Source organism: Manduca sexta, chromosome 25 (genome assembly GCF_014839805.1).
Source record: "Manduca sexta isolate Smith_Timp_Sample1 chromosome 25, JHU_Msex_v1.0, whole genome shotgun sequence".
Taxonomy (NCBI): domain Eukaryota; kingdom Metazoa; phylum Arthropoda; class Insecta; order Lepidoptera; family Sphingidae; genus Manduca; species Manduca sexta.
The window spans coordinates 16,614,332-16,676,049 of NC_051139.1; the positions used below are offsets into that span (position 1 = coordinate 16,614,332).

Genomic DNA, 61,718 nt, shown 5'->3' on the forward strand with positions numbered 1-61,718 from the left:
CCTGATGACACATGAAATCGCCGCCTCGCCTATGATATTACATTTCTTCAGTAAGGATATTTTATCGTGAAAGTATTTCGTCATAGTTTCACTGTCGGATTTCTTTCTTGCAAGCATAACTTCTAAAAGATCTACATAGTCCGTAGAACGCGGAAATGCAGTTTCTAAAGCATTTTTCCACTCACTCCATGTAAGATTATAATCCTCCAAGTCGTCGTACCATTCCCTTGCGGAACCCCGAAGGCGTATCTGCATAATAAACTGACGATCCGTATTGTCCCAGTTATACACATCCCCCAACTGGTCGATTTTATGCAACCACCCTTTCACGTTACTAGTTTTTTCATCCGGTCGGAAGTCGGGATAACTTCAGCGTCTATTTGAGTCACCCGTCGCCTTTTCCGTTTGTATTGTTTGCGAGCAGAATCTTCGTCATCAGATGAAGAAAAAAAATCTTGGTTTTCGTTATCGTTAGAAGACAAAGATTCAACATACCTCCTTTTCTTTACGCCGATGCCATCAATAAATGGGCCGGACATAATCCCACTTCTGATATGTTGATGTGGTATAGTCAGGGTGGATGCCGGCAGCAAAACGACACTTTTATATTAGGCACACTATATTTCTAAGTTCCGCTTTACTTATGTTCAGACCAGAGGTTACAAATCAACTGCCCTGCATACGTGCTACAACGATCTTTTATACGTTCGGATGAATTCACAAAGTAACCGACAATAAAATCAAGACACTCTAAATATTACAATTATGTATCAAATTATATAATATTAATTCATATGGCATTTAACTTGTATTTTAACAAGTAATCACTAAGAATAAGTAATTGTTTAAAAGGTAATTTATAATTAAGTCCGCCGGAAGGTAACAACCGGACGGCGTTAGTTATTATTTAGATTTTACTCTATGTTCATAATACAATTATTATAATAATCAGCTAAATAGGAAAAATTATTAATCTATTAAATATTATGTTATGTACTGCTGAAGCTAGGACCGGAAGTCGATAACAAGAAATAAAATGGATTTTATATTAGGGCTACCATTTTTTTATTCCAACATATCCGCACACAAAACTCTAATATAGCAAAAATCTTATATAGCAAAAAAAAATCTAAAATGTTTTGAAGCCCTGATTTACATATATATGGCGCACTTACCCCGAATTTCATTTGACAGCCATAGTTTGTTATAATATTGAGTGATTAAAAATTATCCAAGAGCATTGCGAGTAAAACTTATTTCTCTATGGACTAAAATGAGTGTTTTCTTTATAATGTTTCATATTGGCGTTTTTTTACACAGGCGCACTTACCCCATTTCCGGAGGCAAGTGCGCCTACTACCATTTTTTACTTTGAGCAAAATATTATTAATTTATGGTCCAATTTCCTTGAATGGCTATAGGTTGTTATCACAAAATACCAAATATTCTTAAATTAATAAAATTATATTCTTAAGTCAGCACAAAAAGAAATTATTTTGCATTGAATCCAGCTATGAAAATTTTATGGCGCACTTCCCCCGACTCACCTTATAGAATTAAAAAAAAATATTAATAAGAAGGTATTTAGCTCGAAGTTCTTTCTACCGAAATAAGGAGTAAAAAATAAAAACATTTCCAGTTCCCTTCAAAACTTTGTTTCGACACTTGAAAATTCGTAGTGGCCATTCATATTCATAGCAATTGATTCTACACTATGAATAAATTATATTCTTGTTTTTAACATTAAGATTAATTAATTACAAGCGTTGATTGAAAGTCAAATCCGTTCCCTTTTTACTTTTTACGCGACACGTCACACGCCGTGTCGCCCTTTTCGCGCCATCGCCGCTTGCGCGGAAATTCGCGCGTGACACTGATTCGTATTTCGTTCCGCTGCCATTGCAATAACATTGTTAAACTACGTAAAATCCGTGCCATCGTATGTGATAATGTTTATATTGTGTATTAATTAACGAGAATAACGTTTAAGTTGGTGTTTGTGATGTGATTGTGTAAAATCGTGAAGAAAGGCTGTTGCTTGCGCGCCGCGTCTATGTTCGCAGCGACGCGCGCCGTCATGACGCGAAGATTTCGTGCACGTTAGCCTCGGATGCAGAAGTTAACAAGATAAGTGAATTTCTTCTTGCCTTATATACGCATGTCATTTTGATTACTTATCTCGCGAATCCACCCCTAAAGAGGATATTGCATACAACTTTCGTCGATTACGTAATTATTTAATCTATCACTGCGTCTTGTATGAATTAATCAATAAGTACACCTTCGCAATTTTCTGTAACCCAAGAGGTCTTTTTAGGGTGCTTCCATGGAAGTTGCATTCAGCCTTATCCTACATACAATATTTTAGAATTATTAAATTGTACAATGGGTAGTTTTACAATATACTTTTATACTTACCTCTAAATCATAATTATTATAACTAAGCTCTTCGTGAACCGCCATTGACCATTATAGTTTCAAAGCTGCAATTAGCATGCAGGCATCAGCTTTAGGGGTTATGCAAAACTGTAACTATTGGACTTGCATATCAGGTGAAAACGCAATATTGAACACAAATTTGAAAGCAGGGTAGTAAGTTGTTAGTTTTTCTAAATTAAATCAAAAATACATCTCGTCCATAGCGTCATAGTTCTTTGTAAACAATATCGCGTGGCCACGCTACATTCCCGGTTTGCCGTACACTACACTGCAGTGACTTCTGTATAATAGAGGTACTGAGGGACTAACCACATCGCGAACTTCGCTCTGTTCGAATTAATAGTTACGAAGATTCAAGTCGTCATTTGGATTGCAGGATATGTACATTCGTGATAGGATTGTGGAACAGCGAGATTGGTAGACTTAAGTCATTTTTAATGAAATATTTATGAAAATGTTATTCAGTCTTAACATGATTTGAAATTGTCTTTTGTGATACAAAAAGTATTGTAGAATAAGAGGAAATGTTCTAATCGATAAACTCCGTAGCAAAATATCAAGTCATGTAGGGCCGCCATTACTTGTGTTTTTTTTGGATTTGTACTACGAAAGGCGTCCAAGGACATTTCAAAACTTTTTTATAGAGCATAGGTACTAGGATCGTGGTGCCAAATAACGATGTGATCTTTAAAAACATGCTGTTGCTTTATAAATGAATAATATACTTACATGATTCATTGATTCGTAAAAATCACATTACATCAATGACAGAATATTGCATTACCTATATTATTATTAGGATTTGAAGATATTACTAGCCTTAATACATAGTACATACATACATATGTACATACCCACCTAGCAAGTACGTAATGTCGTTCCTGGGCTTATTTGCTTTGTAATATTAATAGTTATAACCTTTATAGTAATAATATTCTTTATTGAATTCACAATATACATGACATGGGTACGACAGATAGTAGTTAACTGCAGTGGTTAGTTAATCTAACTGTGTCGTAGTTAACAACGCCCACCTCCGGATAGGTTTAGGTATTCGTGTAGGTGTTGAATTAAAAGGTAATAAATAGTAATCTGTCTATCTAAACTAAGAGAAGAAATAATTACCGTAATATCCATGTTGTGACAATGTCCGTCGTAATCAGAAGCGATGGGCTCCCCTCCGGGTCACCATTATCCATCATTTCTCGCAAACATAGCTATATCGTCGATCACTCAATTTTTCATTACACAATTTTATTATCTTCTCACAAGGCAAAGATCACGTAATATTGTATACCATGTTTTAATCTATAAATTCATAATGAATTATCGAATATTTTTTTGCTTCATAAAACAAAAATATTGGAGGTTTTTCGTAACAAAAGGCAGAGGAAGCGTATAATTTGATTACTTTGCTTATACATCGATCATTAGAGCTCGTAGCTAGATGGAGAGGAATTCGGATAGAACTAGTTACATGTTTAGTGACTAATGCGTTTGTTTGTATATTGCTTTATACAAGATCACGATTGCACATAAACAGTGACATTACCTCTAAGAACTCCACTTCATAAAACATCACTGCACTCGCCCTCGCACATTAAATGGTAAGTGACTGCCCAAAAATTACTAATATTGGCTAAACGATTTTTAGATCGGAATAAAATACACGGTGTTGCTAGGCAGAAAAAGACATTACGGTTGCAGGTACTTAGACGGGACCTCTCGTACAAAAACCTGTTAGGTAAAATTAAGCATACACCACTGTGCACTTAAAGTGTTTCTCCAGACTAGTTCATCATAAATCCAGGACCAGGCTATCAAAAGGACTGCAGAAGTTTAGACTATTGTATCAAAGATATATCTTGAGTAATGTGAGGTATTTATTTATTAGGTTTTCCAGCAGACTTAATACTACGATTACAATAATTAAAATATTATAACTTATAGCTGTAATGTAATCCCAAGTTATCGCACCAAGGTAACGTAGACTAGTTACTCTAGACTAGCATATGAAGTATCGCGAATCACGCTCGGCATTCCATTGTGAGGTAGGAACTCTGTAGGTATTTATCAGGCATTAATTCACGACGAGTCGTCGGCAGCGCTTCTAAACTTTTTCAATAACAGTCCCTAGAGAACTTGAGGCCCGGGCACAACGGACCTCGGGATTTGTGCGGGGTCACACTGGTAGCGATTTGATTGGAGATTTTGTTTATAGTATTGGTAAACTGAGACTCAATTATGTCTCTCATATTCCTTTCCGCCAGAGCCGGGATTGCGTGCAGATCTGGAGGGATAGCTTGATATTAAGTGGTGTACTTGCTTACCTACCGCCTATTCCATATAGAAAACATCAAATATAATATTATTGTGAAGTGCTTCCAATTATGATCCTAGATCATATTTTGGGAACGGTTGGAACAGTGGAACATCCTCGGGCGACATTTTTCACTTACCAGGTAACTCCCTTGTTCCTTAGTCTACTATAAAAAAACGATGCCTCAAATCAGCGACTATGCCATTCCTTAAAGAAACGTTATGAAAATTTTCCGCTTTCACTAGCACTCCATCCACGCAAAGCCTAATAAATAGGGCTCGTTACGCCGCTCCCACCCAACCTACAAGGATGTAAAAACTTACTAATGCTCAGATTTTCTTTAACAATTGTATGATTTTCGAGTTTTTCGCCTTTCAATACGCGTTGGGTTATCGACGCTAAGTTAGTGAATGTGATTCAACTTAGAACATTTTAAATTGTTGTATGAATTTGTTTTTTAACGTACTTAAGATTATTTTTGTGAGGTAGAAGTGTAGGTTGTTGAGTTTATTTCCGTTTGTTGATGTTTACGGTTATCCAAAGAATCAAATGTGTACAGGGGGGACGGTTGGAGATATTTTGGGTGTGACATTTTATAATTTATTATTATTCAATAGTCTTTGAAGCCGAGCGATCGGAGACAACTCGAAATCAAAGGGCGCCAGTTTCGACCGCACTGAATAATTTGTTCGAACTATTTCAAACTTTTAGGCACAGCGTGGACGCTGTCAACTTTTTCACCTAGACACATGACACAAAAATACATCTGTGAGCTGATAATAATTAACATTTAAACATGTACTATAAAACGTAACAATTACTTCAATTAAATTAAATTTAATCAATCTAGTTTGAGCAATTATGAACCAATCAAATGTTAATCAGCAAATGTCATATTGAGTTGCATAAGTTCATATAGTATCTATGTGGCGCCTTATAGCTAAACTACGTATCAATGCATTTAAATATATAATATTCAGGCAAACGACCCAAAGATTAAATGCGCGATATAAAACCCGCCGACGCTAGGTGTCAAATAAGCCGAGGCATCCACGAAATGTTTGGTAAGCAGAAACAATATTAACCGGTGCCGAGGCCGGCTTAATTTCCATAAGAAAATAAAAATGGCCTCTATTTGTCTACGGGAGAAGAACGCGGCGATCCGGGAGGATCTTTGAGACGCGACTACTATTTGCTTAAGTGGCTAGTTTAAATACTCTTGTGTGGTGAGTTTGTTATGAATATATATATATATATATATATAAATGAATCCCTATTTCCCTTGGTCACGCTATCACGCGTGAACGGCTGCAACAATTTCACTATTTCTTTTTTGTTGTGGTTGTTATTGTCAGGAGAAGGTTCTTATGAAAGAAAAAAATCAAAAAATTGCGCAGAAAATTATAAAATTTAAGAAAACTTAACAAAATTTTAATTTTATATAACTGTCAATTGTTTGAAATAACTGTCAGCGATTGACAGAATCCGCACTGCAAATACATAGTTAAGACGGGACAACGTCTGTCGGGTGAGCTAGTATTATATACATACTACCTGTGCCCGCGGCTTTGCACGCGTGGAAGTCAGCGTGTCACAATTTTTTTCCCGCTTAAATCCCGACTTACGAGATTTTTATAACTACGCGACCTCCTCAACAGTAATCCTTATATTTCAGTCAATTTACATAAAACCGTTAATGTACTATTTACCTAAACATTCATCAAGAATTGTACTATCTTTACTAAAAACCGTACAAAATTCTGTTAGTAGATTTTGAGCAAATGGTTCACATACAGACAGATTTTGGGGACTTTGTTTTATAATATGATGTATATACTTACAAAAATTGTAAGCATTCATACTAAGGTGATAGCGGCTGGGTAGAGCGTTAGATGATGAGAATTATTAACTTGATCGACTCTCGCCTCTATTTATTTGGTCGGTGCAAAGTCTGTTTCTGTGGAGAAGCAGCAATATAAATGCTTTGCTGTGTTCCGACTTACGAAGGGACATTGAAACCACTATAATTACTGGGTATCATGACGCGTAGCAACACGATTAGCGTAGTGCCATTTACCACGCAGTGTTATGTAATGATAAATTCATCATTGTGTATTGTCATTGGCATTCATTAACATAAGGCAAGCAGTTTGCTCGTGACATAAAATTTTATAAAAGCAAAGCGAATTCGATGTCAATTCATAATACAAATGGTAGGGAAAGTAAAGTCCATAATCTCAAACTGAGTCAAACTTGTTATTTCTCATTTGCATTTGTCGGGAGCGTGATCTCAGCAAGATTTAGACGGGAGCGGTGTGACCTCTCTGAGACCGGTTTACTTATTATTTTTTTCGTGAAATTGTGTTAATAAGCAACTAATAAATTAAAAGCAGCAACATATTTGTATTTGTAGATTTATATGTAAATAATATACATTTTTAAATTCTGCCAATATAATTTTTTGATATTGCTCGCGGTTCCACTCGCATTGATTTATTCCGATTAAATGTTCTGCTGTGTACTTCCCGGGATAAAAAGTAGCCTAGATAACCCTCAACATGTCACCCTCATCTTGACATGGGGGCCAGATTTAATTCAAAGCTTATCAGCGTTTTCTGAGTTTAGCTCTAACAAATATCCAAACAACTTCCCAAATTCACATTTATAATATTAGTATGAAGTGAGATATATTAGTATTATTCTGATAAATTGTTATTATATTATGGACTAGCTTCCGCCCGCAGCTTCGCCCGCGTGGATTTCGGACTTCAAAAATTGAGGAGGTGCTCAATTTGTCGGGATGTTTTTTTAATTTATGGTGGTATGCAGGTGGTTCGATTGTCCGGTCAAGGTCTGATGATGGGATCCTGGTGAAATCGAAGGAACTTTTAACCATTAAGGTTGCACACGCGACGGAAGCTTAAAAATGGAGTAACTTCTCCTGTTTTCACAACATTTCCCTTCACTGCTCTGCTCCTATTAATTGTAGCGTGATGAAAAGTATACTATAACCAGTTCAGGAGTATGAAAAATATTTGTATCAAGTTTCGTTAAAATCCGTCGAGTAGTTTTTGTTTCTATAACGGTTATACAGACAGACAGACAGACAGACAGACAGACAAAAATTTTACTAATTGAATTTTTGCCATCAGTTTCGATCCCTAATCACCCCCTGAGAATTGACCTTTCTACAGATTTATTATAAGTATGGATAGATAGATATAGATTTTTAGAAGTTGGCAGTTGGCACATACCAAATCTTACCTACCTAGAAGCTTCTTATAATTCCTAGAAGTGGATACAGTAAGCAGTATTTTTTCCCCACAAAACTTCCAATGAACGCTATTTCTTTAAACAACAAAATTGTCCTCAAAATTCCACGATATTCAAATAAGTGGAATCATTTTAATCCCGCTTCCACGAAATCTAGCTCGTCAGCACTAAAATTTGTTTAGGTCTCTAACAGAGCTTTAATGCCTAGATCACGGGCCGCCTGGGGCCAGCTGTTATTGATTTTTCCTCCACCGTTAAGTAATATTGCACTGTGGTCTCTCTTATAGTGTTAGTCCAATTGAAAACTCAATTTTGTGTAATAATAAACTATCAACCCTTTATTATATACTGTCCTATTGCTAGGCTCGGGCCTCCTCTAGTACCGAAAGGCATTAGGCATTAGTCCACCGCTGGCCTAGTGCGGATTGGCAGACTTTATATACTCTCAAAATTTCCATAGAAAATTTATCTGGTATGCATGTTTCTTCACAATGTTTTCCTTCGCCGTTAAAGCAGATTTTTTTAATTCTTTGTTAAATAAGAGGGTTTTATCACGAAGTGATTGTCACCCTCATTGTTTATATAAAATTTACTTACATTCTATTAATAATAGCAGCAATAGCTATATCGTACAGGACACTCGCCTCTTTCGGATAAGGTAAAGCAAGCGTACTGTTACATATATATAATCTAACTTACTACAATATTATAATCTAACTTAAGAAATAATATATTTCTTTGGTCCTTGTTTCGGGCAAACTCGATTAGAAAGAGTACATGTTCCATTATATAAAACAAGTGTTAATTCACAAGGAATACACATTACACACGTTTCTTTACAAACTCTGTGTACCATTATTTTTTTTATCATTATATATATCAACACGCAGATGTTGACAATGATCTCCATTGATCAGTATTCAGCTAAACGGCCGCAAATAATTTTAGTAACAAGAATGAACGTAAAAACCTTTTCTCTGGACTAATAACATTTTAATAAGTGCCAAAAACAATTACACAAATTAAATTCGTAGTATCCCGGGGCACGGGTGTTTGACCCAATTAACCAGTTGAATGTTTAGAGTGTATTCTGTTAGGATGAGGATATCATTGTGTTAGAGTTGATAGGCCTTTCTACAGCATTGCTAGAAAGACTGAGATGGTTTCATATTGTAGTTTTATAGATTTTAGGCGTTTTGGATATATGTATTTTGTAAATATAGAATTATCACGGGCGAAATTCTTCCTTAACGAGGCTTGCTATCTGTAAATATAATAGCTGGCACAGATTGCTTGGTCTCGAAATTTTTTATTCGGCCTTAGTCGACCACGCTGACCTTCTGCGGATGGGTAGACTTCACACAACCTCAAATTCCTATAGAGAAATTCTCAGGTTGCAGATTTTCCCACGATGTTTTCCTTCTAATTCTAATAGATTTAGAATAGTCAGACGTGTGTACCCTTGGGTTTTGAAACTGCGGATATTCGTTTCGACAGTCCGTTCCACTACCAAGAAGGCTATCGCTGCTTTAAAATCATGTAATATATATGAATTATGCCCAATGCGTAAGGCAGGGGTGCATATACTGCAGCGTAAGGCGTTGTATCACGTTGATGTATGCAACAGACTTGGGTTATAAATTCTATGAACATTATGATTTTATATGGATTTAACAAAATATATATTGTCATTATATTGTATAATAAATTATATTTGAATATAAGATGTAATTAAGGGCCGATTTAAATAAACGATCCTAACAACTAACTTTCAATATCGAAGGGGTAGGCAGAGGCGCAACTAATGCACCCACATTTGTCAGGTGTATCTTCGTCCCATAATGTGATATAGGGCATAGATTTCAGATTCTAGCCTTATATTGAGAAGAAAAACCCAATACTATACAATACTATTTTGCCCGATACTGGATTCGTACCCAAGAGCTCACAGCGGAAGTCGTAGCGCGCGCAATACTACTACGCCACTGTGGTACGTACCTACTTATTATGACTTATTTTGATTTATAATATGTTTTATGGATCAATCTGAAGATAGTGATTGGAGTCGTTTATCGGTTTCGGCTCAAATTTCAAAATCATTTTTTATAATAATATCCGGCCCAATAGTCATCGTTTTTCGAAGTGTTGGGTTCCTCTTTGTGGACATCACTGTGGCAATGCGGATCTGCCCATTTGGTGAGGTCTATGCCCGGGATTGCCTCGCATGGGGTCAACTCGTTCCTGGAACATAATACAATTTATAATTCTGTTTTTAGTACTTAAGATGTTGAAGGTCACATTGCTTATCTTCATCAGAGAATCGTTGTTACATAATTTATTTACAATAAAAGAAAAGAAATATTACGACGAACTGAGAACACCTTTGCTCTTTTAATAATTCGAAAAACTTTAGCTTATAGATTCAGAGTATACTTTCTGCTTGTTGCTAGATTGCTTTATCATGAAGATCTATCTCCGATCCAAACTTTTCAACAATCTAATCGTACTTATTCTTCTTTTAACCTCTGAACAAATTTGGATTAGGCACATGGGTAGACCATGGTGTCATATAGACTCCATGTTTTTATCGGTAGATGACATTTAAATTGTATATACGGTGGTATAGGTCGCTAGAGTTATATAAAGATTATGTAGCGGGAAAGGCTTTTCAAGAGCATCTACGAGATGATCCCGCCCTCCAGTAGCGGGGGTCCATATAAATTCCTGCGGGATTCTTTCGTTATATGTAAAATCAAATTAATATTAGAACGATTTTCAGACTACATTCATGCCTATTATTATTATGGTATATGTTGCGTCGGGTTCCCTTTTGGAAAAATTTACTCTTCGCCACTGCTGGCCTCACCGTAACCCACCACTGCAGTTCCTCTAACCCAGGATCGGTAGTGTCACGTATTGTATGACACCGAAAGCCGAAGCTCGGCGCCTCTCGGGGAGCACTAATTAGTCTTAACCCACAACGAGACTAATTAAAGGATAAGGAGGCGCTGGATGGAATTGTTCGAGCAACACCTAGTCAGAAATAACAAATAACAGTAGTAAGTTCTCACCCTTTTCCTATATTGTAGAGCGCGTGCGGCTGAATCTTGTCCACACTGTCACCGTTGTTGCAGATGAGTTTTGCGGTACTTGTCACTCTTATTTCATTAAGCTGAGCTGTGGATGAAAAATAATTAAACCTTCGTCTTCGCGGGCTCTGTAGACCGTAATCCTCTATTTTTAGAAGTTGTTTTGAGATGAAATGCACCGCGGGGTCCGGGGACCCATGTTACATGTAGTATTTTGATATTAAAAGCTTAGCTTAAAATAAGGCTTTATACTCACGAATTGTGAACGCAGTGGGTGAATCTCCTTGCTCAAAAAAGAATCTGTCCGATTTTCTCCATTCCACTAGGTTCCTTGCCATGATGCAGAACAGCGTGGGTCCTACCCAGCCGCCTTTGATGAGCCTCTCGCTGTATAAGGCCACCATCAGCTCCACATCATCTATTTCACCATCGTATATTCGGCGCAATTGCTCTAATTTCTGGAATATCAGATTTCGGACTTCGTGTAGAATATCAAGCTAATTAACCAACATATTTTTTCCTGTTTTTTTATTAAATCCTACATCATTGAAACAGTCAAGTACGTGAAGTCCATCAAATTTGTCAAAGCACTTACGTCAGGGTATATGGTGTCCTCTAGGTCGGAGAACTTGTGCGCGTGCGGCAGACCGCAGAGTTTGCGGTACTCGTTGTACGGCGCCAGGCCCTCGTCGCGGCCCCTCATCATGTCGATAGCCAGCAGGTCCGAAGCCGTCTGCAACTCGCCTAAGACACGCTCTGCCAACTAAAAGATATTTTAAGAAGAGATTTTCGTAATTTTTTATAGGTTATAAATATGTCTACACAGTTTCATTCGTACGGTACCAAAAAATATTAACCAAACTTTCTCTCGTCACTTTTCAAATTAAAAAAAACAATTCTAAGTTTCTTTTACGCGTACCATCAAGTGTTCCGTTAGCTCGACTTTACTAAACCTAGGGCCTGAGGGGCCTTTGAAGGTGGCCTGACTTAAAAAAATCTATTTAAAATAAAAAACGCTTCCCTAAATAATACAATTATTAAATTGAATGTGAATATAATGTGAACTTATTAAAATAAATAAAACGTAAAATTTTAATTAATATGTTTTAAGACACTAAAGTTGGTAATTGTGGCCCGAACAAAAAAGTTTGAGTACGACTGCGTTAGCTTGTCTGCTTGGAAAGCAACAAACAAAAGAAAACACGAGAAAAGTGAGACAATATTTTTTTAAATCCTACCTATTTTAAAAATGCGCAATCATAAAAACTTCCTTCTTATAATATTAGTGCAATTCATACCTCCGAATAATAACTAAAGCTATTTAAATAAGCGTTATCAGGATGCACGTCCGGTAGAATCTTAGGGTTTATCGCTACGTAGTGTTCAGAGAAAAGACTCACATCTGGGTCCATATTGTAGTCTATTTTAGCGGCTCGTTGTCGGAACGCACCCTGTGTAAGATCTGCCTCAGTGTTATTCACTTCTAGGATACCGCTTCTAAATTCATCATCTACACCCGTCCGAGAGCCTAGGTATTTTCCGTCCCTACTGTACAAGCTGAAAACATAATACGAGTAGTTAAGAATAGTTTCTTAATTCTATACGTACCCCAAGCGTCTGCGGCTGTCCATTAATGGTAGCAACATTTCTCTAAAACGTGAATCGTAAATTTTGTTTTGTGTTATTGTTTGTTATTGTTTCACGGTATTTGGGTGCGCCAGTTGCGCTTCTACCTACCCTGTCAGGGATTAAAGGTGTGAGTGTTGATGTGTGTGAATTATACATTTTTTAGGCACTGGCAAATTAAAGAGGAACAGCTTCCCTTATACCCAATAATTATCGTGAGAAAATTGTATGTAACTGTGTCCTTATATTACGCTAGGCGTATCGCACAAATCGTCGCTCCGCCCCAATTACCATTCCATTCCAGATGTATTTTAGAAAGTATCCTTCGAGAAATTTAAAAATACAAACAACTTACTCAGACCGCTCGTCCTGCAGGTTATGGAACCATCTCAGTCCCACTATAAACTCGTGGTATGTGCCCGGTTTGTACCGCGGATCAAAGTCGTTCACGTATCCATCCGTGTCGTATACAATACCGGCTTCTAAAGCATTTTCTTTGCCTGAAGTGGAATATTTTGTGTCAATTATATCACCACGACCTTTTTAATGATATTATTTTTGATTATTATTCAATACAATAATAATAATAATAATATCAGCCCTGTATTATATACTTGCCCACTGCTGAGCACGGGCCTCCTCTACTACTGAGAGGGATTAGGCCTTAGTCCACCACGCTGGCCTAGTGCGGATTGGTAGACTTCACACACCTTCGAATTTCCTACAGAGAACTTCTCAGATGTGCAGGTTTCCTCACGATGTTTTCCTTCACCGTTAAAGCGAACGATAAATTCACAAAGAATACACACATGATTTTAGAAAAGTCAGAGGTGTGTGCCCTTGGGATTTGAACCTGCGGACATTCGTCTCGGCAGTCCGTTCCACACCCAACTAGGCTATCGTCGCTTACAATACAATAATTACTTATATTATTTCCTTCAATTACTGCGAAAATTATATGTCAAAATGCTGTGGTCAATGATGATGATAACTTAGTCGCACGATACATGATTAAAAGAGAAGAGTCTCTGTAAGTATAGAGACACGTACGATATTATAATTGTGATACCGATATCAATTTCCATAGTCACGAGGGCATCATGTTTGAAAAACGTGAGACACAACATAATAGGTTTGGAGAATTCTTCAAAAACATACCTAATATAGCAATCATAGTTTCGTAGTATAGTATGTTCTGCCACTGCGCTATGTTGATCTGCCGCGCTGTCTCGAACAGCTTCTCGTCGTCCCAGCACGGGTTGATCTCAGCCAGTCTGCGCGCCAGGCGGTTGTGCTCTCGGAAGAACCACATTGCAGTCATGTATATACCAGAAACTATGTTACCACCATAAGTATCACCTGCGGGATAGAGAGTGATGGGTGTTAACATCGCGATGGCGTAGTGGTAATGCGTACGCGGTATAGGTCCCACTACCGTGCAAAGGTCCTAGATTGGAAGCCCGGGTCGTGACAAAAATAATTGTGACTGGGTTTTTCTATCTTTAATATTACAGAGTTGCAGCTCGGAGTCAGGAAGTTGGAGGTGTGATACCCCCTTGCCTCGAAAAGCTCGCAAAGCCGCTGCATTGGTGCGGTCATGTCAGATTGCCGTCTCATCGGACTATGAACATGAACGGCTAGGAAGTGCACTATAATATCCTGCGTACCTAACTGAATTCCGTTGAGATTGTTCGTCGTGGCCGAAATTCAGCTAGGAGGGGTTGAATGGTGTAACATTGTGGTATTATCGTTAATTATTATAATTTAATGTCCACTTTTGACAGATATGTTTCAGCCTCCGGTTTATGGTATGTATACCATAAACCGGAGTTGCTAATTCTGTGTACAGAATTACCAACTCCAAAACAAATTATATAATTATTTGCCAGATTACATCTAACACTTACCAAACTCATAGCAAATATTTTCCAGAGGCCGTTGGTTTTTAATACAGGTGAGCGCCGCACCAGGCGGATATTCTAATCCGTTTCTCATTTCAGACTTTAGAAGTCCACCTTGATATGCTCTTATTTGACGCACCCTATCGTTCCTGGAGCTATATACTGTAGACATGTCTAATATCGGAGTACTGATAACGTCAATCTGAAAATAGTTGAGTTACGATTCTTTACCAAATTATATGTACATACTAATATCTATACAAAAGTTGAAAACTGTTTTTTTTTTCTTTAATCGTTGTTTGAACGCGCTGATAAGTGGAGTTGTATTGCTTAAAATTTTATTGGATTGCGAACATTGAAAAACTGGGGTTAACCGGTGTAGATACCAACATGTCTAGTTAGTTGACGTTATTTCAATTATTCAGTTCTTTTCATCAGGTAAATGTTAATTTTGATGCCATATTTACCCGCTCTGCAGGCAATGTGTTTGGTGCACATTGCAGTTCCTGGAATGTTGGAAACCTGGTGAGGTTCATACAGCGAATGCCGGTGCGGCGCAGGTACGGGTCGTCCTGCGGTACTGGGATGGAGATGCAATTCGGGTTCACGCGATTAGGTGTGTTTCCGAGGCAGCAGTCACTGACTAATGCGTATGTCACTGAAAGTAGATACCGTTGTGACATAGTTTAAGCATCTTTATATGGGATGCCCCCATACCTTCCGCTTTCTATTTGCCGTTAAGCCGGCTTAATTGTAATTGCAAATGCTGTGTAATTACAGGATTAAATTATGAGGGGCGCAGTTCTATGCCACGAACAGTTTTATCATGCAAACTTCCGATCGGGGGCTGCAGTGTAGGGCAGGCTAACCACCAAGCCCCCCAAGTAATTTATTGATTAGCCGAACTTGGAAGAGGAGAAATAGGGATTCAGAAGGGAACGAGGATCCTTGGATCTGAATGTACATCGATGTATATTAAAAGGGTTACTTACACAACACCAGCAAATCAGCAATGTCAGCAACAAGAAATAGTAGAATGGTTGGTGCTAAGAAGGAAAAGTTGTGGTCTTCCTGATAACCATCGGTCAGGATTTTAGTGCGAAGCAGACGAGTTGATGGCAGCATTGAACCATTTGTGGCGGACCGTATTGAATTGCCTAGAAATATTAATGGATAACATAGTCTTCTATCAAATCTCATTCCACTTTAATACGAAGTTTGCGTGATGGATTTTTTCAAGCATATCGCAGAAATGATTTGACTTATTTTTTATAGCCTTCCGCAGCTTGACTGATGAAATCGCACTCAAAGGTTCGCGTTTAAAGTAAATTTTATGTAATTTACTTATAGTGATGCATACAATAATATTGAAAAAGCGATGTATAACATTTTAATTAAAATCAATGTTAGGTAAATCCACATAAAATATTGCCTTGAATTGTCAGTCTTTGAATTTGATGTGGGTATTCGCGAGCATATAGTAGTAATTAATAAATCGTGTTTTTCTATAACTCCATTGATACGAAATATTTTCTAAATATACCATACCTACTCCAAACCTAGCGGGTCGCATCCTCATGTACCGTGCCGGTACCGCTCCCAGCGATGGGTACTTGGGGTTGGTGCATGTTCCATCCACTCGCCGCCCTTCGTGATGTCTGCATGGTGCTACGTTGATAGTGCACGGGCTAGGATAGTGGAATAGGTATGTTATTAGGAATGACTTTCAAAAGCAATATATATTAATAAATATATAATAATATCAATATTGACCCACTGCTGGGCGCGGGCCTTCTTTACTACTGAGGGATTAAGCTTTAGTCTACCACGCCAGCCTAGTGCGGATTGGCAGACTTCATATACCCTCAAAATTCCTATAGAGAATTTCTCAGGTATGCAGGTTTCCTAGCGATGTTTTTGGTCGCTTTAGAAAAGTCAGAGGTGCGTCCCCTTGGCTTTTGAACCTTTGGACGTTCGTCTTGGTAGTCGATTCTGCTTCCAACTAGGCTATCGCATATTTTTGAAAAGCAATAGTATGGAAGCATTGTGGTTTTCTGATTTCAAAGCGATGTAACTGGAGAGCTGTCTGGTATAATTGCGTACTTTGAAGGACACAATTATACGTCTGTTCGATATTACAATTTGGTATATTTCTGTACTTTCTTTTATTAGCATAAAAAAAAAAACAAAATAGCCAATTAGAAATCGTATATGCACACACATAAAATGAAATTTTGAAAAGTAAGTCAAACATACGTCATTTTTACTACCTCCCCCAATGCGTTGTAAAATTTATCTAGGAGTATTGTTTGGGTCAAAATAGCCTATTAATTTAATTAATTTATGCCTTGAAATGAAATGAAATGATTTATTTGAATCTGTAAAATGTTATACATTATTTAGACTCCGTCAATATTAACTCTAACACCAGTTCGGAAAGCAGTTTTCACCAGAGAAGAACGGGCAAGAAACTCTGGTGTTGCTCTTTTCAATCAGTTTAAGGTAAAGACTACAGTACATGATAAAGTGAGAAGAGAAAAAAAAAAGTTTAGAGCAGTTCATTTATAGCCTCGTGAAATAAAGAATAAGTTAATTAAATTTTTATATGACTGCACAACCCTCTCAGGAATCATGAAATTTCTCTATTATCCTTATAATTATTTCCTCCCAGCACCTCTAGCAATTAGAAATTAGAAATGTAAGCGAAATGGGCAGAACAGTCCACACAAGCAGCACCCGTTCACGAGTATGACGCATGCACCAGCCATCGGCCTCCTCAACCATATTGTAGGGAAGTGGCCGACCCGTCACACGACGCCGCCGCAGGTACAGACAGTGAGAGAGTATTTCATACCCAAGTCGCTTACAGTTATATTACAAATAAAGAGAAAGAAATAAAAATATATATATCTCGATCAAGTGACATGATTCCAAAGACAATCACACAAAATTTCCTAGTCCCAGGCATTTATATCCTCTAGGTATTCTGAGATCTTGTAATATGCTTTATTACACATCTTGCGCTTAATAGAGGCTTCGAATTTCGCAATATTTAAGGATTTGATCTCTGTGGGAACTTTGTTATAAATGTATACAGTAACCATTAAAAGACACCTTGACACCCTACTACCAGCTCGCTTGTAGTATTCATCTTACGTAGTTAAGTTGAGAGCGGCGAGCTCATTCCTTCGGTCTTCAGTGATGGGTTTCCCGGAGAACGCGTCGTACAGCTGCTGGCCGGAGACCAGGGGCAACAGCACCAGGAGACGCCACATCGCGCAGCCGTCCTCGCGTGACTTACCCCGCAGGTCGTTTTACCGTTTATATGCTCTGTACATTGTTAGGTAATTATGTGTGTTTATGTTTGTAACTGACGCATCCGCACGTTTGATTGATTGAAAATTAAAATAATTATCATCATAATTATAATGTTTATGGTTATAGATCTAGAGTTAATCTGCGAGACATTATACTAAGTTTTCCTGGCAATCGTCTATAAACTGCATGAATTGAGTTGAGCAGTAATATTGGTTTCTTTTGCTTAGTATTAGCCCGGGGTCTGGAATTTGCGACCGATATAGCGGTCGCCCTCTATAGCGTCATGGGACGAAATATACACTGCTTAGAAACATTACTTGTGCTTCTGCCTTTTGAAAATAACAAGCGTGGTTTGGCGAGTTTCTGTACGTTTTTCGCGATAGCAGCTACTGCAGACTGTTAAATCAATAAAGTTTAATAGTCGACAAAGAAATAAAATATTTTTTACTACACAGGTATTACAAAGGAGATATTTTTTCTAGCTCTTGATAAAATAACCGTTAATACATTTTACATCCCCCCGTGATCATGACGGCTGCAAAGTCTTCTAAACGTCAGAAGAAAATTATAATATAAAAAACCGCGATAAAAATATTTTTTTTAATATCTCACCTTCGCTTTTAAACAAAAGAAATTATTACTGATAGGTTAGTGTAGTTATTGAGTGTATGTGTTAATGTAACATGCGTCGAAAAAATTGTTTTAACGCAGTTTAATTGGGTTTAATAAGCACATAATTATTAATTAGTGGATACATAAAACACAAGTAATTGCTGAATAGCAAGTCATTTAATGCATGAATTTGTAAACGGTCTCATCCTGCATGCGTAACATGCACGTTAAATTATTCCTTTTATAGGTTATTATTGTAACCCACTCTTTGAGAGCGCGATGGACTAAGGTTCATGTTCTCAGTATAAGAGTTGCATACATATTAATGAGTCGGTACTTTCCGATTTATAAAACTAAATATACTATGTGTATATTTAGGTTCACGAATCGGAAGGTAGCGCATTCAAATCACGTCAGGATGACTAGTTTATTTTCTGCTGTGTAATAAATAAAATGCTAGCACGAATTGATACATTTATTGAGCAATTAATCAATTAAGCGGTTTGCGACCGATTGCCACTACTCGTCTTACACATTTATACTATATTTTTTAAATATATTTTGTAGTGAATTTATTTTGAATGTGAATATCCTCCACTCCATCAATTAAATGGGTTGGTACTTTACTGAAAAAAATTCACATTGTTTTCCTAAACGCCAAAATAAAGAGTTTAAAAATATATTTTATAGTAAATACATTTGCTTTACGATTTAAAAATTATCATGTCAATTGTGTCCTTGGTCTAGTGGCAGCATATAAGTGGAATATCCATATGTATGAAAATATAACAATAAAAAAGAGAAACAATAATTCAAACGAAATTCATAGAGACCGGAGCGGATGTTTGACCCAGTTGAACTCGTTAAATGCTTCGAGAACTTCCCGTTTGCGAGAATAATTTACTACATTGATGCTGTTTTTAACATTTGTAAACAAGAAGACATACAAAAGTTTTAGTCAGTTTATAGGATTAAACTAGTAGTACTGTTGTTTGATTTCATTAGGAATACCCTGGGGCCTTATACTCTATGACAGTGTAAACTCGTATACGTTATTTTCGTAAAATTTGCGTGTGGTGTTCTGTATACCAATTTCAATTGTCTTAAACGTGACGCGGCGCGTTACGTGCTTGTTACGCACTGTCACAATAACGTGTAGCATAGAAAATATGTAAGTATATCGCAGGATACACAGGATACCAAATAGTTTCAATAGGTGCGATATTGGTGGAGTTTGGACCACTGCTACACTACAATAAAGAATTCAGTCGTAAAACTTATAAATAAAATCCGAAAACTAGATTTATTGCGATCAAAAAATAAATCTGGCGTCTGTTTTGCGAAAGGGGTGTAAGCTGGGTGGTTTATAAGGCTGTGTAGGGACAAGTGACTATCGCGAACATTGTAATAACCACCCAAATGGCTTGTTTAAAAGACTCATTTTTATTTATTATCCTCACGTGGTCGACTTATTTGCATTGCTCATCACATTGAACAGTGTACTAATCACCAGGTGAAATCTTTTCGTCACAGGATTTAAATAAATCATTATTATACGAATACTTATGCACTCAACCATTAAACCATGATACAGGATATCCTTGTTCAGTGTTCTTTGCATAAACAAATATGGAATCCATATTTACTGCTTCATTACAAGAATTTTAAACGTACATGTGGTATATCTATTAAGATATATTTTGTAAAATTACAAAATTTTTACTTGGACATTTTGTTCAATGAAGAGTTCTTGATTGTATAATAGATGTCTAGGTATCATCACTATAAGAAAGTTGTTGCATAATTAAAAAAATAGTCATTAATATTTATATGATTTTAATTTTATTTATATAAGAAAGATGGTCGATTTTTAGACAAATGAAATAATTGTGTTTAATAAAATAATCTATGGATTTTTAGGGATGTCTTGCGATGTGATTTTGAATATTTCAGCTTGTTTCCCATAATCAATAAGTATTCCTGAAGTATCATTTCTTATAGTAATATTTTGCCCAATAGTCATCGTCTTTGAAAGTGTTGGGTTCCTCTTTGTGGGCATCGCCGTGGCAATGCGGATCTGCCCATTTCATGAGGTCGATGCCCGGGATTGTCTCGCATGGGGCCAGTTCGTTCCTGGAATTAAATTTAAATAGTCATATCATTTTTTTAACTTACATATTAACCATCAAGTGTTGCGGTATTTATCGCCAGGCTAGAGATTAGATCGTCATGTCGTTAAGTTGTAACTCTTATATTATTTCTAATTTTATAATAATAGAATTTTAGTTTGTGGATTTAATTCAATTCGAACTTTATACGATTATTAGGTCATAAGGTCTATAGGTCTGTTTGTAAACCATGCTGTTGTATTTGGTGACCAAAACCAAATACATTATTTAAAAACGATAATTGAAATGATAACTTTAATTTGGATTTTTTGCAAAAAAAAATTCCTTTTTATTCTAGACGTTTTAAAGACTGCAGCCTTTATGGTTACGGAGCGGCCGAAAAATGAAGGCTACAAAGCCTTCGAAACGTCGGGAGAAAAAATTAAATAAATTTATTGCCGATAGATTCGAATAATACTTTTAGCTCGATGTGAAACATTCGTCTAAACATTAAAAAATATTCAGTAAGTCCTCACCCCTTGCCTATATTGTACATCGCGTGCGGCTGTATCATGTGCACTCTGTCTCCATTGTCGCAGATGATTCTTGCCGTACTCGTCGACCTCACTTCACGTAGCTGAGCTGGGAAGGTAATACAACAATGTAACCTTTTTTTTTTTTTGTTTCGCGGAGAAAGTCCCTTATTACTACCGCCCAGCCTACGTGGGGGGCGACTGAGCGGTTATGCTGGGGTAACCGTGCCTTACGGCCCGACGTTGAGCCGCCCGGATTTGATGACGACCTTCGGGCGACCACCGGGCCGAGTCCCTAACCCTATATACAACTTAAACCTATGCACGGCCTACCAGCTAAAACTCCGCGGTGGCCCTCTTCGGCGCATTAGGGACGGCTGCGGGCTTCCTCTGACGTTAAAGTGTCTAGTCTGCGACCGCAGCCACCCCTGCGCGGTGCCGCCTTGCGGCCCGTCTCCTATGGGGGGGGCTCAGAAGCCCCCGCGCACCGAAGGACGCCCTCGGCGTCTACGGCAGCGTGAGGCCAACTACACTGCCGTCCAACTCGGGGTTAACCGACAAATGTGCAAAGATGCACAGAAATGCACTAGGGCGGACAGCCCCCTGCTGCCCGCCGACGACCCCCTTCGTGGCCCCTATTAGTCGCCTCTTACGACAGGCAGGGGATACCGTGGTGGAATTTTCCAAACGCCCCCATTCCACAGGGCGGACAACAATGTAACCTGCTCTCAACTATCACCATATGTCAAACAATTTCCAACGCTCATAAGTACCTTCGATTCAAATAGATACTTAAGGCGATACCTCAAGGTCCATTTTCATACATTTTGTTTCACCTTTAATCTGGGTAACTAAACAAGTATTGGCAAGTAAAGAATTTAAATTCACGTCTAGTTAGTGATTAGTTCTCGCAGTTGAAGAAAAACGTAAAAATAATTAATAATCATGGATATTTCTGCCTTTAAAATTTCGTCATATTAAATTTTAACGGCAGAAATATCCATGATTATTAATTATTTTTACGTTTTTCTTTCAACTGCGAGAACTAATCACTAATTAGACGTGAATTTAAATTCTTTACTTGCCAATACTTGTTTAGTTACCCAGATTAAAGGTCAAACAAAATGTATGAAAATGGACCTTGAGGTATTGCCTTAAAGGCAAGGATTACAAAGGGCTGCTGGTTTAGTTTTCCATAAATGGTAACAAATGGAAAGCAGAATGGTACCAAACCTTGAAAATCATTCTTTGTACTTACGAAGTGTTAACGCGGCAGGTATATCTCCATGTTCAAAAAAGAATCTGTCAGACTTCCTCCATTCTATCATATTCCTGGCCATGATGCAGAACAGCGTGGGTCCCACCCAGCCACCTTTAATAAGCCTCTCGCTATAAATTGCCACCATCAGCTCCACGTCGTCAATTTCTCCGTCGTATATTCGGCGCATTTGTTCTAGTTTCTGAAATGTCAGATTATGGAATTTGGGAATACCTAACCACACCTCAGTGATGATTAGGAAGATTAATTATGATTCGGCTGCACTAACTATGCGAATGAAAGTATCTGAGGAGTTTAAAAACGGTCTAATTTTCTGCTTGCTCCTTCATTTCTTTATTTATCGACAGGTCTACGACTTTTTGAAATTGTAATGTTCAAGGGCCTTGGTGATCACTTTTAAGTGTCACAGGCTTATGCAGTGGTCTTCTGGATAAAAGCTTTAAGCATTTCTAAAAACTATGTGCGAGTTCTGAGCTGCTTACGTCAGGGTATATGGTGTCCTCTAGGTCGGAGAACTTGTGTGCGTGGGGCAGACCGCACAGCTTGCGGTACTCGTGGTACGGCGCCAGGCCTTCGTCGCGTCCCCTCATCATGTCGATTGCCGGTAGATCTCCAGCGTTCTGCAGCTCGCCGAACAAACGCTCAGCCAACTAACGCACAAAAAGGGAAACTATCAGAGAGATTTATGGTTATTTTTATATTACATTTGATGGCGAGTGTAGTGTGTATTTTACATGTAATTTTGTGTAACAAGAGATGTTGCAGTTTATGATTGTTCCAGCAATATGCTTTATTGAATGTATGCCTTCCGACATTGACCGCTCCAGACCGAATGCGAAGCAGACTATCCTTTTTAGAAAATTTATTACATGGTAAACTTTTCACTGCATGTTTAGTACAGTCTACGCGTGAGTTCCAAGGAATCTGACGAGAAGAAGGAATGTTGACGTAATGAATCAATGTTGTGATTTTGTTGCTATTACGATAGTTGAGGAGTTTTTAAGTTGAGGCAGCAAAAGTGCAACATACATTTTGTATCCTATAAAGTGCGGACTTTAATGTTTTTTTTTTTTTTAAGGACTTTTGTGGTGTATCCACGTCAAAGGTCATTTAAGCTATTTAAAAAATAAGTGACGAAGTCAGACTGCGACTTTGCAATTTGATCAAAATTCGGAGGTGCACAATTCAAAAGTAAAACATCATCGACAACTAGTGTGCTTTAGCGGTAATGCCAACACTCGTATGGGAGTGTGCGGTTTGTGCGCTTATAAGTACATTAGCTCTCGTCTCAAAGCTTTCTGTTTGACTCTTGAGAATATGGTAAACATATTACATCAGGGTCCATATTGTAGTCCACTTTAGCAGCTCGTTGTCGGAACGTTCCTTGGGTAAGGTCTGCCTCGGTGTTATTCACTTCCAGGATCCCGCTCCTGAATGCATCATCCACGCCCGTTCGCGTGCCCAGATATCTCCCGTCTCTGCTGTATAGGCTAAAATGGAATAATAAACAATTAAATTCTGTGTTTTACTTGCGATGTTACATAAGGTAAGGAGTTCTCGTACTTTACATTATCACATGTAATAGTAAAAACATAGTAGTTTGTGTGAACTCACACGAGTGCAGCCATTTACTTTCGTTAAACTTTAAGGCATCACGTAGACGCTGTACGCTACTTGCCGAAAATAGTGTTTCTTGAAAACTCTTATGAAACTGACAGTTACTACAGCAGCATCGGCGATTGTCAGTTTCATAGTTATCTAGAGTTGTTTCTTGTCGGCAAAGATACTAGCACCTGCGCGGTGACTAAGCAAATTAGTGAAAAGAGCAGTAACTCACTCATTCCGTTCATCCTGCAGAGTGTGGAACCATCGTATCCCAACGATATATTCGTGGTAAGTACCCGGTTTGTACCGCGGGTCGAAGTCATTCACATACTCATCCGTGTCGTATATTATACCGGCTTCTAAAGCATTTTCTCGACCTAACACATGATATAAGGCATTAGATGTATTGCTTCTATAAGTTAGATTGTGCAAGAAAGTAATTATAAGACAGACAAGGATAACAAGAAAGTTTTTAGGGTAGTTGATTCTGTCTATACATACAAATAAAATATCCAGTGGCAACATCAAGTGGATTATGAGCACCACAATAGAAACGATCCGCGGGTAACGTAATCCCCTGATAGTCACTTTCATTCTTAGTTGATGACCGGTGGGCCACAAAATAAGATTTTTTTAAAGTAGTCTATAGCACGATTTTCATTATGGTTATGGTGGTTCTTTTCCAGTCAGATAAAAATGTATCCAATATTTACCAGCAATTAACTAGAATAAAGCGGGGTCCGTCACAATTTGAACAAGCGATTACTAAAATAGCACTGTAAACTAACCTAACACCGCAGCGGTAGCTTCATAGTACAGAATATATTGCCACTGCGCGATGTTGATCTGCCGCGCGGTCTCGAACAGCTTCTGGTCGCCCCAACACGGGTTGATCTCAGCCAGTCTTCTCGCTAGACGGTTGTGTTCTCGGTAAAACCACATTGCAGTCAGGTAGGTACCAGAAACTAAGTTACCACCATAAGAATCACCTGGAAATTTAAAGTTCGTATGATTTTTCGGTGATAGCGTAATTGGGTATGGGATAGACTACCGAGACGAATGTTCGCAAGTTTTAAATCCAAGATCACGCATCTCTGATTTTTCTGAAGTTATCTGTGTATTTTTGGCGAATTTATAATAATATATAATTAATATATTACACATTAATGAGAGACCATAGCGGCAGTAAGGGTAACTGTTGTCCAATCCGTGAAATCTCACCAAATTCATAGCAACTATTTTCTATGGGTCGTCTGTTGTTGATACAGATAGCTGCCGTGCCAGGAGGATATTCCAGTCCATTTCTCATCTCGGATTTCAGAAGTCCTCCCTCGTAGGCCCTAATTTGCCGCTCCCTCTCACTTGTTGAACCATAAACTGTAGACAAGTCTATTAATGGAGTGCTGAGGATGACATACTGTGAAAGAAATAATATTGGTACGTTTATGATGTGAATTTTAACGAGTTTATACGAAAAATTTTATATACGATGAAGACGTGATTAATTAATCTTCTATTACGAATTCACCTTTAAACATTTATTACATTAAGAGATGATTTAGACATTGTTTATATTTACCAGCTGAAGGTGGTCTAACATTAGTTAGACCACCTTCAGCTTGTGTTAAGGTTAGACATTAGTCTAACCTTAATATTTTGCTTTTGGTGAAGGTAGTACTAGTAGGTAACCTATGGTTTCGTTGTTTAATTTGAGCTAGTAATTATAAAAAAGCCCGATTTCATCTGCGAACCCAAGACCACGATAGTCATTATGTACGCCTGTTTCGAAAATACACCAAAACAATTACGCCTCCGAGGCACTCAGTCTGATCAATTTGTTCGATTCTATTCTAGATTTTTTTAACAATACCCGTTCGGCAGGCAATGAGTTAGGCGCACACTGCATCTCCTGGAATGTGGGAAATCTGGTGAGGTTCATGCAGCGGATGCCGGTGCGGCGCAGGTACGGGTCGTCCTGCGGCACCGGGATGGAGATGCAATTCGGGTTCACGCGATTGGGAGTGTTGCCGAGACAGCAGTCACTGACTATCGAGTATGACACTGAAAAAAAAATACATTTAAATGTCCTACGGTTGAGAAGACAATCTCTGATCTTCTAAGTTTTCTAGAACAACTTACATAAATTTAATCGGTAGTTTTATTTAACTTTTTCGGATTGACATACAAAAAACATGCCCATATAACAATTCATTCCACAATTCTAAATTAAAAAATCCTTAACCTAATGACTATAAATAAGATGTAAGGTAATAACTAAATTTGGCGCCAGGAGAGTTTTTGTCAGGTGTCACGGGGATATAAGATTTAACGTACAATCAGCAAAGTTGGCGGTCGACCACCCTAAGGGTCAAAATAACTTGGCAAATTTGTTTTACTACGTTTGGGAGGCGGGGTTTGGGATCGATTGCATAGATCGATATCAGTCGTAAGTCTGTTGGCTACCTGCAATGACGTTACGTAACACTACCGAACCGCTGCTGAGTGTATAATAGAAAACGAAATTAAAATTGATGCGCGCACGTCTATGCTATGACGATAATTCCTATACTTGTAAGATGCATATCGTCGGCGTAAGGAACGTAATAACAAAAGTTTTATAGTTTGGAGACAATCGCGATTTACAGTGTTTATATTGTTAAATTTTTGGCATTATTTTTAATAAATAAGAAACGACATTATGTTAATTATTTTATATCATATTATATGCCTGATTACCTTCTTTTTAACTTTTAACAAACCAAACTTTATGTTGTATTAAAAAATAATCATTTTAAAGCAATTTCCGCCATATTTGTCACAACTATATTTTGTTAGTAAATTATGATTAGCTACTTTTTTAAGCCGTTTTGTTAGTTTTCGGTCTCTTTAAACCCATAGTCTATAATTAATTTATTAAATAAATTCAATGGCTGCATAATATTATGATTGAATTTTGAATCGTAAAAATTTAAACTGTTCAGTTTATTCAATTCGTTCAATAATTCATATTATAATAATAAATCATAGTTAATAGATTTCATTATTTGAATTGTTATTTTATTTTATTTCAAAAACTTAGACGATAACATTTTATTCCAATCTCTGTATTTACAAATATTATGTATTAACATTAAAGTTAAAATAATTGACCTAAAATTATTAGCTTCTTGGAGATATTGTTTTTTTTTTATTTCCTCTTAATGATCTTTTTTTATCTTAAATATGAATAGTTTTTGAGTTAATAACGAAATACCTTTTTTTCATCCTAATTTGAACTATTTAACACCATTTTGAAGTAGTTAATTGGACTATTTATCGATATGCAGCGATTATTATTTATTGAATTTGAGGCGAGTTTAAAGATTTTATGTGTAGGTGGTAATATGCTTTTATTAGAGTAATATTGAAAGGCCAACATTTTTATTGCTGCAGATGTTGTTTGAAAAGAATAAATATATCACATAAAAATGGTTTGTTAAAGAGCGCATTTTTTATCAATGTTTGTATTGACACCGGTCTTACGTGGACGCATTTATCGTTAAACTGAGTCGATTGTTATGCTATTGAATTTAGAGGCATTTAAAGATTATAAGTGTAGGCGTAGATTTGAATTCTTTTTACAATAGTATTTGCAAGGCTAACATTTTATTGCTGCACATGTCCAGTTTGTAAATTTTAGTTACTTTCTTTAGCCAATTATTTAGTTTTCGCTGAGTTAAAACCCAAAGTCTATAATCAACTTACAGTTATTGATTTTTTACCGATTTAATAGCTGCATATTATGATTGAATTTTGAATTATATAAATTACTTAAACAGTTCAGTTTATTTAATTCGTTAAATCATTCACATAATCATAAATTATTGTTATTCGTTTCATTATTAGAAATTCTTATATTTTTTCTCAATTGTTTTTATGCTTTTTTGAACATTTTATTTACTTTTAAAGGACATGTCCGTTTTTTGTATGGGCGCTGGTTTTATGTTTCGAATAAATTCCAACCAACCTCAAACTTATTGAATAATAATGTGCCAAAAATTAGTAACTTGGAGTCATTAAATAATAATTTTAGACCCTTCATTGATAAGAAAAATAAGAAAGAAAAGTCATGGCTGAGTAATTCATACAAATAATTTCACGATTCGTCAAAAGATATAACTACCTGTTTTTTTACATAAGTAAGTGTTATTATTATCATTTACGGATATAAAGGAAAAATTTAAAAAAAATATGAAAAAAATATTTGCAGTAAGTAATTATTTTCAGAGATAACTAAACAAGATTTTTGATTACTTAACTTTTTCGGGATGCCTTCCAAATGTAATAACGTTTATATTTGCAGAGTTCATTTTAAGTGTAATATTTAAAGTAAATAATTTTTTAAATCTCACAATCAAATCTTTCAAATAAAATGATTTATTTCAATAGGCTCGTTTTGTGAAACAGTCGATGAGGCTCACGCACATATCGCTACGATATATAATTATCAAAAGTTAAAATCGAATATAGTAGATAATACATTTGCAACACCAATAAATAATGAGATACACATGTAAAATGAAATTTCGTAGAAAGTCTATGTAAATAAAACACATTTTTTTGTTACTTCAGTGATATGATTTAATTGTATTCATTACAAGTTTGATACGCTCAGCAGGCAGGTTGAGTAGAGTGTGCGCTCTGGATCGGTTGGCGATGAAGCTCTCATCCGCATCCTAGTGTATACATCGAGGGACAGTGGTTCTCTGTAATACAATTAAATTATATATTAATTACTAAAATCTATTATTCTAATAATATTTTAACGTAATGACTACAGTGCCAAAATAATAAAATTTATATGGGAGCAGAACGCCAGTGCGGTCGACACAAAATACGTGGGTCAAGTACGAAATAATCCAAATTAAGTAAAAAAAAATCAGATCTGTTTTCCATAATTGCACACATTTTATTGAGATAAAAATCCCAAATTTGCATTAAATCGGATTGTAATTCTACTTTAATTCAGTGCTACATATTATGTAGTTGTAAAAGAAACAATAATAACAGAAACCTCTGGGTTAAACTGGGTGGGACTTAAACGTCTATAAGCGGATCTTACAAACGCGCCGACATAGTTAATTACTCTAGTAAGAAATCATATTACCACTACTTAAAATCTTTAAACTCGTCTAAATTCAATAAACAATGGACGCCGCTTTCCGATAAAGGCGTCGACATGGAACCAGGGTTAACAAAAACATAAAAATGTCGTCCTCTAACAAAGACCCTTTTTATGTGAAATCTTTACACTTTTTAAACTGCACATGTGCAGCAATAAAAATGTTGGCTATGCAATATTACTGAAATAAAAACAAATTATCGCCTATCCATAAATTATTTATACTCGTCTATATTTTTGGCATTAAATAAAAATTATTAATAAAGGAGATAGAATTTCGGGCGTCTTCTTCTTTAAATTGGAAATTACCTCCTTATTTCTTAAATAAGGAGGATTTAAATGGAAATTTCCTCCTTATTTCTTATTTTTTCAAGTTGTCGAAGAACCTCTTTATCCTCTTAATAACAATTGTATTTTTAAGTGCCAATGAACACTAAAGATTATTTTTCTAGACGTCATGTTATCCAAATCGAATGAGCTATCACTCATATTTTTGGATCTTTATAATACATAAATTGACACCTTTTTGAGCTTATTGACTGGACTAAAAGGCTTACCGGCCTGTCTTAATATATTAAATTAAGGTTTACTATTAAAAGTTGACGGTAAAAGTTACGCTTAATGCTACTGCTGTTTCAATATCGAAAACTCTGAATTTTTAACTGAGATCAAGAAAAGATAGGTAACACCTATAAGTATAGTGAGTATACCCGTCGAAGTAGTTTATTTTTGCATTGAGTACTTTTAAGTTTTCCAATTATATTTCTTTTCAATATTTTGACATTTGATTATTCGTAAAGCAACTTAAATAACATACTACATAGATTACTACAAGTATGATCAATAGCACTATGTTAATTTTTTGGCAAAAACACACAATGACTAATGATATTTGACCCTACGATAGATAGGATAACTTAAGGATTAATATAAAATATAATAAGTAGCATATTGAAGTCTGTTTTACACAATTAAAGGAATAAGTATTCATCAAAACTCAATAATATTATAATTATATTTAAAAGAGCTTAAAAGGTGGTCTATGTTGGCTTTAAATATAATTAATTATGATGACCAATAATTAAAAAGCCATAAACCGCGATTTTCTCAAAACTGCAAAATTTTAATTATTAGTTCTCTGCCCTGACGATATTTTTCCCACGCATATTAACATCCACTAGTTAAAATTAATATTAAAATATTATATAGTATAGTATGACTGATTTACTTACTGTAATATTTAATTCCCGGAATATATAATCCATGGTGCAGTAGTCACATGACGGGTCGGCGACTAAGTAATTAAGAGTTCAGTAAACGAACATAAGTCTACGTAGTGGCAAGATATCGGTGTCCGTAAACGAAAAATAATTGTGAGCAAAATACTACTGGTACTCAATAGTTGCGTGCGCGTCGTCAATCAGTAAAATACAACTAAAGTAAACAATAATAGTTATCTGCTGTTCCTTTCGCACATCTTCAAAACTGTCGTAATTGGTGAAATATGAGACAGGGGCGTGTCTAAATATCTCGGGACATTAGACCGGTCAAGCAAAATGTGTTTGGAAGTGTACTAGCACCAACTTGTCCGATTGTACCACAATAATGGGGCATATATTGAGGCTAAAAGAATTACAAATATATCATTATCAGGAAGTTAATCACAATACCGAGGATCGAAGAAATTAAAGGCAAAGTAACTCACCCTCCCTATACACAAAACATAAATTAAAAGCTAACAGAAAATCGATTAATGCTCAAGCACAACAGCTCACTTGCAAAACGAAATTTCAGTGATATTAAGTATCCGGTATACTTAATATGATAGAAATTGCGTTTAATCAATTCATTGATTTACGCATCACATTAACGCAATGGTCACCTTGAGAATATTTGGAAGGTGCTTCTAATATAAAAATATTGTGAAACTAGGCCAAATTATTGTTAAACAAAATTATATAAATATTTAAAAGCCATTCCACGGTTGAGTGGATTTAAATTCCGTGGCCGAGGATTTTTTCGACCTTGTATAAGTACCACACACACGAGTTGCGTTTACCAAAATTTTTCAGCACTTGGGGTGATGATGAGGCTTTGTTTTTTGTTGGGTATCTTTATATAATACTAATATAAAAATATCATCCCTTTCTTTCTAATACATTGTTGTGTTATGCAAATTTAATATAGTTTCTAGCATATTTTTTGCCCCACTATTACGTTACGACCGAAATAATCAGGTTGAGCTTTACCCCAATCTAGGTTTAGTATTAATCACTTACGCAAAACCAGCAAATCAGCAATGTCAGCAATACCAAACACTAGAATGCTGGAGATCAGGAAAGAGAAGTTGTGGTCTTCCTGAAAACCATCAGTCAAGATCTTTGTGCGGAGCAGTCGAGCAGACGGTAACATCGACCCATTCGTGGCGGGTCGTAGTGCGTTGCCTAGAAATATTGATGGTAGATTTAGTGACGAGTATTTATTTTCTTTGTAATTATATTATTATTATTCCATTTCCCGACAAACAAACAGGTGAATTACTTGATGTAAAGTAAATTCCACCTATGATAAAAATATAGTTCCTTCTCATAACTTTCAACAGTTCTTTTATTGTTTCTTAATATAAGTGATCAAAGGTATAACTGCACTTCAGTAGTTTCTTTAAAAAATCGTTACCTAGTCCATACCGAGCCGGTCGCATCCTTAGCAATCGGGTCGGGACTGCTCCCAGCGATGGGTACTTGGGGTTAGTGCATGTTCCATCCACTCGGCGGCCTTCGTCGTGCTTGCATGGTGCCACATTGACAGTACACGGGCTAGGATAATAGAATAATTGCATTAAACATCGATGGCTGGCTGTAGTGTGTACATCGATCTAGTGTGAATGATTTTGTAGCAGAGTCAAAAATCGGGAAATATACCGATTCGAGTTTGTGTTTCTTGTCATTCGCTAATATTATACCAACTTATCTTTTTACGTGATGGCGTGTGGGATTATATTTTTCATTATTTGTGGCTTCTTCATAATTTGTGCGGTCTTCACCCAATCGGGCACATATTACTAGTCATCCCAGGAATAATACGTAAAGCATCTTACGTAGTCAAGTTGCGAGCGTCAAGCTCATTCCTCCTGTCTTCAGTGATGGGTTTCCCGGAGAACGCGTCGTACAGCTGCTGGCCGGAGACCAGGGGCAACAGCACCAGGAGATGCCACATTGCGCGGCCGTCGTCGCGTGACTTACCCCGCAGGTCGTTTTAGCGTTTATATGCACCGTAAATTGTTAGCTAATTAGAGGTTTTTGTTTGTAACTGACGCATCCGTTCGATGTTTGATGGATAGAAAATTGCATTTAATGTATAAAAATCAATATTTGTTTGTTAGTTCGTATTTTATGCGATATCTTTCATCCGATTCAGATTAAACTGCAATTTATTGCATGCATTTGGAGGAATGTTATTATTGGCATAGTACAAATTACTTACAGTAGTTGGGGCGCCTGCGGTCCATGCTAATCTCGGAAGTAACCTATTTGATTTACAATGAAATTTAATGAATATGTTTGGTTGGTTTCGGCTTGAAAGATAAGATAGTATTAGATCCGATAGTGGGCGCTAAAAAGATCACATAAAATGCGCTTTACGTAGAAGGCGGTCTCTGGCAGGACCGTCTATAATGTCCGCCGGACCTATTAGTTATAATTATTACCGTTTTTAGGTCTAAAGGTTAATCGGCGAAGTATTAAATTGAGATTTCCTGGCAATCATCTGATTCTATTCATTGCGTGGATTCTTTGAAATATTGAAGTGAAGAAACGACGATAATGATATTGAAGAAAATTTAATAAAGCGAAGGCTCCAAGTCTATCTACTTAAATTAGTAAAAGATTTCTTTAAGACTGCAGAATATCTGTTTAAGCAAGATATGCGTTTGCAATAATTATTAAACAGGATTATATTGTAGATATAGATCATCTTTTTTTAATCCATTTAAATACCTACCACCTATTGCATATTATAATAACATGCATCAAAACAATGTTTGTTCTAAGTTCTAACACAGCATAATTCGACTTAATGTCCGTCGTAGACATTGTAAAATCCCTCCAAGTGGCTTGTTCGAACGAGTAGTGCAGCGAGGTCCATTGTCTATCATATGTAATGTTTTCTCATGTATAATTGAAATTTAAGCCATGAGGGCTGCAAAGTCTTTGAAATATCGAGTGAAAATTATAATATAAAATACCGCAATGAAATCCGAAAAATAGTTTTATTTCGAGAGGGTCATATGATTGTTAGTTTTTCATGGTCGACATTATATACTTATCCTGGAGAAATCACTTTTTTATTACGGGGTTTACATACGACTAATAGATAGTCATTAAAATATATATATATTTTTTAAGTCGTCATTAATGTAATATATATCATTTTACTTCAACTTTATTGACATCAGCATTATGGGGTATTTTTTTAGATACTTGTAAAAATTTTGTAAAATAAGCATGGTAAATAATATACACTCTATGGATTTAAAGCGATAACTTATTATGTGATCTTGAAGAGTTCACCTATGTCATAGCCAATGTTTACTTTTGAAGAATCATTTTTTATAATAATAATTTGCCCAGTAGTCATTGTCCTTGAAAGAATTGGGTTCCTCCTCGTGGTCCTCACCGTGGCAATGCGGATCTGCCCATTTCGCGAGGTCAATGCCCGGGATTGTCTCGCATGGGGCCAGTTCATTCCTGGAATTCAATTTATTTATTTATATCATTTTTTTATTTACATAGGTTACCAAGGGTGGTCGCGGGGCTTACCGTCAAGCTAGATAGTTTTTTTATCTTGAGATTTAATTGTAATTATTATTTTTTTGTTATGTAGTATAGTCAATGAATGTGGGTTTATGGATTTAGTTCAATTCTAATTTGATTCGCTTTCTAGCTTATAAGGGTTTAAATATCTTTTGGCAGTCCAAAATTTTAAGCTGTAAACATAACCGTTTGCATTATTTAACATCTGCTCGCGACTTGGACTGTTCGAGCAGCAAAATCACTGGCCATAGCGTTATAATAAAAGGAAGCCTAAAGGTTTCTCCAGTGGTTTTTTTTGTTTACTAAGGTTTCAGTAAGTCCTCACCCCTTGCCTATATTGTACATCGCGTGCGGCTGTATCTTGTCCACTCTGTCTCCATTGTCGCAGATGATTCTTGCCGTACTCGTCGATCTCACTTCACGTAGCTGAGCTGGGAAGGTAATACAACAAAGTAACCTGCTGTCAACTATCACCATATGTCAAACAATTTCCAACGCTCATAACTACCTTCGATTCAAGTAGATACTTAAAGGCAAGGATTACAAAGGGCTGCTGGTTTAGTTTTCCATAAATGTCAACAAATGGACAGCAGAATGGTACCAAACCTTGAAAATCATTCTTTGTACTTACGAAGTGTTAACGCGGCAGGTATATCTCCGTGTTCAAAAAAGAATCTGTCAGACTTCCTCCATTCTATCATATTCCTGGCCATGATGCAGAACAGCGTGGGTCCCACCCAGCCACCTTTAATAAGCCTCTCGCTATAAATTGCCACCATCAGCTCCACGTCATCGATTTCTCCGTCGTATATCCGGCGCATTTGTTCTAGTTTCTGGAATATCAGATTATAGAATTTGAGTATACCTGTTACCTTTTCCTACCTAAGTGACTATCACTGATGGTCATCGCCAGATACTAAGTTATTAATATAGAAGGTTGAATATGATTCGGCTGCACAGATTGTGCAAATGAAATTATCTAACTGGTTGCAAAATTCGTTCATTATTTCTCAACCCTCTTTCGCTATTCAAACTGCAGGTCTGCTAAAAAAGTTGTTGATATTCCTAAGTACGTGAAGTTTTTGAGTCCCTTACGTCAGGGTATATGGTGTCCTCTAGGTCGGAGAACTTGTGCGCGTGCGGCAGACCGCACAGCTTGCGGTACTCATGGTATGGCGCCAGGCCCTCGTCGCGTCCCCTCATCATGTCGATGGCCGGCAGGTCTGCAGCGTTCTGCAGCTCGCCGAACAAACGCTCAGTCAACTAACAAACAAAAAGGGAAACTATGAGAGAGATTTATAGTTATTTTTATATTACATCTGATGGCGATTAGTAGTAGTGTGTGTTCTAAACGAAGTCTTGTCCACCTAGAAATGTTGCAGTCTACGAATGTTACTATAATTATGCTATATTGAATGTACGCCAGTTGACTATGTCCACTCTTGACCGAACGCGAAACAGACTTGGCCATTTTGTTAAATGTAATTTACGATAATAACAAATTATTTTATAAACGTTTAGGTTATAATATATTAGATCCCTCCCTAACCTATTTGTCTCTTGAAAATATAGTGCAAAATCTCACATCGGGATCAATATTATAGTCTACTTTAGCGGCTCGTTGTCGGAACGTTCCTTGGGTAAGGTCGGCCTCGGTGTTATTCACTTCTAGGATGCCGCTTCTAAATTCATCATCCACGCCTGTCCTTGAGCCCAGATACGTCCCGTCTCTGCTGTATAAGCTAAAATGGAATAATACGTAAATTTTGGGTTTCACAGTTTACTTGCCATCTAATAGTTAGTGATTAGTGCATATGATCTACTACAGTTGCAGCAATTTGTTAAAGAAGTTGAATGTTGAACTTCAACTTCTTTTAAGAAGCAAATTGCTGCTCCTGCTTAATGGCGCCACGCAGACGTTATGCACTAGCTGCCGACTTTTATGATATTGATAGTTGCTTCAGCAGCATCATCGAATGTGAGTTTTATAGTACCTGTAGTGTAGAGTTTTCCGTTAGCAAGGTGCCAGCATTTGCGTGGCGCTTAAGAAAATAGGTAAACAGCAGTGACTTACTCGTTTCGTTCATCCTGCAAAGTATGGAACCATCGTATCCCAACTATATATTCGTGGTAAGTACCCGGTTTGTACCGCGGGTCGAAGTCATTCACATACCCGTCCGTGTCGTATATTATACCGGCTTCTAAAGCATTTTCCCGACCTGAAACATGGCGATATTTAGACATTAGCTGTAGTACATGAATAAGAGAGATTATGCAGTGAAAATAGTAATTTATTAAGTCAAACATCGGTAAGAAAAGAGGTTTGAGGGTAGTAGCTCCTATCTATACATTAAAATAATATCCACTGCCAATTTCTGGATTGAGAGCACCACTAAGAGGGCTATAAAGACGGAAGAGAAGGCCTTAGAAACTTAAAGAAAAAGAAACGATCACCGCGTAACGTTAACTCCTAATCGTCGCCGACGCTCATTCATAGCCTGTAATTAAAACTGCACTGCAGGAATTACTTACTGTAATGTTACAAATAGTTATGTATGGTGTATGTTTTGTTGGTTGTCCAAGTAAATAAATAAATAAATAGTTTATGTATAGTTAACCACGCAACAATACTCCTTAAAGCAACTCCTATGGCACGATTATCAACATGTTTATTGTAGTTCTCATCTAGTCGGCTACAAAGTATATGAAGTATTTACAAGCCACTATCCAGAATAAATCGAGAACAGCCACAAATTGAATCAGCGGTTACTACACTACTACTACTGAGAACCTACCTAACACCGCAGCGGTAGCTTCATAGTACAGAATATATTGCCACTGTGCGATGTTGATCTGCCGCGCGGTCTCGAACAGCTTCTGGTCGCCCCAACACGGGTTGATCTCGGCCAATCTGCGCGCCAGACGGTTGTGCTCTCGGAAGAACCATATTGCAGTCAAGTAAACACCAGAAATCAAGTTACCTCCATAGGAATCACCTGCCAAATTATGAATTTAAATATATTTCTATGTGCGTACCTATAATTTTATGTTGAAGCCAAAGTGTAACATTTTCAATTAAATGTAAACATCTATGAGTGATAATTTGATAAATCGTAGTGAAGTCGTGTCTCATTGGAATAACTCACCAAATTCGTAGCAACTATTTTCTATGGGTCGTCTATTGTTTACGCAGATGGGCGCTGTGCCCGGAGGATACTCCAGTCCATTTCTCATTTCGGACTTCAGAAGTCCTCCCTCGTAGGCCCTAATTTGCCGTTCCCTCTCACTTGTTGAGCCATAAATTGTAGACAAATCTATTAATGGGGTGCTGAGTTTGACATACTGTGAAAGATTTATAATATTGCTTTATAATCTGATTTACGTTTTCTGTAAGTATTACCACATAAAAAAAAATGTGAACATAGAATCACGTTTCTCCTTTTTTGGGAAAAGGCAGACGTGTATCAATACTACATGTCATCAACTACGTTAGATCCCAACTCCCATGTACTTTGGGCGAGTCAAGTACGATTTACTAGGCACGATTTTAGATTACGGGGTGATAAGGACCAAAATAAAAAAGGATCCGGCAATCGAAAACACCTCAGCACGTTAGTCATTATATTTTACGCCTTTGTATATCAATACAGTACACCTACGACTTTGGAACATTCTACTCCAGTTGCTACATTCCTTACTGATAATTTGTAAGTTACATAAATACCCGTTCGGCAGGCAATGAATTTGGTGCGCACTGTAGCTCTTGGAATGTTGGGAACCTGGTGAGGTTCATGCAGCGGACGCCGGTGCGGCGCAGGTACGGGTCATCCTGCGGGACTGGGATGGCGATGCAATTCGGGTTCAAGCGGTTCGGAGTGTTGCCGAGACAGCAGTCACTGACTATCGAGTATGACACTGAAAAATAAAATACATTTAAATATCCTACGGTTGAGTAGATTATCTCTGGTATTTTACGTTTTCTTTCATACTATCGCTCTATTCTTTCTATCACTTTATTTTATCTTTACCATACGAATAAACCGTAAGCCATAATATTATGCCTTTTATAATTAATACTAGCTTTTGCCCGCGGCTCCGCCCGCGTTATAAAGTTTTTCAGGCTAAAGTTTTCCGTTATAAAAGTAGTAGTTTCCCGGGAGCCTTTGTTCTTCCCAGGGTCTCAAACTGTTTCCATACCAAATTTCATCTTAATACGTTGGGTAGTTTTTGAGTTTAACACGTTCAGGCAGACAGATGCAGCGGGGGACTTTGTTTTATAATATATATTTTTAGAACTTTTTTAAGAGGAACAATCCCGTCATACATCATTGTTGCATAACTTTAACTGTTTACGTAGCGCACGCAACGGAAGCTCTCAAAACTAATAATTTTTCCCCGTTTTTGCAACATGTTTCATTACTGCTCCGCTCCTATTGGTCATAGCGTGATGATATATAGCCTATAGTACTCCACGAACAAAGAGCTATCCAACGCAAAAAGAATTTTTCAGTTTGGACCGGTAGTTCCTGAGATTAGCCATTACTGCTCCGCTCCTATTGGGTATAGCGTGATGATATATAGCCTATAGCACTCCACGAACAAAGGGCTATCCAACGCAAAAAGAATTTTTCAGTTTGGACCGGTAGTTCCTGAGATTAGCGCGTTCAAACAAACAAACAAACTCTTCAGCTTTATATAATAGTATAGAAGTATAGATTATGGTTTTCTTTTCATTCTTTGGTTTTTTATTATGTGTTATTTACATTACACGGCCTTTGGACTTACTTGTAAAGGTTTTTTATATTTAAATACTTGTTATGGTATTAGTCACTTACACAAAACTAGCAAATCAGCAATGTCAGTCACGCCAAACACTAGAATGCTGGAGATCAGGAAAGAAAAGTTGTGGTCTTCCTGATAACCGTCAGTCAAGATCTTTGTGCGGAGCAGCCGGGCAGACGGTAGCATCGACCCATTCGTGGCGGGTCGTAGTGCGTTGCCTAAAAATATTAATAAGTATGGCTAGTGCTGGATGTCTTTGCAGTTCTTTGTTACGTCTGACGTCAAAAAAACGAGCAGACTTGACACTTGATGGTAAGTAATCCCCATGAAACTTAAAAATAGGTTCTTTTAAGATCTTAATAGAGAAATGTCCTAAGTTTGAAGTTTGAACATTTATTTTTCCGTTATCTTATTTTTTATCAAGTGGTCACAATCAAAATGGTTTCACTGTTTATCCAATTACAGTTAATTCTTCAAAAATACATTACCCAGTCCATATCGAGCCGGTCGCATCCTCAGTAACCGGGTCGGGACCGCTCCCAGTGATGGGTACTTAGGGTTAGTGCATGTTCCATCCACTCGGCGGCCTTCGTCGTGCTTGCATGGTGCTACGTTGATAGTACACGGCCTAGGACAATAGAGTGCATTAAACAACGATGCCTGGCTGCAGTGTGTGTATCGATCGATTTTGAATGACTTTGTAGCATGGTCACAGATCGCGAAGACCGAATTGTAAGTTTAAGTGTAAGTGTTTCTGGACGTCCGCCAATATTATACCAACTTAGGTTTTCACTTTTTCTTCATTTGTGCTGTTTCCATTCAGTCGACCATTTCGAGTGCTAGACCAGCAATAATACGTAAAGCATCTTACGTAGTTAAGTTGAGAGCGTCAAGCTCATTCCTCCTGTCTTCAGTGATAGGTTTCCCGGAGAATGCGTCGTACAACTGCTGGCCGGAGACCAGGGGCAACAGCACCAGGAGACACCACATCGCGCGGCCGTCCTCGCGTGACTTATTGCTCACATCAATTTGAACTTATATGTACTATGGATTGGGAGGAAATTGGTGTTAGATTTGCAACTGACGCATCCGTTCCGTGTTTGCATAATTAGGAGGTTTTTATAATCAGAATTTACTATACCTAATACCCTGGCTGTGCGCGTTTTTTGTTAAGGTAACTTGTTGTTAACTAGATTTGGCTCGCGACTACGTCCGTGTGAAAATCTTTTCCGCTACAAATATACGACGTTAGTCACGTCGTACGTCGTATAATGCCAGCGCCATCTATTTAAAAAGGAAGAAAATTACCAGAATAAATAGTAGCATATGTTAATCCAATCAAATCAAATTCGTTCAGCTGTTTCTCTGTTTCCGTCTTACAACCATCCGAACATACATCCAAATATTTCACAAGTTTCGCATTTATATCAAGAAGAGGAAAATAAGATGTATAATGCATAGTTGTCTATGAAGTTTACCGGACGTGACGCAATTGTAATGAACGCACTTTTGTAAATCTCCGTAGCACTCGACTTGTTGACAACAGTCCCGTTACGGAAAATCAATGTTTGCTATAGGAATATTAAATGACCTACGTTCTAGTAATTCTCCAGTCAAATATGAAGCTGGGATTTCTTGACAACGGCATCAGATACGAGGAACAATGGATAGCCAACTGAAACTGCCAAAACTGGGTGCTGTGGTTGCACATCTGGGTACCCCTTTCGAAATAAAGGCATGATCGTGTGTGTGCATAGAAGTAGTGGCGTGGATGATCCGAAAATAACTAATCTTGTTTAATAAAAATATAGGTATAATGGTTTGCAAGGGCAATATGCTGCATAATTATTATAAACAACAGCAATGCTTCCCAGGAATATACAATTAGGTGCCAAATTAAGCTGGCACTTGCAAAGCTCGTAACATTGGCGAGCGCTGTGGAATACCAAACAATACTTTGTCAAGATGTTGGATGTTGTGTTTACTGTTTATGAGCGGTCGTATCGCTTACCATCAAGCAAACGGCAAGCTCGTCTCGTCATTATAGAGCAGAAGCAATAATAAAAAAAAACGCATGCAACATTATAATCTAACACAATTTTATTCCATTACCTTAATTGTTCATTAATTGATGGATAAATAGTAGCAATAAATCACACAATAATTGTAAGACTGCAAAATTAATTTCTAATCAGATTGTGTACGTATTATGTATGCTAATCGTTAGTTTTCTTTTTTATCATGAGAAGAATACAAATGTTTACAATATAATATACTCGCCAAACTTTTCAGTTTGAAGGCGAGACACGCTCGTTTTCAGTAGTATTCTTACTTCACAAACACAATACTTGATTAGTTACATATTAAACTTACTACTAGTTGTTACATATTAAACTTACAAAATTAACTTTGAACCAAATTGCCTTAATGTAAAATTAGGTCTTTATATTTCATCGAGAAGCACATCCTTTAGTTTTAATTTTAATAAAATTTTACTAAGGTTAATAAGTAAAGTATGTGTTTAGCGATTCCTGAGTATTTCGTGTCTTATCCATTTACTTGTGAGTTTATATCGCAACAATACTTCGAGGTTTGACTATCTGTGCTTTTGATGTAGTAGTTACACTGATAGAAAGATTTTTTGTTCTCGTTTATAGGCATATTGCGTGTCCTTATCTGGATGGTCTATGGGGAAGGAAAACATAATGTAAATAGTACTTTAAATAATGTCTTTATAGGGACTTGTCAAGCCGCGGTTGCTAGTTGTATTGTGCACGCGGTAAGACAGCCGATGCAGGAGTCGGGTTCCATCTTCACCTAAAGCGCATTGGGTTGAAAGCCTCGATTAGCTAGTAAATGGGAATAAACTCGCCTCCTATTACATGAATGATGGACCTTAAAATTGAAAAATGTTACTTCTTTGTCTACCCATGAAAAGAAAAAGCGTTAGAACAGAAATAATTAGATATTTGTTTATATTCGGTTATTCCTTCTTTGAATGTGTTCTCTAACAGATTTTCAATAAACGATCTCAATCTCGGCCTTCAATCGGTTTCCGCGAATGAGTCAATCAAGATAATTTATTTGTAAGCATGTCAAAAAAACTTTGTTTCGATAAGTACATTTTTGAGATGGATCGAAAATAGCGATTTGAATATATTGAAAATGGCAGTAAATATTTTTTTGCCTCTTAGCAGTGGATTCGTGAACTGCGAGGTTCGGTTGGATTCCGAGGTCGGATAATAAATAATCGAGTCTTCCCTGGATTGGAATGAGTGATCAATATGGCTATCGACTCGGTCCCAAATTTCTTTCACATTATAGGATGGACTCCAATATGAGTTAGTTGTTCCTCAGCTTCACCCTTTGGCAATAAAGGCGTGAGTTTATGTATTTACTAGCTTTTGCTCGCGGCTCTGCTCGCGTTATAAAGTTTTTCAGGCTAAAGTTTTCCATTATAAAAGTAGTAGTTTCCCGGGAGCCTATGTTCTTCCCAGGGTTACAAACTGTCTCCATACCAAATTTCATCTTAATACGTTGGGTAGTTTTTGAGTTTAAGTCGTTCAGGTAGACGGATGCAGCGGGGTACTTTGTTTTATAATATTTTTTTTAGAACTTTTTAAGAGGAACAATCCCGTCATACATCATTGTTGCATAACTTTAACCGTTTAGTTTACGCAGCGCACGCAACAGAAGCTCTCAAAACTAATAAATTGTCCCCGTATTTGCAACATGTTTCATTACTGCTCCGCTCTTATTGGTCATAGCGTGATGATATACAGCCTATAGCACCCCACAAATAAAGGGCTATCCAACACAAAACGAATTTTTCAGTTCAAACTGGTAGTTCCTGAGATTAGCCTTTACTGCTCCGCTCCTATTGGTCATAGCGTGATGATATATAAACTTAGAGCACTCCACAAACAAAGGGCTATTCAACACAAAAATAATTTTTCAGTTCGAATCGGTAGTTCCTGAGATTAGCCATTACTGCTCCGCTCCTATTGGGTATGGCGTGATGATATATAGCCTATAGCACTCCACGGACAAAGGGCTATCCAACGCAAAAAGAATTTTTCAGTTTGGACCGGTAGTTCCTGAGATTAGCCATTACTGCTCCGCTCCTATTGGGTATAGCGTGATGATATATAGCCTATAGCACTCCACGGACAAAGGGCTATCCAACGCAAAAAGAATTTTTCAGTTTGGACTGGTAGTTCCTGAGATTAGCGTGTTCAAACAAACAAACAAACTCTTCAGCTTTATATATGTAATAGTATAGAAGTATAGATATGTTGTACTATTAATTTGAATATACCGTTTGGTTAGATATCATCACTCTGTCTATGTTTACTACCAAGCAATATGGTCATAGTATTACGTATCCATTTGAATTCGTAGTTAGTATAGTTGTTCTTATCAGCCTACAACTGTCCACTGCTGAAAATAGGTCTCCCCTAGAGCGCGCCGCGTTGCTCGGTCCTCCGCTCTCCTCATCCAGCGTCCATCGGCGATTCTACGAATGTAGTCGGACCAGCGGTTCGGAGTACTGTTGTTAGGTAATATTATACATACTCATATTTGCTGGTTTGGGAATCGAATTCAGTGCCTTCATGTACACAATTCCAATGAAATCGCTATAGTAAGGGGTTTAGTTTATATATTTTTTGTTTAAATGCTAGGTGATCTTTTTAAATGTCTTTATGTTAGTATTAGATGTGTCGATACAGGAAAACTCTTAGATGAGCAGGTCTTGTGTAGTTTTTAATAAAAAGCTAGTATACGTACATATTATAATATTTTATTGCATTGACAATTCACATACGACACGGTTTTAAAAAGAAGCATGGAAGATATTTGAAATGGGTAATAACACGGTTAATTGGATTTGAGATGGGCAATTACAATAGAATTACACAGCGAGCACTTACTGTAAGGGTTTTTTTATTCGCACGGTATCCAGTCGTCCATCTGAGATAGGTGGATGGGCGCAAAAACTAAAATTTCCCACCTTCAACATGCTTAACAAAAATTTACCATATTTTAAAGTAAGGTAAGGATATATAGAGAGATAGTTTTCTAGCCTACATCTATATGTGAACTGTTAATTTATTTCTTGTTGTAACCAGGCCATTCGCCGCCGCTCTCCCAGACGTCATTGTATGCATGTTGTTTGGCATCATGATGACATTTCTGATCTTGCCATTTCGACAGGTCCATACCAGGGATGTGCTTGCACGAGACCAGCTCATTCCTGGGGGAAAATGTTCATTGCCATTAGTAAGACACGTCTGTCGGAATACCTTTTTAGAAAACCTCATAAATATTTTGCAGCAGGGCTTTATGTAGTCGGTTATATTGCTAGAGACATAAAACATTCGCAATCCATTTCTTATCTCGTTAATATATACGAGCTGCTGTAGTTTAGTAGTAGTGGTAGTATGGCGCTCATATTAGAGTGGGATGTGGGTAATAAAAGATGAGAGTATGACCAGCACTCATAAACAATTTATCATCAAATAACCCACTTGCCCGTTTCCACTATTATAAAATTTGTGACAATTTCTTGTAGTGTCAACATAAAACTTCAAGTTTATATCTTTACCCCTTGCCCACGTTACGAAGAGCTCTGGGTTGTATCATTTCCACTCTGTCGCCGTTATCGCAAAGGAGTCTTGCGACGCTGGTCGACCTCACTTCATTCAGTTGAGCTGTAAAATGGTTCGTTTTTAAAATATTTGCCAATCGTGCATCCCGATCCTTGAGAAATGTATAGCTTTTTCTTTTCCTATTGCAATTTTCACTTAGATTGAAGAAAATATTCTCTTACTAACAATCTATAACAGTGATTTAGTAGTTTATATTATTGTTTTATGCTCCCTTTGCGTAAAATAATTTGAATGTTAAGGAGACGGAACATAAATATTTTTTTATTTGTAAGACCCATTTACAATATCCCCTTTGATACCACTGTCACAGAAAATTTGGGATAATTGCTGTCCATCATACTGCCAGCGAGAAAGTTGAAAACTTAAAAAAACGCTTTCTCTTTTAATCCCTCTACCTCCTCAAAAATCTATAATCCTATATTTCATTGGGAAATTAGGAATCTAAGTGGCGGTGAACACTCATCAAGAGACCTTAATTTTTAGCTTACCATTTGCTTATATATCTTTAATATAAAAACAGTAAGACGAGGTAGAAACAAATGACAAGACGTCTGATCCTCACGCAAGGTCAACGCGGTTGGTGTATCTCCGTGCTCGAAGAAGAATCTGTCCGATTTCCTCCACTGCACCAGATTCCTGGCCATGATGCAGAACAAAGTGGGTCCCACCCAGCCGCCCTCGATCAGCTTTTCGCTGTATATCGCCACCATAAGCTCCATGTCGTCCACCTCATCGTCATATATGCGACGAAGTTGCTCTAGTTTCTGTTCAAATTGTTAGTCGAAATTGTTTATTTAACTTAGTTAGATTCTTAGGTATCTTCAGTGTAAAGGGAAGATAAACTAATAAAAATAACAGTGTCTTAGTACTTATTCAGAAGACGAACAAGTCGCTCGTCTCATAACAAGCGTAAGTCTGTTAGTACTTAATTTTTATTGGCTATAATGTCCTGCAAATTGGAACACAACAGTTATGTTGCTTGGCCTTAGAAAAAAATATTGCGCTAGAAGCTACCTGGACGGACGCTCATGCAATGGGATCTTCCCAGCCATTCAGCTGATAATTTAAAGAGAAAATTTGACTTTAACGAAATACATTACATCAGGGTATATGGTATCTTTTAGATCAGAGAACTTGTGCGCGTAGGGCAGGCCGCAGATTTTTCGGTACTCGTTGTATGGCGGCAGACCCTCGTCGCGGCCCCTCATGATGTCGATGGCGCTGAGATCCGACGCAGCCTGCAGCTCGCCTAGCACACGCTCTGCTAACTAAAAATCAGGAGAGAGTAAAACCATTTGCCCGGTTAGGTTTTACTATCAAGCGACAAAATTTGTTTTGCTTGTAGTCAAATTTGTTGTTTGGAGATCTTTGAGAATTACTGAATTGACATAAAGAAATAATTAAGTAATGAAATTATTATATTTAAGTTACATAAGGTCTATTTTATTATGAACTTTATGAATATACATTTATACAAGAAGAAGACTATCACTAATGAAAAAAATATATAATATAAGTGGAATACTTACATCTGGTTCTATAACATAGTCGAACTTGGCGGCGGGCTGTCTAAAGGAGCCTTGTGTCAAGTCCGACTCGGTGTTGTTCACTTCGAGTATCCCGCTCCGAAGCTCATCGTCCACGGTAGTCCGCGTGCCGAGGTACTGACCGCTTCGGCTGTACAAACTGAAATAATAGATTAAATGAGAATAAAAGAGTTACATTTTGAAAGGCTGTATGGAACCGCACTACACTCATTAATCAGATATGGAATTAAGATGACATTTCTGAAGCCAAGTAGTTATAGTAGCTCCTTATAGTGTTAGCTTCTGAAAATTTGTTCCACAATAACTCATAGAGAGAACGTACGGCATATCTAAGTTTGACTCCAAGCAATATAGTCAATAGCACTTTTGTGTTGTGGTTTAAAAGACATAGTAACCAGTGTAATTATTCGGTATTAAGGGATGAACAACACCTCAGTCCCCCCTGTAACCATGAAGGCTGCAAAGTCTTCGAAACGTCGGGAGAAAATAATAATATAAAAACCGCGATAAAATCTGTAAAATAGTTTTATTTCGAGGTATTGAGGGACTTAACAGCTATAGCCTTAAGGTGTCGAGCGCAGTGCAATGCCATGCAGGACGTGTATATACTATAATAATTCAAAGTTCGAGGGATGCTAGTGCGCACTCGTATCGCTTCCAATAGACAAACGGCTTACTTTTTCCGTAAATCATTCGTATAATAAAGAGATATTTGCATAAATATGATTAAATATATTTTTTATACTAACTCAGTCCTCCCGTCCTGGAATGTGTGGAACCATCTGGCGCCAACAACGTACTCGTGGTACACTCCCGGCTTGTACCGCGCATCGAAGTCATTCACATAGTCATGTGTGTCATATATAATGCCAGTTGCCAGGGCGTTCTTTTTACCTGTGAATAGAAAAGGTATTACAAATACTTTTTTTTAATAGTATGCCCTCACACATGCGGATCGAAAAAAGCTATCAATAGGTATCTAGATAATGATCTATTTAATAAGCACTATAAACACTGCCTTTATATATTTCCCTCGTTTAATAGAGAACTTGTGGTTTCAACAGGCCGGCATAATTGTGTACACTACCAAGGGGCAATCATCTCTCGTCAGTCGACATTCTATTGGACCTCATTCCGTTCATCATCAGGTGCAGTAAGTTCACTGAGCCGTGCACGAATAAAAAAAGAATGCTGACAGAATCTGATACTTAAGTGCAGAAGCCACATGACTCATTGTATTCAACTTAAATGGATATTCGGATAGTTTACCTAAAATGTCGGCCATCAGCTCATAATAAAGCATGTACTGCCACTGCGCGATGTTGATCTGCCGCGCGGTCTCGAACAGCTTCTGGTCGCCCCAACACGGGTTGATCTCAGCCAGTCTTCTCGCTAGACGGTTGTGCTCTCGGTAGAACCAAGTCGCGGTCAGGTAGATGCCAGAAAGGACGTTCCCGTCGTATGAGTCACCTAAAGTATATCATTAAAGCTTAATCAGCATGAATTCAGATTTATTCATTCGCTGTTTCTCCTGAGAAGTAATGAAAATACATTTGTTGTTTAATGATTATAAGAGCTTCACTATTCTATTTTGTCGGGTGATTACCACAACGAAAGTCAAATTAAAGTCTTATCTTTTAATCTGGCTCTAAAAGTAGTAGCTTCGATTCGCACACTGAGACAACAGATTTGTGTGACTTGTTTTGAGCCGATAGAAACCCCCTGTAGTTGTTATTAATACTCACGAAACAAGATATTATTATATCATAATGTATTGTTAGATATCGCTGACTCACTATTAAAAGTTTCTATGTTATATTTTATATGAAAATTGTACTTGTAATTATATATAACATAGAATTCTGAGCCTTTTTAGTGAACATTTTCAATAATCCCTAAAGATTAATAAAGGAACCATGAATTATTTTCTTTTCTTATTTGTATAAACATGAAAAGCTTTAATGTCATTTTTGCAATATAAGAAAAAATTATGTCGTTAGAACCTTGTAATAGGTAACCAGCGATACGTAGACACATAGTATGCTTTATTTATTAGTAGTTACAATGAAAAATACATATCCTAATATTATAATATTTTGTTTTAATCTTACCAAATTCATAGCAAGCGTTTTCGATGGGTCTCCTGTTGTTGGCGCAGGATAGCGCCGTGCCCGGAGGTCGCTCCAGGCCGTCTCTAAAATCTGATTTCAATAGTCCACCTTCGTATGTTCTGATCTGACGCTCCCTTGTGCTTGTGTATCCGTAGACTATAGAGAGATCTTCCAGGGGAGTTGGGAGAGCGTACTGCATAAATTTGGTATTGTTAAGGTTAAGATCTCGAGCAAGTTTTTTTCCGTATAATATTTGTACCCAGGGAATATTTTCATTAATTACTTAGTTTTGACTAAGAAATCTATATTCAATTAAATTCTAAATGTAAACACAATCTTTTTCTAAATGAAATACCACAATAATAGCTAATCTAATGTAAGGAGAATGTCGGATACATATATTTTGTAACAGTCTGTTATAATGAATTGCGTTCACCGTACACACTACACATTGTCAAAAGTCTATTAGCAGTTTATTACGGCAAGTCTTGATTCAGATAAACCAATGAACATTTAGAAGGGCAAGCTGTTTAATAATTCGAATGACCATCGAAGGCAAATTCTGGCATTTAAGTTACTCACTCGCTCAGCGGGCAGGCTGTGCGGGATGCAACCCAGTTCTTGAAAGGTAGTGAACCTGGTGAGGTTCATGCAGCGGATGCCAGTGCGGCGCAGATACGGGTCGTCCTGCGGCACCGGGATTGGGATGCAAGTGGGGTCCACACGGTTGGGAGTGTTGCCTAGGCAGCAATCGCTGACGACAGCGTAACGCACTGAAGAAGAGCAGAATATCTGATAATTGTACCAAGTTTAATAAAAATTGTTACCTCGTTATATTAACATTCTATATTAATTTGTGAAAAAGTTTATTCTCTAATGACTTCCGACCCCCAGCGTTCGGGAATCGGTACAAGAAGGAGGATTAGATTTGATGGAGCGTATGTACTAGGCTTTGATTTAGACAAGGTTTTTTGCGTTTAAATTTGCGTCTATAGGTATTTATTTACTGGGAAAAGGTTTATTTATTGAAGGTTAGTCATATATATAGTATTATATAGAAAATATTATTTCTTATTGGTACTGTCAACTAATTTGGGGTAGAGGAGTTGGAATGGCGGATGTGAGGTGGAAATAATAAAAAGTATAATAATATTACTTTGCTTACTTCTTTCCAGTATATAAAAGAGACGTAATTGTACTTACATAATACAGTCAAGTCCACTGAGTCCACGATAGAAAACACAAATATATGCGTGGCCAGCGTATTGAAGTCATGGTCTTCAGGGAAGCCATCGCTCAGTATCTTGGTGCGTAGTAGACGAGCTGAAGGCAGCATGGATCCATTCATGGCGGGTTTTAGTGTATTGCCTGGTTTAAATAGAATTACTATCGATATTTTAGTGGTTCGAAGTTTTCAGTTATTTTAAATTACTTTGGTAGGTTCGTTTTTCTCTTCAGTTTCAAAGTTCTAGGTTTTATGACGTGGTGTGTTGTTTTATTGTCGATATTTGAAGGCACTTACTTTTTTGACTAAGTTGTATCTATCTACTACAGCGCCAGGACCGAGATATTTCAAAGTTTTCCTTAAAGTAATTCTTGGGTTTTCCATGTTTGTAATATAGATATAACTCAATTCTCAATTACTTTACTTAGGAATCAGCACGCTATGATTTTTTATTGGCATTGTGTATGTGGATGACGAGTATTACCTGCGTAGTATCAGGTAGTATTTTAGTAACACTCATTTGACACTTTACCGAGTCCAAACCTAGCTGGTAGCATTCGAAGCAGTGGGGTTGGAGATCCATTCCTCGATGGGTATTTCGGATTGACGCAGGTTCCATCTACTCGACGACCCTCGTGCTCCCTGCATGGTTCCACGCTTATTGTACACGGTCTGCGAAAATATTGGATATTTAACGATTTCGAGTGACAACCAAAAATGCTTAGTAATTGCTTTAAAATCCTACACCGGGAAAATTAATTTGGCTATATCGTATCCAAGAACTGTTATTTTTTCTGTAAAAATCATAATCAAGAGTCACAACATTAATGAGCTACTTATCCAATGTCAAATCATGATTTTCGTAATGATTTCTTATGTTTACGCGAATGTTAGACATTGAAATTAAACTAATTTTCGGATTCTATCGCGGTATTGGTGTTTTATTTTCTCCCGACGTTTCGAAGACTTTACAGCCTTCATGGTCACGGGGGGGGGGGGGGGGGGGCATGAAGGCTGCAAAGTCTTCGAAACGTCGTGAGAAAATAAAACACCAATACCGCGATAGAATCCGAAAATTAGTTTAATTTCATGATTTTCGTTTTTCATATGAGTTGGAACCAAGTAAGCCTAGTAGGTCTTGTGTTGTCATTAGATTTTTAGGACATAAGTGAACAAGCAAGTGGGTTATTTGATGTTAATGATTTACACCGCCCATAAATACCCACAAAAAGAACCTTGGACGCAGGCCTGAAGGATACAATTGGGGAAAGGGTGTAAGTTGAGGCTTACCCAGTAATATTAAGGGCAGCAAGCGTGCTGTTCCTCTCGTTAGTGATTGGCTTGCCGAAGTACGCATCGTATAACACCTGGCTGAGCACCAGGTGCGGCAGCAGCAACAATCTCCACATGGCGAACTCGCGTGAGTGATGAGCCAGGCCGCGCCTCCTCTATATAAGTTACTCATTCGTGCTCCAGATTGATTATTTATAGCATGATATGCGTATAATTATAAATTTATGTGGCTTTATTTCATTAATAATCGTCAGTGATCTTTTTATATCTTAATTTATAGAGCTTGGAATAGATGTCGCTCCATACCACGAACTTAGTATAACCTAATCATATTTCATGATACAGACTCCGCCAAATCGTTATTAAAATTTTCCTCGTTGACAAAACTAGTATATTTTGAATATGTGTATACCAAAATTAATATTTTGGTAAGGTCGTTGACTAAGCCTTCAAAACTGATTTTGTCTTCAATGATCACTGTAAGTTAAGCATTAACCTTTGCCTCTACTAAGAGTTCTTCATTTCATATGCAAATCATAATTCATGTTAATTAGATTTAATTAAGGTAAAATTCCATTCTCTGCGTCATGCGTCAAATATCAGTAACTAGGTGCCATGACTATGAGCTAGTACTATCATCATTAATTCTAATCATTAGTACATTTTGAGCGATGATCACTGACACGCGTCCATATCAGTGACGGACGCGCGTCACTGCCCCCTAGCGTCTGACGCGCGAGGCGAAGATCTGAAACGCATTATGTTCTTTGTTCATGTAATAACTCAAAGTAATACTGTAATACAATTTGAAACAAATTATGTACATAATTGTGAACATCTCGTGATAATAAAACCGTAAATCTAGATCAAGGCGGGGGAAATCGTTTAGGTTATGCCGGTTGCCAAATCAATCATTAAATGAATATAAATAGCAACTTATGTCTATTGTTGCACTAATTGTTGCTTGCGGCTTCAGCTGTTGTAATAATCATTTTTATTTATGTTTTCTTACAATTTATGTGGCGTACTGCGGGGCTAATATGACAATAATATTTTGAAATATATTACTATTTGAATTATAATAAATGTACTGCCAATCAAAAGTTAAGGCAAGTGTAGCCAAGTTTGATATTACTGAAGATGGGAATATTAAATATTATTATTATCTTTATTCCATCGCCATTTCAGCCCTACAAAAGTTGGGATGGGTATGCCTTGGTGCATGAGCGGTGGTGGGCATTGGGCACTCACCACCCGATGTCCAACCAGCTCTTTGGCCTGCCTTGAGGTATAAAAATTTTATGTTAATCTTTTTTTTTAATCTTGAATATTGTTTTTTTTTTATTTTAACTTTTTGAGACATTTTTATTGTAATTCATAGGTACTATAAGTTAATTTTTATTGTTACTATTTTCAAATTTTGTTTTTGTTTTGTACCCACTCATTTTAATCCCGAAACGAGGCTCTGTTATGTTTGTTATAGTATTTTTTGGTTTTATTTTATTTTGTAATTTTAATTTGTAATTCTATCTAGATGTTATTTGTGTGAGAATGCTGTGCATACCTACCTTTAATAGTCATATGTATCAGAATTTGTATTATTATTTATTATTTGTGATTTTTAGATGCATCTGTCACTGGTGTGTTATTCAATAAATAGATAAATAAAAACAAAGTATGAATACAAGGCTAACTCCAATTCATGTTCGATATGAAAAGAAGTGAGATCTGCATTTTAAATATTCCATATCAAATATTCAATATTCCAAAAGTCATTTCATGGAAACTATTAAAATAAAAAAGTTAGATATCCCGCAGTCCCATCAAAGCGATATGAATCTCTTTATTAAATTGGAACGTCTGCGCGTCGACTTCTTGTAAAATGGTTACGTTGCGGTCATTGAAATACTTTTGCTATATTTAAAAGGCAAATAAAAAAAACGTAAGCAAATAGAATCCTTATTTAGTGAATTAAAACATCTTATATCTTAAGGGGACCAGCCCAGTTCTATGATAATGAGGTGTTGTTTATCCATCCAGCCAGTGGAAATTTTAGTGTTCTGTATGTGAACAGCGTTCCCCTGTCCCTCGCTCTTTGTCTTATTTTGTGTGATGGATGTATGCCATTAGGATCGGATGAGAGTTTAAGTGGCAGCCGTCGTGGCAGTCTAGCTTATTTACTTACACTTATTCATACCACGTGTTGTCGTATCACATAATAAGAAAAAACATTTTAATTTGAATCTAATTATTAGGACCAATTTTTTATTTATGCAATTTAAAGTCCCAACTGACCTGAGACTTCACAAGAAACAGAAATAATATTATGTATTTCTCGTAAAGTCTGTAGTACCAAATTATGCCCGTGTGGTCAATAAGGATCTAAAATCATGTCAGTAGAGGAAGTATGTCCAGTACTGGGATAATAAATAGTGGGCAATGGAAAGAGCCGTAGGATGCAATGGGAGCGGGCGAGTTAACTTCGAGCAGGTCAAAAAGATTAACGATAACAGTAATTAACGTTATCTTAGCAATCCGTTAACTGAAGAGTTAGATAGTCCTCGCAGATAATGCTGTGATAAACGCGTTTTTGTATTAATGAACAGCTGCTAGACATTTTGAGAGACTCGAGCCGCACGCTTAACTACAGTGAAACAAAATCAATCTTGGTTTTAGATATCTTATATTTTAAATAATCAATTTAAACTCATACACACTCATCCCTTTAATCTCCAAAGGGGTTGCCAGAGGCGCAACTACTACACCCACTTTCAGTCGTGCGTATCACCATATCGGGTACGAATTCCAAACTTCGGGTAGATTAAACTCCAGTCCGAATGATAATGTAATTAAAAAACAACAAAAAAATAGCGTGTTACGAGTACCTTAGAAGCAGGGAAAATCTGAAGTCTGAAACACTGCAATGTGACGTCACCACTATTGTACTATGGATGTGCCACCCTTGCTCATAATAACATTTTAAATACATTTTTCTGCTCCCTTATTGATATTGTTTTCTCGAGAGTTCGCGTTTATTCTTATTTACTGTTTCGTATAAAATAAATTAATGAATCAAACACAAAACTTTCCAATTATGAACTCTTGTCACAGTAACAGTTGGAAATTAACCGCTTCTTAGCAGATATAGCGGTTAGCGACGCCGCTTTGTAATATTACGCGCCGCGGGTCAAGGGAGGGGAGTTGCCTGATGCTTCGGTTGAAGACATGAACGTTACCGATTTTAGGGTATATTTATATTTTGGTACCAATGAGTTTTAGCTGGCATTGTTTGCTCCCCTGTGTGCCCAAAAAAATCTATAGTAACAACTGCTTAAGGCAGTCACAACATCCACCATTTGCGAAACATTAGAAATTCTTCATAATGACAACAACACAACATACGAAAACTAAAAATAGTAACATTGCGACACAATTATGTTTAGGAATATGTTAAACAAACTACAAATAACCATAAATCATAAAAGACACATAAAATCATAAATAGAATTGAACAATATAACTATAAACTTACAGTTCTATTCATTAAATTATTAAATTAATCAATCTTACTAAAGCCAGTTGCAACTTATATTTTTTTTTATAAGATTAACAATTAGTTGAAGCAATTGTCAATATTATAGTGACTAATAAAAAAATGTTCCTCGTTATCGCCATTTGTTGTCGTGTGTTATAATAAATTTAGGGTCTGCGCAGTCCTTTAAAATTAGTTAGTAATTTAGTTAGTGTTACGTAATAGGGGACCGGACAAATTTTCAGAAGGTGTTTTAAATTGATCATGTGGATATAAATAGCCAAGAAAAATAGTATTTTCCACAAATAAAGCTTAAAAAGTACATAAAACCAAGCCTAAATGTTAAATAGCTATAATTCCCGCGCAAACGCTACATTATGTCATTTCGTCTCGTGTGACGTCATACGTGGATAAAGCAACTTGACAAGTCTTGTCATTTGAACAGTGATTCAATAATACCAGATTAGGGTTATTTACCCTAGATTTAGGTAAAACTGAATCTGCAGGGTATTTTTTTTTATGGTAATTTTTGGGGTAATTCTACGACTTAAGGTATTAAAGCTATTGTTTCACGGTATTGTAATAAATATTGAGCTTAGAGAAAGATGTTTCGTACAAAAATTGTAGGCCATGAAACAATTATATTTTTTTATTCAATACAAGTTTCGTGTACAGCTAGTTGTTCCTAATAAAATGAGATAATTAAATTAATAATTATTGAAGTGGAAGTGAAGAAAGAAGTGGCGTCTGCATAGATAAGGATATAGAAAATAAAGTACCGAATTATTTATGATTGGTTGGGTAAAATTTTAAATTCCAAATAATCCTGGGGTAAAGAGAAATTATGATCTGGCAACACTGCATAGACTCTCAGGCAATCTCAGGTTACTGTGTAACAACCAGAATTCTATATAAATAAATATTCTATTCCATATCATGTGGCAGCTAAAACATAAATAAATACATCTCATAACCATAACCTCCCTGGAAGTACAAATGATTTAATTAATTGAAATATTCATCGATTTATTTTAAACCGAAACACAATTTTTTATTTACTTACATCAAAGTGATCCTCACAGAACTAAATCGGTGAGTCTGCAGACATTCCGTCGTAGGTTCGTCTTGCTAACTGCAACCACTTTATTCGTATATCTGCTTTTCGTGGTACATCAATAAATAATTTGTTTGGTAAAGATATCGAAGTATTATTACATTCAGGTACGACGCACCATCGATATTTTTTGCGGTCCATTATGATTAACGATTAAACAATCTGTAAACGTTAAGCTGGAAGATAGTAACAACGTCCCGTATAAATTAATATTAATTATTAGAGCAGTTCTGTGTCAAAAAACACCTTTAAAGCATTGAAATAACACAACGCGGTATGACATCCAGATGACGTCTGTTTGTTTACATTTTACCCACGTGTGACGTCATGCGCCGTGATTGGTGTTTCATTTGCCGTAAAGAATAGACTAAAAATATTATAATTATTATATTTTATTTATTGATTTAAAAATACAAATCACAACTCTTTTACAAAAACAAATATGAGATAATATTTTTAATATTGCAAACTTTACTTTAAACTGAATTTCAGATTTTTTGGTAATACCTGTCCGGTCCCCTATTACCACGTACTATAAAACTATGGAACTTATTGCTGCTAGCAGCATTTTCCGAAAGATACGACCTAGTGACCTTAAAAAAATCGTATTTCCAACTAAAGGGCCGGCAACGCCACCTCCATGCCACTTGATATTGCAGACGTTCATGGGCGGCGGTGATCACTTACTCGTACCATCAGGTAAACCCCTATAACATAAAAACATCACTTCCGTTTTAATAAGAAAAGTGTCAAAAGATGATTGGTTATCCTTATAAAAGTATACCTGGTCAATTCTCTTTACTTTAAAGGTTTATTTTTACATTTTTATATATATATTTAAAAAAAAACATGCATATAAAAATATAAAAAATTAATGACACACCGATGGCGAATTTCGAGACCTAAAGTAAACTTTTTTATTATCTTGACAAATCGCCAGGTTCTTGTATCTTGGTACCTCAGCTGCCCAACTTGTAATGGTATCCTGTTGCCTCCCGGATGCCAGAGCTTCGTCACTTTAAATCTTATGTACTGTTTACCCACTGTCTTTTTCTTATCCTTGAAAAGTGACTCCTCATTTGTTTTGGCAATGAGATATTACATCGGCCAAATTGCTGAAAACTATGTTTCGCTTGCGTGTGATTTTGCCTTAAATTCCTTTGGAAAAAAAAGGACAACTGTGTACTTTTATAGGATAAAAACTAACTTATGCTATCGCATTCTCTGCCGAAGCTAGTCAGTTTTAGTGTTATCTACAAGTCGACAGCATCTACGCTACGCCTTTATGTTAAATGCTAATAAACATCCAAACATCTGTGTAAATTGATATTAAAACAAATGTACAATAGTAAGATATTATAATTTTTTTTTCATTACTACCGTACAGTATCAGCAGCAGCTCGTTTTATTTGTTTGTTGTGATAATATTACTTCAGAAGAGTTCGTACGTTCAACAAAACTACAGCGTGGATCGACAATCTACATAACCATCCTTTGTAATATCTCTAAACTGAGGCGTATATTTTTTAATTGGACTATACAGTCCGAATAAAATGCTCAAAGCCGCCAATCACACGAGCCATAAACCGTACGCATCCGCGTCGGTGCGAGGCCGCGTGTCCGCTCGTGCCAAATACCAGTAAACTTACTCGCTGCGGGATTTCAAATGTACACAAACGTTGTAGTACAGAAGGTTTTTGGAGAGATGTTATGACTAGACTAATAAACATCGAAATCATAATATCAAAAACCGTGATAAAATACGAAAACTTGTTTTATTTCAATGTCTTACATTCTCGTCTCTCAACATAAGAAATAATAATAATATTATTATATTATATTTATTACTTATTCGGGCAACGCAATTTTGTGTATTTTTCATTTCCAAAAACGCCATTTACCTCAAAAAAAAATTTGAGTTCTATGTGCAGATTGGCTCGTCCTCTATCTCGTCATGATATGGATATAAGCCTGCCGCATTGTGCTTGCACTATTTGCAATTTTGCCTACCCCTTTGTGAATAAAAGGTGTGAATGAATATTTCCATATTCATTATATTTTTTTTTCTTACTGCAACTAAGTAACTACTAAAATTAGGTAAATATAACATAATTTACTACCCATTTTTACTTCCGCCGTAAGTTACGACATAAGTTATGTAGTATTTATTGTTATTAGAATAACATGGTAACCCAGTGTTCCTTCTATCGTCTATTTCGCTATGTCTGCGGTAGAACCCTGCGCGGCGGGAATTCGCCGCGTCATCACCTCTGATTGGAGGCACGTGCTGTCCCTGTTTGTTTGTTTTCTTCTACAGGGTACGAAAGGCCCTGTGCCTCGCTAGTATCAGGCCGTTCAGACTCTGACGCGTCATTTTAAACTTCGACTCTAATATTCATATTGAAAAGTTTGAGGCGAATTTTGTTGAGTTTATATGCAATTAATTTTACGTGAAATTAAAAAGTTTTAACCTGACTACGGCGTACAGGGTTATGATTTAAGCGAGTATGTATGTGGGTATATTTATTTGTTGTTAGAGTTAAGATTTAATGAAATATTTAACAGTGTTTTGCAAGTGTGTTTATTTGTATCAAAGCGTAAGTATTTTGGCAAATTAAAACTAGTCTTTTAAGAAAAAGTTCGAGTCTTTCAACCACGAAGTTTGTTTAATACAAATTAACAAACTCAAATAAAAGATCGGGTATTTTAACCACGACGTTTGTTTACTAAAACATGGCAAATTCAAATAATGTACATTCCAACGGTGTTGTGTGTTTCCTTAAAATCATTCGAGATTGGACCCGCAGCCTCCGTCTCTGAGTCCATTAAACACGTGGCTAGATGCCGCTACACGATTGCTTAAGAACTGCCTTTGAATAATATAAATTTCAAGCCGTTCATTGCTCTATATATCCCTGTGAAGTGTGTGAAATTTGTAAGTCTGTCATTTTACCCTTACGTGGGAACTTCCCAGTGGTACGTCAGGTCGGGGCGATAACGAGGGTCGACGGATCCGCCGCGCTGTTGCTCCTAGACGGCACAGTAGCTTGTCATTCAGTAGAATTAGTTGAAATGTTTAATGGTCAATCCAAAGCTTCCAACAAACATTTTCTGTATGTATTTCATGTTCCTGACTTATCCATAATAATAACACCACCCAAAAATTTAATTGCTGCATGGTATTAATTATTTCGACTGTCTCGGTGGCGAAGTTGTATTTACGGCACGACTGCAGCGCTGAGATCTCGGGTTCTATCTCCGAATTAAGCAAAGTAATATTGACGTATTCTGCTCAGCATCAGTCTGAAATTTGTGCTTCGATATAGGAGGTCATAGGACGGAATACACACGGCGGAAAGAGGGTGCACCAGATGAACCTCTATATAGACCTTTGGGGATCAAAAGCGGTTGTGTATAGAACAGTTCTTTCTACTGCGCGTGTCTCAAGTCTCCCTATACACAACTGTTTCATGAGCTGTTATGTCTCTTATAAAACAGAAAGATGCATTATGTTCAGTCGTAGAAAAAGTTTATCTACTATAACAGTTCTGCTTATATCCATTTGGACGCTTACGAGTGTGGACCTTGACACTGTAGTAAGACATATTTTTGAGATAGCAAGAATAGTTTCCATAAACATTATAATAAATGTAAGAAGATGAGTCATACATATAAATAGGTAATTTAAATTCACCTGCATTTCTTTTTCTATGCTATTAGCGATAAAAACAAATTCTAACAAAGATCTTTGTTAGAATTTGTTACACCTGTTCTGTAACACTTTCGAATATCACGGAAATGTGCTTAGGTTTGGGCCCTTGCCGCGGGCCAAACGATTGCTCTACATTATAGGTAAGTATATACGAGAACGTGGATATTTGCAATCTGCAAGTATTCAAAAAAATGGCCTAAAGGTGTATTGAAATTCGTAATCAATACTTCGTTAAATACCTACTTTGTCTATACAACATTTAGTACTGCTATGGTGTTAAATAGGTAGAAATAAAAAAAATAATAAACTGCGTCGTTACTTTATACGTTTGTTATGGCGCAAAACAATGCTTTATACTTTTTATGTTTTTTTATTTCTGGGTCCGGTAACTAGAATACTGCTTTGTTAACTGTGCGCAATTAACGCTCCTCTTCGCTTCTCAGATCTTCATTATTGAAGTGGAAGGATTACGTGCTCCTCTTGGTTGTCTGTCTGCAGCCTGCCAGTCCAACAACCGCAAGGTATGTGCGTTTTTATATCGGCAATTATTCGGAAATCTCTGGAGGGACACGATGTACAAAAAAGTTTATCAATTAAATATTTTTACATAGCAATTATATTTTAGTAGCCGTTTATGTTCACAGATATTTACCAACCCCCTTATTCATAGACGTTATTTATCTATGGACGGAGCATTGCTGTGTGCATGTGGGTAACAACTCTGTTTCTCAGCTTTGTTTATCTGACAGCTCGCTATTTGTTCAACTTTGTTTATTATGACAGCCAAATAGATTCAAGTTGTATCTCAATATTAGCCAATCACAACGGCCCTATGTCTACGCACTGCGAAGGCTGCCATGCTGTCAGCACTGAAAAACAGACTTGTTATAGCCATGCTCCGTCCTTAGTTAAAAAACGTCTATTAATAACGGTGTTCATTTGTAGCTTGGTACCTCATATCGTATTTGTCTCAGTACATCGATGCGACATCCAAGTTCAATGTCTTATACAAGAATTACAAATGCCGGAAAGTGCCAGATGTCGAGATTCCGGTATTAGAAAACTTGACCAATAAAAATGTAGGTTACGCGTTCAGCGGGTATCGGCAGCGGCATAACTTATTGGGGTAATATAAACGAGAGGTTTAATTAAGCCTCCGCTAGCTGGCGCCACCTGGCGCGTAATTAGAAAAATCCATTTTACATGGGTTAAGGCGGGAATGGCAGTTCTTAAACGGATTTTGACAGTTTAAAAAATGGAATATTATTTTCGTTTTTTTAGATTACCGTGTATCTCTAATGTTAGGGATTTAAAAATTTATAATGTCATTCTTGTAACTTTAGTAGTGAAACCAATCGGATTGAATTACACTACTTGGCATTTGAACCCTGGGATCTATATTTTGCAGCACATGAGATGCGTGTTCACTGTTCTAAGGTGTTTATTGGAGTGCCTATAGTATAAAAAAGCTTTTATATTTATACTGTCGCCCATTGCGACTGCTTCAACTATTGACTTTAACTAAATTAAAACTATGTGCCTATATAAACTATGAACCTACGCTACAACATGGTTAAATCTAGACTCTAGGCGTTGTTTCTTGCTTCGTAATATATCCATAAAGCATTGGGCTGATACGCGGGCAGAGCCGCGAGTAATACTTACTTGTTTTATAAATTCAAAACAACTAATCAATATTTACGAACCCCGTTACGCCTTCGAAATTCATCGTTAATTGTCCTCCCACTTAGCTATATCAATATTTAAAAAGGCTTGATAAAATAAATAACTATCAATTTGTATACCGTAAAATTTATTTTTTAATGGCATTCCCGATAAATTGATAGGATTCTTGTGAAGAGTCGAAGCCCTACCAAGGAATTTAATGAAGTGTCTTATAAAATACATTTTTTAATTTCGATTTTTATCGTTCTTCTGAATTTGTTGGCTTGATATCTTGTTTTGAAGGTACAGAATGCTATTAATGTAATAATTCATGTGAATATTTAAAGATCATAATTGTTAGCGTACCATGTGAAAGATATTGTAATATGTGCATAAATTAAGTACGTAGCATTTTGTAGCTAGAAAGCTAGGCACTGAGATTTTCGCGCAGCCATAGCCGCGTGGAAAAGCGAGCTATATAATCAAATATTAAATGCGCTCAATAGTTATTTATAACAATAATACTATAGATGCTCTTTGGTATCAACCCATGCGCAGCAACGACAATCGGGACAATAATTTTAGAGTCCACATCCCACATGTCAGTAACCTCATGTGCCAAGTCTAAATATTTAGACTGACAATGTTATAGGTACAATAAAAAGTCTGAAAAGGAAAATGTTTAAAATTAATGTAAGGAAACTTTTTCACACCGTTTCGACACGGTGTAACTTGTAATATGAATTTAATTAACACATGGGAACAATGAAGGCATGACTGTAACATCTGTTTCCGTAATACAGAGATACGTATACGTGATAGCGTTCTTACTCTGTAAACTGGAGGAGAATCCACCCATTTTACAGTTAGTTTACTAACTAAATAAAAATAAAATTACTTAACAGATGTTTCCGCGATAAAGTATGGCTCCGTGACCATGAAGGTTGTAGTCTTCAAAATGTCGGGAGCATCGAGTAAAAACTAAACAGATTA

The 61,718-nt window shown here is 36.8% G+C and overlaps 4 protein-coding genes and 1 pseudogene across 4 annotated transcripts; all 5 read right to left on the bottom strand.

Moving 5' to 3' along the window:
• Positions 1-713, bottom strand: part of LOC119190632 — a 5,119-nt pseudogene extending 4,406 nt beyond the window's left edge.
• Positions 714-9,906: 9,193 nt separating this feature from the next.
• Positions 9,907-17,969, bottom strand: LOC115448945 (peroxidase). Its single transcript, XM_037442796.1, has 12 exons — positions 17,805-17,969; positions 16,197-16,336; positions 15,641-15,805; positions 15,116-15,306; positions 14,655-14,850; positions 13,906-14,106; positions 13,103-13,247; positions 12,522-12,678; positions 11,717-11,884; positions 11,378-11,579; positions 11,104-11,209; positions 9,907-10,273 (listed from the first exon to the last, which is right to left on the bottom strand). Exons 1-12 carry the CDS (start codon positions 17,921-17,923, stop codon positions 10,129-10,131), a joined length of 1,935 nt encoding a protein of 644 aa, XP_037298693.1. The 5' UTR covers positions 17,924-17,969; the 3' UTR covers positions 9,907-10,128.
• A 2,440-nt stretch (positions 17,970-20,409) lies between these two features.
• On the bottom strand, positions 20,410-32,879 carry LOC115448712 (peroxidase). The gene is made up of 13 exons (XM_030176239.2): positions 32,748-32,879; positions 32,362-32,549; positions 31,941-32,080; positions 31,544-31,708; positions 25,974-26,164; positions 25,325-25,520; positions 24,892-25,092; positions 24,336-24,480; positions 23,832-23,988; positions 22,981-23,148; positions 22,478-22,679; positions 21,223-21,328; positions 20,410-20,711 (listed from the first exon to the last, which is right to left on the bottom strand). The coding sequence occupies exons 2-13, from the start codon at positions 32,478-32,480 to the stop codon at positions 20,567-20,569; spliced, it is 1,935 nt and encodes a 644-aa protein (XP_030032099.2). The 5' UTR covers positions 32,481-32,549; positions 32,748-32,879; the 3' UTR covers positions 20,410-20,566.
• A 985-nt stretch (positions 32,880-33,864) lies between these two features.
• Positions 33,865-39,847, bottom strand: LOC115448105 (peroxidase). Its single transcript, XM_030175422.2, has 12 exons — positions 39,729-39,847; positions 39,346-39,485; positions 38,911-39,075; positions 37,800-37,990; positions 37,222-37,417; positions 36,871-37,071; positions 36,150-36,294; positions 35,661-35,817; positions 35,171-35,338; positions 34,707-34,908; positions 34,401-34,506; positions 33,865-34,009 (listed from the first exon to the last, which is right to left on the bottom strand). The coding sequence occupies exons 1-12, from the start codon at positions 39,845-39,847 to the stop codon at positions 33,865-33,867; spliced, it is 1,935 nt and encodes a 644-aa protein (XP_030031282.2).
• Positions 39,848-43,638: 3,791 nt separating this feature from the next.
• LOC115449087 (peroxidase) lies at positions 43,639-50,845 on the bottom strand. The gene is made up of 12 exons (XM_030176806.2): positions 50,700-50,845; positions 49,942-50,081; positions 49,388-49,552; positions 48,767-48,957; positions 48,185-48,377; positions 47,343-47,543; positions 46,823-46,967; positions 46,056-46,212; positions 45,627-45,794; positions 45,089-45,290; positions 44,463-44,568; positions 43,639-44,111 (listed from the first exon to the last, which is right to left on the bottom strand). Exons 1-12 carry the CDS (start codon positions 50,816-50,818, stop codon positions 43,967-43,969), a joined length of 1,932 nt encoding a protein of 643 aa, XP_030032666.2. The 5' UTR covers positions 50,819-50,845; the 3' UTR covers positions 43,639-43,966.
• Positions 50,846-61,718: the final 10,873 nt, after the last annotated feature.

Bases quoted from the DNA above. Each gene is read 5' to 3' on its own strand.
- LOC115448945 (XM_037442796.1), bottom strand. From the start codon at position 17,923: ATGTGGCGTCTCCTGGTGCTGTTGCCCCTGGTCTCCGGCCAGCAGCTG. The intron at 15,806-16,196 runs GTATGGTATATT...TAATATTTCTAG, and splicing joins ACCCGCTAGGTTTGGAGTAG to GCAATTCAATACGGTCCGCC. The intron at 13,248-13,905 runs GTATGTTTTTGA...ATTCCACTTCAG, and splicing joins AACTATGATTGCTATATTAG to GCAAAGAAAATGCTTTAGAA.
- LOC115449087 (XM_030176806.2), bottom strand. From the start codon at position 50,818: ATGTGGAGATTGTTGCTGCTGCCGCACCTGGTGCTCAGCCAGGTGTTA. The intron at 45,795-46,055 runs GTAAGTATTCCA...CCTGATTTTTAG, and splicing joins ACTATGTTATAGAACCAGAT to TTAGCAGAGCGTGTGCTAGG. The intron at 44,569-45,088 runs GTGAGGATCAGA...ACCATTTTACAG, and splicing joins ACCAACCGCGTTGACCTTGC to CTCAACTGAATGAAGTGAGG.
- LOC115448712 (XM_030176239.2), bottom strand. From the start codon at position 32,480: ATGTGGCATCTCCTGGTGCTGTTGCCCCTGGTCTCCGGCCAGCAGCTG. The intron at 25,093-25,324 runs GTGAGATTTCAC...TTAAATTTCCAG, and splicing joins AAATAGTTGCTATGAATTTG to GTGATTCTTATGGTGGTAAC. The intron at 24,481-24,891 runs GTTAGTTTACAG...ATCATGTGTTAG, and splicing joins AGCTACCGCTGCGGTGTTAG to GTCGAGAAAATGCTTTAGAA.
- LOC115448105 (XM_030175422.2), bottom strand. From the start codon at position 39,847: ATGTGGTGTCTCCTGGTGCTGTTGCCCCTGGTCTCCGGCCAGCAGTTG. The intron at 37,991-38,910 runs GTAAGTGACTAA...TTTATTTTTCAG, and splicing joins TGCTGATTTGCTAGTTTTGT to TGTCATACTCGATAGTCAGT. The intron at 36,295-36,870 runs GTAGGTTCTCAG...GCCATGTTTCAG, and splicing joins AGCTACCGCTGCGGTGTTAG to GTCGGGAAAATGCTTTAGAA.